The sequence below is a fragment of the Vigna unguiculata genome, chromosome 8 (genome assembly GCF_037176805.1).
Source record: "Vigna unguiculata cultivar grain cowpea cultivar isolate G323 ecotype 2 chromosome 8, ASM3717680v1, whole genome shotgun sequence".
Classification (NCBI taxonomy): domain Eukaryota; kingdom Viridiplantae; phylum Streptophyta; class Magnoliopsida; order Fabales; family Fabaceae; genus Vigna; species Vigna unguiculata.
Window position 1 is genome coordinate 35,761,273 of NC_140799.1, and position 71,100 is coordinate 35,832,372.

The following is a 71,100-nucleotide window of genomic DNA, read 5'->3' on the forward strand; positions in this document are numbered from 1 at the left end:
ATAGTTGTCTGACCTTTGAAAAGAGAACACAAACCTTGCTAATTTGACATAGTTTTGGAATATATATATATATATATATTGAACTGTATATATCTCACATTGGAAATGGTCTGAGTCGGCTCAATCAAATGGAAAAACTATGTTTGCATCTTCATCCACCCATGTCATGCGCCCACCTTCATTGTTACTTTATTTTCTATTTAAACTACTTTTAAATTTGAAGACATTAATAATGAAATGAAACCAAAACATATTTTTAATTATAACATTCATCTGATTGTATGAGACTAAAGAGTAAATATTTTCAGATATTTTTGTCAGATAAAGAAAAGAGAAGAAGAAAAAAGAAACATAATAAATAATATGCTATATATAATAAAATTAAAAAAAAAGATATATTATCAATATTCGTGTCTAAAATAATACGTAGGTATATTCAAACACAAATATTTCGTCTTCGACTTTCTTCTTATTGAAAGATAAGCTATCAACTTTTTAATATTATCGTCACTGTTGCATTTCTACAACACGTGTATGGTAGGTAACTAGGAAGAACTTTTTTGTTGTTGTTAATTTTGATATTAATTAGGAATTATTTGTTATTAAATGTAATGAGTGAGAGATGTTGAGTATTGAGTATTCTCCTTCCAACATTTACATCACCATATACGTATTAAATTCTTACCCCCTTGATACAGATATTAATCAACCATAATTAATTTAATTAACTTTGCAAAAGCTGACTTTCCCCCCACCAAAACTGAACAACACCAATGTAAATTGTTAAGTAATGTGACTTTTCTTTAAGTGATTATTATACAAATCGTATGATGTAACAAGAAGCATAATAATGCCTTAAGTACAATAAAAAAAATAATAGTTAGTTCAAAGCTTAAGATCATGTTAGGTTTTCATTTTTTTTAAATCAAAAGTTTGATACAATTCACATTTGTAAACTATCAACACACAATGCGTAAAAAAAAAGTAATCAGATAATTGTTTTCAGTTATGAAGTAACAAAGATGCTGTATATAAAGTTCATATCGTCATGTATGTTAATAAGAGAACAACGAAAACTGAAAACCTTTTCCGTACGATTCTATAATATATTTTTTAGAAAGCAAATCATAATTTAAATTGTATAGTTTTCAAAAAACTAAATAAATTATAAGATAAGGTCAGAGACTGCTCATTTGATTGAGTTTAGGATTATTTTTTTAGGTCTTTTAATTTAGCATGTGTGCAATTTCAGCCTTTTCAATTTTTAGCTAACTTTTTCCGTTTTTAGAATTAGCCAATTTTTATTGTGAAATCATTTTTGTGATTAAAATAATATCTTCACTAAAAAATCAAGATTTAATTATTTTTAGTCTCTAAAATTTAAAAAATTTCTGATTTTGGTTTTTCGGAAAAAACATTTTACTTCAGCAAAGTTGGAAAAAATTATATCTAATTCTTTATATATAAAATTTGAGAGGCTAAAATAATTTTATATTCCAAAATCATCATAAAATTTCAATCAAAGAAAAAATAGTGCAAATATTTTATTTTATCTTTTTTGCTATCTGTTGTTGTCTTTAAGGTTAACTAGATACATCAAAAATATTATTATTATTATTATATAGGATTTTCTCTTCTTTTCATTTTATTTTTTACATAATTTTTAAATTAAAATAATTATTTTACTAATTTTATTTTTTTAACTCATTTTTTTATTTAATTATTTTTTAAAACTAAAATAATTATTACAATAAAAAAAATTAAAAAAAAATCAGTAATAATGTTAATATTTTATCATAAGTATATAACATTTTTTATGTATTTTAAACTTTTAAAAGGTTGTTTACTTCGAAGTTATAAAAATGATATACACAGCTGTCAAGCTGAGTCAGTATTGACGTTTTTATCACGTGGCATCCGTGGGAACTTTGAGGAGCCGCAATTCAATTTTACACTGTCTATTTAAAGTCAAAATCCATAAACTAGTTCAGTTACTTTATTATTATTATTTTCATTTGATATATTAATAATAATAGCAGTATACGTAAGTAGTTTTAACAATTTTTAAATTTCAAAATTTAGTATTTATAAAACAACCTGATTTATCACAATTAAAAGATGAAATTGAAATCGAGTTTCAATTCGATTACTGAACTAAAATCATTGTTTTGAAATTAGCTACAACATATTCTACACTATAATAAACCATAAAATTGGTAAGGAATACAAATAAGAACTTATGTGGAGAATGAAAATATTTGACTGGCAAAAGTCCTTATTGCACAAGTTAATCACAAAAATTTATGAGATTAATATAAAGTAAAATGTAGAAGATAAGTGGTTGTGGAAGGGAGAAAAAAAAACAAGAAAATTTGTAAAAAATAAAATAAAAAATGTAGTAGTCATGTTTCTCTAAAGGTTACATATTTTATGCGGAGATTTGTTCATAACTTCCGACATATATATAAAAGAATAAATGTATTTATGACCAATGATAATATATTATGTCATGTTTGTGTTATGGAAGACAAATCTTTAGCCATGTATTGTTGATTTCTCACAAATCTTATTTGGTTGAAGGGGTGTTATATATAATGGATGAAAAGTGTAACAATGTTGCAAGCCAATTCTTTTTATGAGATGTTCCTTTTGGATTGTGTTGGCCAAGACTATTCTATACCCTTCTACCAATCCTTAATATATTGTTTGTTGATGATAAACAAATACTAATATTCCATTAACCAAATATTCAATGTCTAAATTAATTGCCTTGTTTGTTAATATGAAATACTAAAATAAATAAGATGAAAAATAAGTTAATTTTATTTGGTGCAACAAAACCTAATTTTTATATTAGAAAAATACTATGCATGAAGCTGGAAAAAAATTGTAAAAATGATCTTGTATTAAAAATTTTCATATTTATAAAACCAACTTACTTTTCAGAAAGAAAATATTTATGCATTTTCAGTTGTTTTGAAACAAATTACAAACAACTTTTTTTATAAAAAAAGTTAAATTTTTTTATTAGGTTAAAAGATTACTTTTAATTGAAAATGTTAATCACACCCACCATCCATGCAAAATGGCTGGTTAGAGGAACCAATATTTCTTTAAAAGTCACGTTTACTAAAAAAGATGATTTTTTTTTTGTCAAATTTCTACATAAGATGTTAACATTAATATTCTTTCAATGTTTCACACACAAAAAAAAAATTAATGTGTCAGCTTTAAGTCTCCTTAAATGTAAAATTAATCACAAGTGTATAAGGAAAAAAAAAAAATGACTCAGTCATTGCATCATGTATGATGAGCTCATTAGTGACAAAGTCATTAGATTTTTTTTGTCTGCTATTAAATCCAAGAACATGTTCTAATTATTACAACCACGGAATCTGATGAAATAAACTTTGAAGGCAAAAGGTTCAAAAAAAGTAACAATAACGAAATTCAATTCATAACCAAATAAAACTTAGAATTAAGTTAGTGATTAAAAGTTTGGAGATGAATTAGAAATAAAATACCAAAAGGTAAATTTCACATATTCTGGTTAATGTTTATATCTAAAAATTTGTATCTAATCGCTTGTGAAGTTATTGAAATTTATAAAACACTATGGATAAACAATATTAGTGTTAGTGTCGATATATAGTAAACATGTTTTTTGTATTCTCATCTTTGTTATATCACATATTTTATCTATTGATTTCTCTGTAGGAACACTCGATTGTTTTAGCAAAAAGTTACTTTTAAATTTAAATGAAAGCTAAAAACGATGATTTTTGCTTTATTCTCCTAATGAAGTTATATTTAGGTCTTTTACAAAGAAAATTCACATTTTTCTTAGCATAATAAAAAGTAATGATATTTTCAAAATATTTATTTTTTAGATCTGAAACAAGTTAACAATAAATTTCACATCAATTAAAGATAAAATACTTTTATATATATAAATAGATATAAATCTCAGCTTACAAACAAATTTTATGGAGTTAAATTAAATTTAAAATCTATTTTCAAATATAAATAATATTTGTATTGTCTTGAATTTAAAAAGATTACCGATTTTGTTAAACGAGAATATTTTATTTTTGTAATATTAGTTTTAGGGAACGTCAAGATTTCAAAACTTTGTGTATTTTTATCTTTGGACACTGTCAACACTTTATGGTAGAAACATTCTTTAATTTTATTATTGATTATTATTTATAAAAAAAAAAACTTAAGAAATGTTTTTTATACCCTTATCTCTTGATAAATAGTTAATTTCTATATCATTTAAAACTTAATAGGTTAAACTTTACAAATTTTCAACTAAAAAAAATTAGAGGAATTACCCTACGTAGTAATTGTCTTCGTGTATAACTTGAATATTTAAATCTTTGTTATTAAAGCATTGATTAATTGCCTTTTAAGAATCTCTAAATACTTTCCATTACGAGTTAATATCATGACACCTATTTAGTATACTTCCATTATTTATCGTATCAAAATTAGGGTAAAACCCTAATTTTAACAACTAAGAAATTATGTTGTGAAAAGTAAATGTATAAGAGTTAAAAATGTATACAACTATAGTAAATACTAAAAGAAAACATTAACGTAAATGTGTATATAACTCAATCCAACTAATACATTCTGAATTTAATTGAATTTATTAAAATTAAATGATCAATTCCACTATTTCTTTTTTCTAAAAAAAAACAATCTAAACTAAGCAGCACAACAAAATAAATAACATGATTCTCACGCAAATATATAGCACTGTGTTCGCACCAATCCACAAAATTCCCTCCCACTATACGTCACTTCCTACTAAGTAAAATATATGTTATAAAAGTGTTTAAAATTATTCCATTTAAAATAACAAACCACAAAAAGGTGCATGCATTTTGTCTCAAAATATAGGAAATTGCGTCTACGTGTCTAATTTTTTTGTTTTGATATTAAATTTGTGGTATATGTGATTGGTGCAAATTTTTTTATTAATTTAATTAATTAAGAAATTGAAATAAACAGTAGAATAGTTTTCGACTGTTGCTAAATGCAACAAAAGTGTTACGAGGACATAGAAAGGTCTAAATATAATTCGAAACGTAAATGATTAAAATACTTGATTGGGTAGATTTCAGATAGATATTAAAATCATACGAATATGAATATTATCTATTTATGATTTTATTTTTATAAAGACAATAATATTTTGACATTTAAAAAACACTTGATATGATCTTTTATTATAAACTTTTTCCTATTTACAAATAAAAATTGTATTTCTATCATGACCATTTTATTCTAAATAGTTGTTAAACGATAGTTATCGGTATGAAATAAAATTTCTTTTTCTAAAAAGAAATTACATTTGTAAAGTCATTCTTTATTATTGACAAAATGTTTTTAAAGTTATACAAACACACTTTTCTTTATTTTTCATGATCAATAAAGAAAATGTAAATAATGTATTTGTCTTTTTCACATCTCTTTAAAGTTTTTTTCGATAAATATTTATATCTATTAATTGTATGTTTTTAATAAGGTTTAACTCTAGTGAAAAAGTATTAAAATTTGAGTTGGCAATTTAAGAAGTATTTAAGACCATGTCATAAATAGCAATTAATGTAAGTTTTAATACATTGTGATTTGTAATTAAAGGTAAATGTAGCTTTATTTTATGAAATTGGACACTTGTTTCATAAAATGAAATAAAAAAGAAAAAGTAATTTGTTTCCACTTGGTAGAAAAAGGCATAGCCTCTAACGTTACCATTCCATTATTAATAGGACCCTCTCTTTGTTATCCTATCCAACTAATGAACACAACACAACACATCACAACTTGCATGTTCTCTTCCTCTCTCAACTTCTAACCTTTCTTTCTCTCTCCCTTTTTCCGATTCTTACAAAAATGGTGGCTTTGGTTTCCCAAGACAACAACGTTGTTGCATTGGTTTCTCGTACAGGTAGAGAGTTACAACGCTACAGAAAAGGTCGTCGCCAAGTCGTGGGGTTTGTCTCGTCTTTCTAATCCCATCGTTGCTTTTACTATTCGATTTTATGTTTCGTTCATGCAAGTCCTTGTGCCTCTATTGAGTTTCATTTCAATTGTGACTGAACATTTCTGTTTTCGCCTTCAATTCGATGGCCACATGTGTGCAGATGCATACCCTACAGATATAAAATTGTGGATCAAACTTCGTTGGAGGGACCAGAAGATTTAGAAGTTTTGGTCATCACTTCTCAGAAAGGCAAAGGCATGCTATTTCCTAAGGTATTAGTCAATGAAATTCATCTCCCAAATGGGATATATTTTGATTTGTCAACATTTTTATTCACCCCATTTTGTGCTATCCGTTTGACCAATCAACAGGGAGGTTGGGAATTGGACGAATCGAAAAAGGAGGCAGCTTTGAGAGAAACCATAGAGGAAGCAGGGGTTCGAGGCACTGTTGAGGTCAGGCTGTTCGATAAAATGACAGAAGTTTGATAACTATAAAATCACAAATCATTGTTAATGCAACTTAACTAATTACCAATAAAACTTGTTTTAAGTTGAGATGAAAGTTTGATTTGATTGGTGCAGGGCAAATTGGGTAAGTGGAGTTTCAAGAGCAAGACTCATGATACATTTTATGAGGGCTACATGTTCCCTCTACTTGTCCAGGAGCAATTGGAGTTCTGGCCTGAGCAGAATTTTCGTCAAAGAATATGGGTAGGTGATAATAAAAATGGAATACTGAGGGCAGTGTTTGAATTTTTCTTAGTTGCTTCTTCTAAATGATCAGTGTGATAGATAGTGTTTGAATGATTATTTTTCTTTCATTCTAATGATCACGAACTAAGAAAGTGTTTGAAAATTTCCTTTGGGGTGTAGATGAGCGTTTCTGATGCAAGGGAAGTTTGTCAACACTGGTGGATGAAAGAAGCTCTAGAGAGACTAGTAAACCGTCTCATGGCTCGGAAACTTGGTCGTGTGAGACAAATAGTAGGTTCTATACACTGCATAGGAGATGCCAATTCTGACTTGTAAACAAGGATATGCATACCCTTTTAGATTTTCTTCGACCAAATGAACTAAGGAATAGTACAATCCCATGGAATTAGAGAGAAAAAGAAAATACACTATATGATTACAATAACAATAGTAAAGGTGTACACAACTTAGAAGTTGTCAATTCCCCCATTAAAATACAGTACTTCGTATCTCAAAATGTGAAAAAAAAGGTGAGAATTCACTGCATCTGTATATATAGTGATACTCCTCAAAATCCATTGTTCAATAAACTATTTGGTTTTTTGTCTCAAGCAACAGTTGATAACATGTCAGAAACTTGGCTGAACTTCTTGTAATAACAATAAATCATACCAAGCAAATAGTAGTACTATAAATTATTTTAAACTTCTATAAATTCTAAACTGTCATATACTATAAATTTACTCATTTTTATAATAGAACTATCTTGTGAAAAAATAAAATAAGATGATTGATAAAGAAAGATGAGTAGATAAAAGTATTGCAGAAAAAAGAAGTATGAATAATAGTGATGTATTGAAATTATTGCACTATAAATGAGTGTATGTGGCTATATATGGTAAAAAGGGATAAAGCATTTTGATCAAGAAAGGAAATTGTACCTTTTAATGAAGAGCAAAGTGAAGATAAAGCTCTTTCTTTATTCCTATTGTTTATTTACATTATTTTGTTCAATCAACTAGAAGCTAAGATTGGAATTTGGAAGTAACATTTTTGGTGCTTCAACCACTTTGATGTATGAATTGAGATGCACCTTTGATGCATAAAGGAATACGTGTGGAATTGGTTGACCCAGTCCTTGTCATTAGTGGAACTCCTTTGGTGAAATTGAAAAGGGGAAAGTTGAAGAGGAAAATAATTTCAAATTTTTGGTCAACATAAGAAAATTCATTTATTTATTTTGGTCTTTAACAAGAGAAATTTTAATGAAGACCAAGATTAGTAATGGGAACCAGCCTACTATGAGCTTCAGGGAAAGTGCCAACCTGAAAACAACAGAGAAGCCTCTTAAATGTAAAAAGTGGTCCAAGCGCTATGTTGGGCTCATAGTTCAACAACACAATGCCCAAGAAAAAACACTTGCCACAAGCGCCATATTGGGCTTGAAGGGGTGTTTATATTGGGCCAATAGCTGATTAAGGGAAGGCAATTGCTTCCTGCACACTAACAAAATTCTTCCTGCACCCTATCATTCACAATAAAAAAGTTTTATAAATATTCTAATAACATTAAAGTCTGCAAATTAATATTATCTCTATGTATTTTAATAGATTACTTAACAATATAAAATAGAATTGTAAAAAAGAAAAAGCAAGTTAATTAGCATATTAGATTAAAAAATCTCACTGACACTTGATAGTAGCATGTGTTTATGAACTAAGCAATTAAGAGTTTAAACAGCCAGGTATATTATATCAGAAAACTTGTATAACTAGCTCAATCTACATGTCACAGCATCAGCTTGTAATGTTGTTCCATTCTCTTTGAGATGAACTCTACTAGCTATTAAAAATTCTTGTACAAAAACGATTTAGCATGCATCTGTGTGTGTATATATATATATATATATATATATATATATATATATATATATGAAGTATTTCTAAACCTTGCTAAAGTGATGATGAGATTGAGGAGGGTAGTGCGATGTCATAGTTGTCCTTTACTGTCTTCAATAGGAAAAGGTGATGGTGCAGTGTGCGAAAGGAAAGTGTCTTAGCCCTTTCTTTTATCAGTGTTCTAGCTTTACTTCGCGATTAATCCATAGACCCATAAAATAATATATTCGCAAATCATTGCTACACAATGAAGACCCACTACACTTCTTACCATAAAATAGAATAACAAGTGTAGTAAATGTCACATTAGGGTTTTTCTAGAAGCCAATACAAGCTATACAGAATTTGACAGAAACAACAAAAGCAAATTGTTAAAACATCATTTAGTTTGAACTTGAAACGACTCATACCTTTAAAAGGGACTTGTTTGATTAGGTGGAAAGTGACTTTAAAGTAGCCAACACAAAGTAGTGCAATCGATACATATATGTTTCTGCAAAATTTATATAGAAAACCATTGATTGAAACCAGCACCAAACTTAATTGCGTTTACTAATTAATGTGGTTTCAAAACACTAGATTGAATTAAGCAGAAACTACTTATATGTGTTCTGCGCCCTCAATTACTACATTTCTTACTTTATACTGTTCAGTGTATATTGTTGACTAAGTGTCGCTCTCTCCAACTTTTACTTAGATTTTTCAGTACTCAGTGTAGTTAGCAATGTTTCTTCTATTAAGTTATCATCTCCAACAATTTAAAATGCGCCCATAACAATAAATTTCTGTATAAATCCAGATCACTTTTAACATTGTCATAATTTAAAATTATTTTTCTTAGCAAAAGAAAGAAACTAAAGTTGCCACTTTTGTTTGAATTATATGAACCAAAAAGAAAAGCATGATGATAGATAATCAACTAGCCTAAGAAAGAAGAAAAGAGTTTAAAGACCCCACAGGCTGTAAAATAATCAAAGAGAACCTTTTTTCTTCCCTAGTGGATTTTTCTTATTTAAAGCAACTCAATGTGAAAACTCACAGGTGGATCCTTCTCCATTGCTCAAAATCTTCATATTCATTTGAAGAAATAGTAATTGCACCAAAAACACTTGTTCATTTCATATAATGATATAATCATTCACATGCATATATATACACATACGTGCCCTAAACATTCAGAGCCATATTATAGAGTTAACATACGTCAACATCTCCGAGAAATGAAAATGACCAAAAGGGGCATCTCAAACAGAGTAATCACAGTGGCTGTGTTTTTCTGCGTCACCCTGTTGTTCCCCAAGCTTTCGGAGTGTTCCAGCCCAAGCGCGTTTCTCTACAGCGGGTGCACGCAGCAACTGTACACCCCAAACTCGCCGTACCAGTCGAACCTGGACTCGCTACTCACCTCGCTGGTGAACTCGGCCACGTACTCGTCTTATAACAACTTCACGGTGGTGGGGTCCACGCAGCAGGACGCGGTGACCGGCCTCTACCAGTGCCGCGGCGACCTCGCCATGCCGGACTGCGCCGCCTGCGTGGCGCGCGCCGTCACGCGCACCGGCGATATCTGCCGTGGCACGTGCGGCGGCGCGGTGCAGCTCGACGGCTGCTTCGTGAAGTACGACAACGCCACGTTCCTCGGCGCACAGGACAAGACGGTTGTGCTGAAGAAGTGCGGGCCCTCGGTGGGGTACAACCCCGACGCCATGGGGAGCCGCGACGCCGTGCTTGCCGGGCTCTCTGCCACGGGAGGGAACTTCAGGGTTGGCGGCTCAGGCGGGGTCCGCGGCATGGCGCAGTGCACCGGCGACCTGAGCTACGGCGAGTGCCAGGACTGCGTGGCGGAGGCCATCTCGCGGCTGAAGGGCGACTGCGGCACGGCGGATTACGGGGACATGTTCTTGGGGAAGTGTTATGCGCGGTACTCCACCGGCGGGGCCCACGGTGAGTCCAAGGCCCACGGTAAGGCCCATCATCATGATCGCATGCTTGTTCTTCTCTTACTACCTCTCATGGGTTTCAAGTTCTGAACTTTCATGAGAGAAGTTTGATTATGTGTGTTCACCAATTCGATTGGATGTAAAAAATTTGTAATTTTCTATCACAAATTGTAACAATCAAAGTTTTAAGAAGTGTTTAATTACTCATTTCTATATTTACACAACTTTAATACTTTCTTTTTTCTATTTTAACATGTTAACATTTTAATTCATGTTAGTTTGAACTATTTTAGAGCATAAAGACCAAGACAGCTTCAAACAACGTGTAAAGATTGAAGTGGATTCTATGTATCTAGGTATAGGAACTAAAAGGTAAAAATTATATAAATGTAATAACCAAACGAGTAATTGAAGAGACACTTACGTATGTTTTATTTCTACTTTATAATTACATTAACATTAAATGTATTGTTTTTAATTTGTTTCTTGTTTTCAAATATTTGTGCAGAAGATATAGAAATTTTTTAATAGTATTTCCTTACAAATATTTAAACCCAGGAAATGGGTATAATAAAAAACGATAAAATAGAACCTGAGTAACCAATCATCCCTGAAACATCTTAAGAATTTTTTTTCATCGAATAAAACATTTTAAGAAGTGTTTTATTTTCTTTAGGTAAATTGAGAATAGTTTTTGTTACGAAAGAAAAAGATAAAATAAGATGTTTGGTGTAATGCAGGTGAATCAGGTCATGGAGGTGTAAAGACATTTGCTATAATTATTGGATCATTAGCAGGATTGGCTATACTTATTATTTTCCTTGCTTTCATGACCAAAATCTGTGGAAAACAGGGTTAGTAATATATATTATATTATATTATTTTTTTTATCTGTCATATTGAAAAGAGAATATGTGGATTCAGCAATATATACTAACATGATTCCTTCTTTCTCATGCAGGTAAATAAATTTAAATCCAGTTTGGAACTCAAATTGGCATTTGAACCTATCATTACTCTTATGTATTGGTTTACTTTTGCTTTCTCCTTTTTTTCTCTTTAGTTATTTTACTTACTTTTAAATTTAAAATTGACTTCGAAAGAGCACTTTGAACCTTGAGGATGATACCATATGAAAAAAATAATAGTATTTGGAATTTTAAATACAAGAGGAAAGAACGTAAGAGATTGCACCTACTTTCTTCTCCACTTTACAAAGTTGTGTTGTCAATTGTCCAATGCTTGTAAAGAAAAAAAAATTAATATATTATTCTTTTGTTTCTTTAAAGTGTTGTACCATAGTTTTGGTTTTTCATCTTCGTTGTATACATCATTCAAACTAAGTTCTCTGGCAAAAGAATATCCAAAAAGGATAACATATAAAGTTAGTGAAGATAATCTATCAAAATCCATTTTAATATCATATATAATGCATCAAAAGGATCACAACGCAAACACTTTTCTCCTTCATTATTTCCACGGAATCCATCTCTTAGAGATTAAGGAAACACAACCATGTCCATCTACGTATATACATCATACAATAAAGTATCATACGCCTAAAAGATAGTTTAATTTCAACCCCACTGATCAGTTCCAAATTACGAGAACCTCCAAATAATTAAGCACTACCAGTTTTTAGTGGAATCTTAAATTAAGTGTACTAAATGACCACTGTCGGACCATCGGTTAGGCGGATCAAGGACAAGCGGTCGTAGGGTGCCCGCTACAGGCAGACCTTTCCTTAGGACGTTGATGTAACAATCTCTCTGAAGTGCTTTAAGGTAGTTCGCGACCAAACACTCTCCGCATTCTCCGGATGAAGTCTCAGCTCTGAACATGCTAAATCGGCTACCTCGTTGGACCATTGGTCAAGCGGACCACGGACAAGCAGCCGCAGGCCGCGCCGCTACAGGTAGACCTTTCCTTGGGACGTTGATGTGACAATTTCTCCCTAGTGATTTAAGGGAGCTCACGACCAAAAACTCCCTGCGTTCATTTCTAATTGCACTTTGTCTCCACTTCTATAGAGACCCTCACTCATGAGGACAACCGACAAGACGCACTGCCCTTCGGTCAGGCAGTCACACCAAAATCTGGATCAGTAAGTAAAAAGTAAATTAATATAATATAAGTCAGTAATCAAGTTTAAAAAGTAATTGGGTCATGATTAAGAAATCTAATCACAGCCCATACCAAATACTATAATATAAATAGAGGCCCAAGGTAGGTTGATAAAGATTTTTTAACTCGCATTTATTACCACATTTATTGTTATCTCCCGATCGGACTTGAACTGACTTAAGCATCGGACCCTTTTAGACAGGTATCCCGATCACCTGATCAGCCGAGCGGAAGGAGAAAAAGACTTTGAACAGGAGAAAGAATCGAGCAAGCTAGCCGAGGAGAACATCGGACAAAAGGACTAAAGGGTAATTTGAGTGTTGAAAGTTAGTGCTTGGCCCCTACACCCAAAACACTAAGCAACCTTTCCACAATGTTCTAAAATATACAAGTTTAAAATAAAAATTATGTTCAAATTATTTTTTAATCATGGAAACAAAATTTGTATATGAATTTTCATTTCAAAGTAAACATGTATTTAAAGTTGTTATGAGTGTTAACCATAATCATAATACGTATCTAGAATTCGGAGGAGCGAATTAACTTGTTTTGTTAAATTACAAGCCCAATAGCTTTTCCATTTCCGACGCCGAACTCCATGCCCAGCCCAATCGAGTAGACTAAACAGAAACTGAAAAACCTGCTGGCCCAAACAAAATGGGCTCTTATGGAAACCCAGTTGCAGTGAATCACTTTCCACTTCGCTATTGGGGAAGAACCCAGAACAATAGATAATTTGATTGAACACGACTCAAGATCAAAGAACATTCTGGAGTGTCCGCGACAACTCCTATCATAAACACATAAAATATATAATAATTTCATAGTTCATCACAGAAATTGCAAGAACCATATCATTCATCGTGTTTTTCCCTTTTTCTGCTACATTTCTCTTTGCACTGGTGTAATCAACAATGGCTGACACTATCTTTGGGTACCCTCTCAGACGCTTCTTCTGGAGTCACCCTCCAATTTTCAGAGAATGGTCAGGCTCCATGGCCCTCTTGGACTGGCTCGAATCACCTAATGCACACATCTTAAAAATTAACGTTCCAGGTACCGTTATCAGATTGTTATGAAAATAATGTTCGATATAAAACTATTCGAGTGTTGTTTTTCAATTTTAGTGTAAACTTTTGTTATGTGTATTATGGAATTGAATCTCTAGTTCCAATTAGAATATTAGAAAATGTATATGGAGAATTGCATCTAATTGTTTTCAGTTGCACGTAATTGCAATCTTTAACTGTTTCTTCACATTCAATGATCCATTGGAATCATGGGTGGAGGTGCTGTATGTAGTGGTAAAAAGGGAATCTTTTTTTAGGGTTTGACTTGAGTGGTATTGAATTGATTTTGAGTTTTTATGGTGGGTATGTGTGTGGATAGGATTCAGCAAGGATGACATAAAGGTGGAAATTGAGGATGGAAATGTTCTACACATCAAAGGGGAAGGTGGGAGAGAGGAGGCTCAAGCAAAGGAAAAGGACAGTGTTTGGCATGTTGCTGAGAGAGGCACTGGGAATGGTGGTTTCTCAAGGGAAATTGAATTGCCAGAAAATGTGAAGGTGGATCAGATTAAAGCACAGGTTGAAAATGGTGTCCTCACTATACTTTTGCCTAAAGACACAACTACCAAATCACCTAAAGTCAGAAACATCAACATCACGAGCAGGCTTTAAGCTTTTCAGATCTAGAATATGTTTATATCAATAAGAATCCCAAGACCATATAAGTTCTATTGTGTGTGTCAGTGTGTGTGTATATTGTATCTCCTTCTGCAATTTATATGTAGTTATGAACCTTGTGTAACTTTCTGAATAGCTAATTTGGTATGAAAAAGAGCATAGTTTTGTTCCAAAGTTCAAAAAGCCAAATCAGAGTTACCAAACAACAGAACTTGATTACTTCTGCAACTGTAACAACATTCATGTTCTCACTAATCATTGGTGTGGAATCAGCTATCAATAATGTGTACATTATATAGGAGTTGCCATTGCCAACTAGATTTAGGAGGAACATGAGGTGTGAGGAGAATGGTAGATAGAAAAAAAAAAAAAACCAATTAAAATTTAAATCTTTTATATTCATCGATCCTTTTCTCTGATAAAACTTACCAAGGAATGTCAATGATTTTGTTCCTGCCTGTAAGAGTGACTTTAAAGGCAATTACTTAAACTACTTTTTCTGTAGAACACAAACTACACCTTAACAAATTGCATCATTAGAGATTATTTATTAAGAAAGTTCATACACAAGCAACCAAATGGAGTCACGTTGTATAACACTGAAACAAAAACTACTTGTTCTGCAGTGGGAAATGCGAACTAGAGAAAGGTTCTGTGAACCATGTTAAGAATGCTAGCTGAAGAATTAAAAAAATATATATAAAAAAAATCATGCAGAAACGAATTAGAAAATTACACGAAAACCAAAGTCTACATATACATAATTAACAAATGAAGGTTGTATTTCAGTGGTTGAATAAGTGATTTAAGCATTTAATTGGAGGTGGCGTGTTGTGACTACTACCACCTTCCGATCAGTGTTGTTTACATCCTCCAATCATTGCATGTCACTGTTTCCACCAACATCCTCTCATATATTCTTTTTATCCACTGAAAATGTCATACTTTTTTAAACATGGGTATCTTTTAATATTTTTTTAAAAAAAATTATTCAAAAGCAAAAGAAAAAACTGTGACTTTGATTAAAAAAAATTCTTAATATTTTTTTTTGTGATTTAGTAGATTTGAGCTAATAATTAAGTATTGAAATATATATTAAAAAATGTACTGTTAATTTACTTTTTTATATAATACTTTTTTACAGAACTATGTTTTATTTCTTTTTCATAATTTATATTTCTCTATTTTGTGTCCTTGTCTCTGGCATGATTGAATAGCTTTCTGGTATACGAATTATTTTGAAAGTTATTTTTGCATGATAAAACTATCTATCTTATAATAATAATAATAATAATAATAATAATAATAAGTAATTTAATTATTTGGTGATAGAAAAATGCATTGTTTTAGAAGTTATAAAATTACAACTTAATAGTATTTGTTACTTATTAAAGGCGTAGAATATGATAGAAAAGAAGTTGAAAAATACAAAACATCACGTTTTAGGCTGAAGAAAGGGTATATATTAAGAATGATGTATTAAGTCACTCGTGTTGCTAAAACGAGGGGAAGGTGGAACCACACAACACGCTATAGCTATCTAACTTTTGTCATTTGACTTAACCAAAATAATAAGAAATTTCTACGACTTTTTCTTAAGTATTTTAAAAAATAGATAAAATCAACTTATTAATAAATTAAAAATAATTTATGTATTGAAGATCTCACACGAACTAGAAATAAAATAAATGTATACCATATGGGTAACATAAATTTATCTTTACAAACTGTTTTTATGTTTTTATAGGATTAAATTAAGTTTAAAGTTCACTTCAATTATCATAATTGTATCAAATTTATTTTAACCAGATTTATTGTATCTCTTATTAATGAATTGTTACGTAACTAATATTATTATCCCATATCAGGTTCAATATGTATATGCTTTAAGACGAGAAATGCATGTTGAAAATTTTATCAATTACAGCTAAATGTGAGTGTAAACATTATTTTACAATTTAGTTGTATAAAGTTAAATTAATATTAAATTTCATTCCTTAAAATTAGGGGTGACAGTATGGACTTGGCCCGACATGCCGATCTGCAGGCCCATCAAAAAAATATTGGGCAGACGAGGATGTTGAGTCCGCTAGCCTACAAGAGTCTGCCTCATAGAAACTCGCATGACATTTGAATAATACATCGTGTATGTCAAAATACAAATATGAATATGATGAAAATGTTGAATTATCAATTTATCATCCAACTTTCCAAACTCTTTGATAATTTTGTGAACTTGTTAAAATTTCCCAATTGTTGAATATTTAAAGTTTTATCATAAGATTTTTTAAAAATAATTAAAAAAAAAGGCAAACTGGTCCGCGAACTCGCAAGCCCACACATATGCAAGGCAAACCAAAATTTTCAACTCACGTTGAAAACGCGGGATGGGCCAGCCCAACACACATTTTGCATACCAAGTATGGGTCAGACCTAAATATAAAATGATTATGGGCCGGACCGACTGCATTCTCATCCCTACTTACAATTATGTATAAAATGATTTAAAATTTAAAGATTAGTTTCTTACATTTAAACTAATTATTGTTAAAGGAAAAAACAAACTTTCATATCTTTTGTTCTAAATATCATTGTAAAGAATTTCATTAAAAGTTATGCACTCAACTCAAGACATGTCATTTCATTATGAAAATTCAGCATCAAATCGAGAATACACATTATATTATCACCTAATTCATTGGTGACACCGAAAAAGTAGAAACTCGTATTATTATATTCACATTATAGAGTACTTACACGAGTCAACACACTTGCGTACTCATAATCATGATGATTAGTAATCTCACTTTCATACATAATTACACAAAATATGGATAAAAACACACTCTTTGTATGTTTCATTTTTAATATTTTCCTTCTTTGTTAAAATTAATGAAATCTACTATAGAATGTCTATTTATTTAAGAGACTTGCAATAAATTTTTTCTTTTTTGTAATAAAAAATTACATACGAGTGTATTAAAAACAACAAAAGAACGCTTTTAGCCATCCTGATAGATTTCTAATTTCTTGTATTATCTTAGGGCATTATCTTGGTTTTTATTTCATTATTTTCAATAAATTTGAACCATTTCAACATCACATAAAACTTTTTTATGAAATTAATTACTTTACTTATAAGTTTATTGCATTTTAGTTTAGTTAACACCATTAAAGTTGTTTTCGGTCGTATTGTTATTTTTCTAAAACTACGCTTAAACAATCAATGTTCTTAATAAGACGGCAAAGCGAGTCAGCTCGGCTCGTTTTGGTCTATCTCGCGTTTTGGTCCGTTAAATGCGGGTCGGGTTAGTTTGCCCCGCAGTTTAATATCGAATTTATTTTTTTTGACCTGTCTTGTCTCATGGGTTGGTCTGCGGGTTCGCGGACTGATCTGCATTTGTGATAAGCGAAATATTTTTTTTTTGTTTAGCAAAATATTTTTTTTTTCATAATAATTGATATTCATTTTCTATTGAAATAATTCCAATTAGTTTACCTAATCAAAGATCAGAAAAATAACAACGAACATTATATCTAAAGTACAATATCAACATGTCACCTTACAAGACATGTATCTAAAAATCTATAAAAAGATATTCCATATTCAATAACTAAAATCATTATCTTATATACAATGATTATACATAAACATAATAATAATAATAATAATAATAATAATAATAATAATAATAATAATAATAATAATAAAAGGAACTTAAAGAAACAACGTGATGAATGATGTGAGAACTAAAAAAAATGATAACGTATAATTTTGTAAGCAGGTCAGCGGGCCAGCCTGCGCGAGCTCCGGGTCTATACGGGACAGGCCATTACGGGCCAGTGGATTCAACATCCCAGCCTATTCCGCGTTCTTTTGTGCGGACCTGCGGGCCAACCCTCCACGAATTGTCATCCCTAGTTCTAAGAGAGTAAGAGCAATACACTTTCTATTTTATATTTTTCACAAAGAGATATAAGAGATTTATACCTGATAAACTACTTTAATAACATAAAAGCTGGAATAGCTCAGTTGGTTAGAGCGTGTGGCTGTTAACCACAAGGTCGGAGGTTCAAGCCCTCCTTCTAGCGAATTTTAAGAACTTTTTGGTTTTTCTTAATAAATCTTCACATCTAACACCATTAAGCTTAGCATAAGAATACAAGAGTGAGTGAATCTAAGGAAAAATCTTACATCATATTAAAAAAGTAATTTAAGTATAATTCCATTTTATCTAGGCAAATAATTTAAGCTTAATTCAATTTTAAAAAAGTATAAATTATACGATGAAAACTGTCATTACTCAATTTTATAAAAAAAAAAATGGAAATTATTTTAGTTAATTATTTTTTACATTACTTATGATTAAGGTGAGACTTTGATTTTTATTTATCAAAATTATAATAGTAACAATAGAAGACGAAATTCAAGAATTTTATTTCGAAGCATATTAGTTTCAAATCGATAAGTACTGATTTTAATTATACTATAATTAGAATATAATATATCGATGCAGTCTATTAAAAGCATTCCACGGATTAGGAGGTGAGAGAATAAAGATTTCGTGAAAAGTGAAACATATTATAGGAAATGATGTTTTACTTCACTAAAACACATTTTCAATGTGATAAGTCACTGCACATGTTTTCATTGTCATAATTAACATTTCAAATTTCAATTTCAGTTGTAAATCTTAATTTCATATTATTTTTACATATTAAACAAATATATATTTAGAATAAAACTGTAATGACATTTTCTAAGTGCTATGATTAAATTTTCGATGTTCAACTCTAATTCTAAATCTCAATCATTGTTATACGACAGAGAAATGCAATAAGAAAATATTTTTGCGTTCTAATAATTTTTAACAATGTAGGAGAAAAAAAAAATATAAGTGAAGGGAAGCTATGATTGGAGTTAGCGGAAAAGACAAAATCATGAAATAAAAGGATAGCAATCTATTATTAGGTCTTTCGTAATGTAATAAAGAATAGTTTCACCTCTTACGACATACTTCAACTACCCTTACTCTTCACCTTTAAAGTGAACCCTCACTTTTCAAGGAATCATTTTTCTTTTTCAATTCGTATTTTTCTTCATAACAACATATAACAATTCAGAAATTTGGTTTGGTTTGGTATACTATTATATATATTAGTCAAATTATACTTTTAATGAATTTCATATAATATAAATTTAATTCATTTAATCATTGAATTACACGTTTTGGCTCGAATATTAACTAGCATTAACTTTAAACATAATTTAAAATAAAAATTAAGTATAATTAATAATGGTAATAACCAACCAGCTGTCAATTAATTATTAAATAAAATGAAGTTGTATTTTAAAAGACAGTCCTGACATTTGTTTTGAATTTTACTCTTTAAATAAAAAGTTTTAAAATTAAAATGATCCTTTTCATTATGTCCTTAATAATTGTGATGATTATTTTGTATTATCATTTTATTTAATTCTCATCTTACAATTTAACATTTACATTACAATATATATATATATATATATATATATATATATATATATATATATATATAAGTTTTACGATTAAATGATTTTTCTGTTTTTATAGTACAATATTTTAATACTAAAATAATTAAATTTATTTATAGAAAATTACTTATTTTCCGAACTATTTTATAAATTCTTACAATTATTACTATAAATTTCGTTAAACACCTTTAATGCATTTGCACGTATAATATGCACAATCAGACGCTTAAACCTTTTTATGAGAACATGTTAAAATTATAACATACATTTATTACAATAAAAGTTAAAATAAAATAAATTAAAAAATAAGGTAACATAATTAATCACAAAAGTGAAATAAGTTTTGTAACAAATGTTCTTAAAATAGCTAAATTTAACTTAGGTAACATCTTCTAAAGATTATTTTATAGATTAGTTTATGGAAGTTTTAAGAATAAAATTACCTTACCTCGTTTTTTAATAGAGTTATTTTAAAGGTGAAAAATATCTTCATTTTCATTCAACATAAATTATAAACAATTTTTTATGCATATTCATAAAATTGTGTTTTTTATAACTAGGCTATAAACAATATTTTCTTATGAATTTTAATATTTTACCGTTGTAACATGACAAACTATCAATTATTATCGGTTTTAACATTTTAACGTTGTAACATGATTACTTTTATGATTATGATTAGCGTTAGAAAATTTTAATATATTTTTAACATTCTAATTTTTATTTCATAAACTTAGACATCAGTAAATAATAAATAATAATAATAAATGGAGTTTTTTAACAGTCAATGATGCTATAGTTAAATATGTAATTGTTATTAATTTATACCAAAAAAATAAATTAATTTTAATGTGGTATCACAAAAATATTAAATTTGATCTCAATTAGTAAATGAATAAACACACTATAATAATATAAAATTTATTAAGAACATCGTTGTAGTGTATATGTTATTGTCAATAATAACGTAGCCTTTTTTAATTCACATAAAATGAAAAGAAACAGTAACAGATAATTTTACACATAAATATTAAACCTACTAGTTAAGGTAAAAGATATAAATTTTGAATAAGATATAAAATTTGGAGATATTTTGAATATCTTATTTTAAGAATTTGTAGACACTTTTAAGAATTTTGACCGGCAGCGAAAACGCCTCTACCCTTTCCAACGAAACAAAAGGCGAAAAGCAAACAAGAAAATTATTTCCGTCGTAGAAATCTGTAGCTAAAAAAAAGAGGCACTATTTCATTGGTAAAATATATTTCTAAGAAAATTACTCCAAAGGAAACTGGTCCATCCCAAGAAGCCAAAGGAAAGGTTAGGAAATAGGATTGTCCCTTAAACGTTGCGTTTGGGACCACCGTTCAAAATTTAAATGCAAAAACGATAATAACAATTTAATTGTTCTAATTAATATTTTTTTAACAGTTTCTGTTTAGCTTGAGTTGTTTATTTTTTATTTTATTCAAACAAACCATATTTCGCCTGTAATATTTAAAGAAAAACAAACTACATCAAACTACACGAACAGCTAGTCAAACAGAAAAAAAAAGAAAAAGAAAAACTGTATTTTGTAATAATAGGGTAAAAATAAAGAAAAAATAAATAAAATAAGGTTTTTCTGCTTAACAGAGAATCCAGCTGGGAGGGCAGCTACAAATGAGAGTGATTTGAAGTTATAACTGGACCACCACTCTAACAAGTGGGCCCCACTTGGAACCTTCCCTCACTTCTTTTTAATCTTAAAAACAAACACCGGTCACCCGCGCGACACACCGGTCGTTCGTTGCACGTGAACGTACTCTAACCCTTCCTCATCCCTCTCAAAAACATCTCTTTTTCTTCTCTCTCTCTCTATCTATCTATTTCCTTCTCCAACTTCGCAAACGCAACACCCTTTGCTATAATACGTGACACCCACCACCCTCTCTCGCATCGCTCACGCTTCTCACGACACTCTTTTTTTTTTTTTTTCTTTTTCTTAAAAAACATTCTGAGCACAACAGAACAGAACAGAGCCACACTCGCATCCATCGAGGTTCCCATGGCGCCAATTCCGTAGATAACTAACTCCTTTCCTCGAACAACTCGAACTACCGAAATGAAGTCTGCGCAGGTCAAAGAAGCGATTCTCTTTACTCTCCTAACGTGCGTCTTCGCCATTGCAGATTCGGATCTAGCTTCGGACAGAGCGGGGCTAGTGTCACTCCGAAGCGCGTTGGGGGGACGCACGCTGCTATGGAACACCACCCAAACAAACCCTTGCAGGTGGACCGGCGTCACCTGCACTAACGATAGAGTAACCATGCTCCGCCTCCCAGCGATGGGTCTCTCCGGTTCGCTCCCCTCCGGTTTGGGAAACCTCACCGAACTGCAGACGCTCTCCCTCCGGTTTAACGCTCTAACCGGACCAATCCCCGCGGATTTCGTCAACCTCAAAGCGCTGCGGAACCTCTATCTCCAGGGAAACTTCTTCTCCGGCGAACTTCCCGATGCGGTGTTCGCGTTGCAGAACCTCGTGAGGTTGAATTTAGGTAACAACAATTTCAGCGGCGAAATTTCGCCCAAGTTCAATGGTCTCACTCGTTTGTCCACTCTCTATCTCGAACGCAACAATTTCACTGGTTCAATCCCTGACCTTAGTGTTCCGCCTCTGGATCAGTTCAATGTCTCGTATAATTCCCTTACCGGTCCCATTCCGAACCGGTTTTCGAGTCGGGACCAAACCGCTTTTCTCGGTAACTCACTCTGCGGGAAGCCCCTGCAAAGTTGCCCCGGAAGCGAGGAGGGAAAGAGTAAATTATCCGGTGGTGCCATTGCGGGTATTGTGATAGGTTCCGTGGTTGGTTTGCTGTTGATTCTGCTGCTTTTGTTCTTTTTGTGTAGAAAAAGGAGTGGGAAAAACGATGAAAGTGTGTCAACAGGGAAGCGTGATGTGGAAGGTGAAGTGTCTCGTGAAAAGAGTGTGGAGAGTGGGAATTCAGGTTCGGCGGTGGCAGGTTCGGTGGAGAAGAGCGAGGTTCAAAGCAGTGGTGGTGGAGATAAGAGTTTGGTGTTTTTTGGGAATGTGAATAGAGTGTTTAGTTTGGATGAGTTGTTGAGGGCTTCTGCGGAAGTGTTGGGGAAAGGAACGTTTGGAACGACCTACAAGGCGACGTTGGAAATGGGGGTGAGTGTGGCGGTGAAGAGGTTGAAGGATGTCACAGCCGCAGAGAGGGAATTCAGGGAGAAGATTGAGCAAGTGGGGAAGATGGTTCATCACAACTTGGTCCCACTAAGGGGTTATTACTTTAGCAGGGATGAGAAGCTTGTTGTCTATGATTACATGCCCATGGGAAGCTTATCTGCACTATTGCATGGTATTACCCCATCTTTCATACTTGGTTGTTATTTTTGGACAATAGTGTCTCTCTGTTTTCTGTCTTGGTGCCATTTCTTTTGTTAAATCAGGTGAATGATTGTGGCTGTTCATGTGTCTACTCAATGCTATCTCTTTAGGTGGCTACGTGTTGTTTTTATGTTTCTCAATGCTTTCCCTGTTGTTCCTTATCATTCAGTTTTGTAATGTACTTCATGGCTTGTTTTTTAGCTCTGCTAAATGTCTTGTCTAGAGTGTGGCTTTATTTCATCACATCTTCTGTCCGTCGGATTTTGTGAATTGAGGGTTTTGTTTAGAAATAAATTTGATTTGATATTCTAGTTTGGATAATGGATGTCATTGCATACTTCACCTACACTATGCCAAAGGGAGATAGAATGTTGCATCAACAGTGAAGTCTGATGATGTCTTAAGATAATCCTCAATGTTCCAAAAGAAAATTTGTCGTCAGTAAATGTTTGCTTTCAGGATTATGATTTCTAACCAACACTCATAATTCTTCTGAAGTATGAATGTAGTATGAGGCTGCTACATTTGATAAAACGAAATGTAGGCTGCATTTGGTAACTCTTAGGTGAATGAAACATTTTTGTTTTTGTTTTTGGTGTTGCAGCAAACGGTGGAGTGGGGAGGACTCCACTGAATTGGGAAACAAGGTCTAGCATTGCTCTTGGTGCTGCTCGTGGGATTGCACACATTCATTCTCATGGTCCAACATCCTCTCATGGGAACATCAAGGCATCGAATATTCTTCTGACGAAATCTTTTGAAGCTCGTGTCTCTGATTTTGGGCTTGCTTACCTTGCTCTTCCAACCTCAACGCCAAACCGTGTTTCTGGTTACAGAGCACCAGAGATCACTGATGCGCGCAAAGTATCCCAAAAAGCTGATGTGTATAGCTTCGGCATCATGCTTCTGGAGCTGCTTACAGGGAAGGCTCCGGCTCATTCTTCACTGAATGACGAAGGGGTGGACCTCCCAAGATGGGTTCAATCTGTGGTTGAAGGTGAGTGGAACACTGATGTGTTTGACATGGAGCTTCTGCGGTACCAGAGTGTTGAGGACGAAATGGTGAAGCTCTTGCAGCTTGCCCTTGAATGCACTGCACAATATCCTGATAAGAGACCTTCAATGGACGTGGTGGCAACCAAGATTGAAGAAATTTGCCATTCTAGTTTAGAGAAAGAGGAAGGGAAGAATCATGATTTTAAAGATCCTGATCATGGATTTTCGCAACAGTACTACTCTGTTGACTCGGGTGTGTCACAAGCTTGAATATAGAACTGAAGAAAGACCTCATTGTTTTCATATTTGGCCTGTTTTTGGCATCATATTACGACAAGTGTTGTTTGTTTGTTGGTTTATTCATTGAGGGATTATAGAAACCAGCTTTGTATGACCTTTGTCTTCCCCTCTCACTACCTTATTCTACTTAGTCCCTCCCTTTTGTTATTCTGAATCTTGGTTTTGGGGGGTTTCCATTCCCCCACTTTGTTTACTACTTCATATTCCTTAAACGACGCTTGTTTTATTTATTTAACTTTCTCGATTTCTATATTTTTCACAACTATTCAAGAGATATATGCATATTATTTTAACATTTTATTTATATTTATTTTATTATTAAAAGAAAAAGGAGGTGTTAAATGATGAAAAATATCCACATTATGAGGTATAGTTAAAATTTTGAATACGCTTGTTTTGAAGTGACTGCTATAAGGTTCAAACGCATATTTTGTTAAAAACTATTTTTAAAATTTGAAATGTATAAATTTAGTTATTGCTTTGGCTCTTCCATGCTAAGATAGATCTTGGCCAAAAGCAAAACAAAGTTAACAACTGACACTTGATCTCAGACCAATATAAACATAGAAATGTTCTGCAATGTGCTTTCCTTAAGGCATTTGTTCTTGTTCTTTTGAAATTGACATTTTTTTTTTTCTGTTGCACACCTTTTAAGTGTTTCCCTTTTAAATATTTAGCACCGCAAAAAGTAGATGTATTTGCATACGAAACGTGTTTTATGATGTTTCTTTTGGCTTTAGATTGATCTTGTGTTTGTTGAAACTTAGTTGTAAAGAATTATGCTTTCCAACTTACTATAATCTAAAATCACGGTCATCGGAGAAGAAAAGGAGAAAAAGACAGATAAAAGTGCAACGTTGCTAACTGGCCTGTTCTGGCTTCTGATGCAATTTTGATTTGTTGAAACTGAGTTGTTTGGGTTAGTTTGGAAAATGAATCAAATGATGTCTGGGTTAAGTGAAATGAAATGCTTCACCACATGGTTCCAGACATGCTATTTAAGGAGCATGACATAAGAGTTATGGTTGTAATGGAGGAGGTTGAAAATATAATGTCAGAAATTTCACTACGCATGACAAAAAAAAAAAAAAAAGAAAAAAAAATAGTTTAGGTAAAAATGGATAAAAGGGTTAAATGATTCATGTTATTTATATACACCATTGTGAGATATGATTGACCTTACTTACTAATTTATCTGATTACTATTTTATAAACTATAAACTAATTTATCAAATATAAAATGTTTTATAAGGTAAATCATTATTTTGAATGTATTGTAATATATTATGCTGACCGTTTGAAATAAAAATGTTGGACAACTGTGTCCACATTCAAGCTATTTAATGTTAAATTTAGTTATTAGACTATTTTAATACTCATTCAATTGGTTTAATCTTTTATATAATTTAAATTTTAAAAAATTAATTTACAAATTAAAGTAACTAATATTGCATACTATTACATTATCTATCTTATATAAAAAATCTTAAATACCTTTTTGGTCCTCATTTTCGTAGTGTTGGTCGCGGATGATCCTCATTTTGACAGAATGTTTAAAATGGTCCTCATTTTCGCAATTCATGTTTTATTTGATCCTTTTCAGTAACGCCGTTTAAATCATTAACGGAGTATTGTACAGGTGACACAGTTTGTATTAGGGTGTATTACGTGTACTGTACAGATGGCTAATTAACGTTAATTTTTCAATTTAGGGGAAATTTTGCAATTAGGAAAATTTCTTCATCTTTGTCTTTCTTGAGCTCGGATTTACAGTGGAAGCAGCTAATACTTGACATTTCATCATTGGATTGCAGTTGCGCTCTTCATTTCAATTTTCCAATTAATCATCATCAACGAGGTAAAGTGGGTTTAGGGTTTTCTGGGTTGTGTTTGCTTGTGGGTTAGGGTTTTCGTAATTCTATTTTGGGGTTTATTTGTCTCTCGATTGTTGTGATGTTCTGCATGGTTTCTAAATTACATGTTGAGACTGCACCAGATGCCCAAACTTCTGAAAATGCACCAACTACTGAAACTGCTGAGAATGCACCAACTGTTAAAACTCAAACAACTCAACCACCAAAGAACGAAGTGGAGAGTCAAGCAGCACCACTACCAACACTAGAAGAACCATCTCAGCAATTTAGGATAAAATTACAGATTAGGAGGAGGCCATGATAGCAGCTACAAACGTCTTAGTTATTTTTTGGAATTTCTAATGTAGAATTCATTATTGATGTACTGTGACTTTCCTTACACTTCGTTCAATTCCACTTTTGTCAAACATTGATGTAGTGCATTTTGATGAGGATGAATTAACGTTATGAATTTAACTTCTTCCAGACTTAGATCAATTTAATTTTTCCCAAGCTTAGATCAATATCACTTACTTCAATGCTCAGATTAAGATGTCATTTTGAACATGTTGGAACTAATATCAACATAATCAAACTAATTCATTTCTTCATTTAACAATAGTACAAAATAGATTGGACTTTAAAAGATTACACACAATAACCGTACGAATAATACAATAACAACACAAGTGAACCCTATTACTAATTGCAGTCTCTTCTCAACAACCTTCAATGACTCCTCCACATCATTAATCTGCCTCATTTGTGTCATGATGAAGACATCCTTTTCATCAACACCACCATTTGAAAAAGTTGCAGCTCACATTATTGGAACCACCAATATGTAAATCAATAAACCAATAATTAAAACCAATTTATTATTAATACAAAAATAAAAACAGATTGACCCAAAATTTTTTACCAATATTCTTTGGAGTTCTTGTCATCCTCAAAGTTGCCATCTCTCCGCAGCTACAACTTGGGTTAATCCATTTCTCGTTGAACCACCAACAGTGCACGAAGATTGGGACCGTAACATACCTATATAATGGGATTGCAGGAAGAAGATTGCAGCAACACCAATTGGGAATGGAGGAACAAGATTGCCAAAACTCACCAACTGCCCAAACATTCCTTACCAAAACCCTAGCTCACATATTTATTCCCAAATATCTAATTACCACACCTGTACAGTACACTTAACACACCCTAATACAAATCGTGCCACCTGTACAATGCTCTGTTAATGATTTAAACGGCATTACAGAAAAAGACCAAATAAAACACGAATTACGAAAATGAGGACCATTTTAAACATTGTGTAAAAATGAGGACCATTTTAAACATTCTGTCAAAATGAGAACCATCTGCAACAAACACTACGAAAATGAGGACCAAAAAGGTATTTAAGCCTATAAAAAAAATGTATCTAATCAAAATATAAATTTTATTTCTATAATAAAATTTATATCATTATATCTTTTTTATATTATATTATGTCTATTAATTAGTTAATCAATTAATTTTACTAAATGATTTTAATTTAATAATCTGATTTACTAATTTGTTTATTAACTAGCAACTAACTTTAGAAAGTAATTTATAAGATAAATTAAATTTATCCCGTATGTTCCATTTTATTTTTCCTATTTAATACCATTTACCATTACAAGATTATTTTACTTTAAAAAAAATTAATAAAATCAGATGAGTAGTTTCCGTCTACAAAATCTTTAATTGAAAACGATCTTTTTGCTGGATAAGCTTGAAAAAATTAAGGACGTTGACTTTTTAATTTAAAGTAGACCATAAGGTCAGAAGTAGTTAACTGTCAATCCTGGAAGCAAATGGCTTACTGCATCAAAGTAGATCCCTTAAATACCACTCCTAAGTTTAAATAAATTTCTTTCCGAATTATATGAAAAAAAAATTATAAAATAATATTTGTCATAAATTAAATTAAATGTATAAGTTAATTTTAGGTTATAAAATGAATTTATTTTAGATCTAGAGAAACTTATTACCAAAGAAGTTTCCCCCTCCCCAGTATAAGCCAATTATTATCTACAAAATGTGGACAAATAATTTTCCTAGAATCTTAGTTCAAAAGCAATTTCTTAATAAAAAACAACAAAAAGATTCGAATTTGATGTTTAAAATAGCAAATTGGAAAGCGGCATAGTCACTGGATTCTCACACTTAATCCCGTTTAGTTGGGCCTGTAGAGAGGTAACAACGTTTCAACTTCTGGGACACTTCTTACTACGACTCGATGGTTTCTTTATGCACTTTTATATATTTGGAAATTTTAATGATTTAAAATGTCGGATGGTATTAATTTTGTTTGAACGTGTTAGTTTGTTGTCTGATTTTAAAAAGATATTAATTATGTTTTAATTTTTGGAAAGGTGTTTTAAAGATAGCAACTAAATTAAAATTAAGACTAGTTATAATGTGATAGTATGCTTGATAAATTTCTAAGTCAAGACTAGAGTGAATTAGGAAGACTAGAGTGAATTAGGAAAATTGGATCCTAGGTAATGGACTGGGTGTAGTGTGACAAGACTTTACAAACCAGAGGATGAAGAATGGGAGAACATGGTTTTCATGGAGGTATTGTAGTGGTATAAGTTAATGTGCTCTATTGTGTGCAAGGAAATCAGTCAATTGGTACGCTATTAGTGTAGCGCCTAACGACACGAGTATGTGCGTCAGGCGATAGGACCAACATGAGAGGTCCCTACAATAATGGGTCTGCGAGAGGCTGGCGCCTAGCGGCAAGGGGTGTTCCGCCAGGTGGTCTGTGCAGGTTTTGCCTGCCGGCGTTTAGGCTGCGCCAAGCGATAATGCTACAGGTATCTGACTTGCGTGTGTTGTTTGTACGCATTGATGTGAACTTGGATCAAGGAATGTTGTGCCATGAGCGAGTAGGTTCATGGATGGTGGTGAACACGTGATGATATGAGTGGGGAGGTTCATATCCTGTTACTCTCGTGTGAGGATACGAGCGAGGTAGGTTTGTATGTTCTGTACTTACACTTGAGAGATGCTACATACAAGGAGGTACGTAGCTGATGGATCACATGTGTTGGACTACGAGCGGGCAAGTCCGTAGAGCAGAACTACGAGCAGGGAGGTTCGTAGAGCAAAACTACGAGCGGGAAGGTTCGTAGAGGCATTACCAGGAGCGGGCATCATAAACCCTGAATCCGAGGCTAACTATTTGTGTGTTGTGAAGGTTGAGAAACCTTGGGGATTAAGATCTTGGCCAAGAACTAACTAGGATGAATCAGATAGGTGTATTGCTTTTATTATGTGAATTGGTAAGTTATTATATTTATTTTATAAGCTCACCCTTTCTGTTTGTGCTTAGCGATGATCGTGTAATTCTTTAAATAGGAGCAGATGATAATACAGGTGATGCTGCTGATGCTTGAGACGGAGAGAGGGGCTAGCTTGGGATGTTGAGCTAGGATGTTGACTTTGTTTAACTACAATTTTAATTTTCATTCAGTTATTTTGGGAACTTGTATATCTTTTATGGTTTTTATTGGAATTGTAATTTGGAGATTACGTGCATTATATGAATTTTAAATTTCCCACGTTTTTGGGAATAATAAAATTACGTCGTATTGATTTAAAATTGTATTTATTTATTTCATTAAGTAATTTCTAGTAGAGATGTTTCAGTTGACTTTTTTAAGGAAGACGTCAAAGACGACTCCCTTTGTTTGAATGTTTGTGCTGGTAACGGGAGGGTCTGCCACGGTCGGGAAGGGGCAAAGCTAGATTTTTTTTTCTACATCTACACCTGTTTCTTTCAAGACTTGCTTCTGATGATGTCGTTTGACGACAGGCAGATGGATGTCCTGAAGGAGATAAATTGTTCTCCTACCGAAATTCATCTGAACGTTGGGCATCTATGCAGGCGTTTGGCGTTTTATGTCGAGAGACAAGGTTAACCCCAACCATGCCTTTGTTTTTTCACTTCTACAAACTCTGTCCTACTCTAATTGAATGGTGGATTTCTTTTGTCGTAGCCCTCAAGAGTCCAATCGGTATGTACCTCACTTCTTACAAGAGTTTTAAGACTAGCTATTTCAAGATCTCTATCACCTGGCGTGGCCGGAAGTGGTTTTTTTATGAGGTCAATCGCCCGATGTTTTCCCTTTACTAGACACAATTGCCTTCATCGATTGACCCATGGCCTAAGGAGCTCCCTGATAAACTCCCGAGCAGAGTCTTGATCTGATGCTTGCTCTTGAAGGATTTATCTGGAGTAGTATATGGTTAGTGGTTCTAAGCTGAACGGTTATTATTGTATAATATGAACTTGTGCAATTTTTTTTGCTTGCAGATGCTATGTCTCGCTTGGTTCCCAAAGATGCTAATTTCATGAAGAGGACACTTGGGCGAAAGAAGGCGACAACCTCGTTAAGCATGCCTCCCCGCCCAGTGATCCTCACTAGTAAATCGATGGCTAAGCCCACTCCCGATGTTGAGGCCCTTACCTTAGTTTTGTGGGTAGGGACTCCCGATCCCCATGAATGGAGCCGCCATGGCGATGCTTCAAGTCCTCTGGTAAGCAGCTTACTTGGTGAAGATATTCGCTTAGGTGATAAAGTTTCTTATCACTTGAGATTTGATGTAAAGGACCTTGTCAAAGGGATCTTCAGGGCGGACGCTCTCCGTACGACCAATGAGTTGAGCCTACACTTGGCGGTGCTCACCTCTCGCTTCCCAATGGTCGATCAATCCCAGATAGATGCTCTGCAAAAAAGGCTTGCGATCTCTCGGGAAGAATTAAAGGAGATGTTGACCTCCGTTGCCAACATGTCCAAGCATTTCAGTTAGCTTGCCTTGATTAAGGCTGAGCATGTTGGATGCACTCCAAGTTGGAGGAGGCCTCTAACAGGCTGAAGGAGGAACAAGACCGCGGCAGGAAGTCGGCCGAGGAGCTCTGCAAGCTGCAACAACGCTTTGACAATCTATCTCTCGAGTATCTCAGCTTGAAGTAGTCGACCAACACTTGAGAGAAAAAGTGTCAAGACTTGGAATCCGAGCTCTTTCTCGTCGACGATCAAGTATTCATGCAACATGATATCGTGTTTCAAAAGGCTCGCGTAAGGCGACATACTATTTTAAGATCCCGATCGACCGACCTAACACCTTTGACGTCAAGTTTGACATGGTCGACAGTTAGCTCGTGACCGTCATGATGCCCTTGAGGATCCAGAGCCTGCCTAGCCGACCGATCCTTCCTCTCCCATCTATGCTATTAAAGACCCTAAAGATGTTGACCCTTGACCACTAATTCTTTAGTTTTAAGTTCGCTTTTAATTTTCTTTTTTAACATTTTAACTATGCTGATCGATTTTGTTGTCCAGGTATTCCCACTGGTAGGCTCCGTTGTCCAGATCTTCGACTACCCGATATGGGCCTTCCCAGTTTGCGGGGTAATTTTTCGTGTGCATACTTCTTTCTTGCTTCATTGGTTTTCACCACACTAAGTCTCCTTTGACGAAGCGATGAGGTCTAGCTTTATCATTGTTCCTTTGTGGCACCATTCTCCAACTAGTTTCTGCTCGGATGATTGCCTTTTTCTCGTCGCTCGGTTACCAAGTCCAATTCATGTCTGATTTCTCTAGTTTTAACATTTAAATTCTGTAACTGGCGGCGCAACGTTGGTTCCCCTACCTCTATCAGTAACATAGCGTCCTTGTCGTATATTAAATTGAAAGGTGACTCCCCTATTGTTTCATGCGATGTACACCAATAGGCACATAGTACTCCTGGAAGTTCATCAATCCAAGCTCCCCTAGCCTCGCTGAGCCTTTTTATCAATTCAGCTACGATAAATTTGTTCATTGCTTCTGCTTGATCGTTCATCTGGGGGTGCTTGGTGCTTGACTGAGCTGGTAAGGTGGCCAATTTGCACTTGTTTATAGAACTCACACAACTTTTTGTCAACGAATTGCCTTCCATTGTAAGTGATGATTGTGTGGGGTAGGCTGGACCTGCATATAATCTTCTTTCAAACGAAGGAATGGACTTGTTTGGCAGTGATGTTGGCCAAGGCCTCGATTTTGACCCATTTGGTGAAGTAGTCTACTATAATCAGAATGAACTTTTTCTGAGCCCAACCGACTCGAAACAATCCTACTATGTTCATACCCCACTGAGTGAACGACCATGGTGATGACACGCTATGCAGTTCTATTGGGGGGTGCTTTTGCGTCATTGTCATATGCTTGACATTTTTCACACTTGCGTGTCATCAGCTCACAATCCACCTTTATGGTCGGCCAATAATATCCCTTCTGAAGGATTCGAGTCTTCATTGTCCGTCCGGTATGCAAACTACAGATGTCATTATGAATTTAATCTATTACATAAGAGGTTTCGTCCTTAGATAGGCATTTGAGGAGCGGGACAGTGAATCCTCTTTTGTATAATTCATCCCTTATTATGATGAAGCGAGATGTTCTCCGAACATCGGTCGGTCTGATGTCATCTTCCTCTTCTTGTCGCTTTAACAAGTCCCAAATATCCTTTCTCCAATCCGTGGGGTCTTCAATAGCCATGCACTCTCCGATTGAGGGTTTGATCAAGATTTGTCGAATGTTTATTTCCAACTGTCATTTCTCTTTCCCTTCGACAAGCTTTGACAATCGATCTATGCGTGCATTCCCCACTCGAGGAATATGTTGCAAGGTTACTTCCTTAAAACCCTTGATCATGTAATATACTTTATGGTAGTACTGCAACAAGAGGTCATCTTTAACCTAGAACTTGCCTTGAACTTGCCCCACTACTAAGCTGTGAATCTATGTGACATTTCAGTCTTCGCACCCCTAAGTCTTTTGCTAAGGACAACCCGATTGTCAGGGCTTCGTACTCTGCTTGGTTATTAGATGCTTTGAATTTGAAGATTAATGAATGTTCTACCACTAAACCGTTCAACCCTTCTAGAACGTTGTTGGCTCCGCTTTCCCTTTTTTCTGTTGACCCATCCACAAATAACGTCCATTTTGCATCCCTTTCTTACTCATTTTCTTGCAGCTCTACGGCGAAGTCTACCAAGTGTTGGCCCTTTATCGATCCACGAGTTTCGTATTTGAGGGCAAACTCCGAGAATTCGATCAATCTAGCTATAATTCTTCCTGCCAAGTCAGGCTTTCTCAGGATTTTGCCATCAGATGGTCGGTTCTCATGATTACTTTGGAAATATGGTCGAAGGCGTCAAACGACATTAAGTAGGGCCAACACGATCTTCTCAATGAGTTGGTATCGGATTTCTGAGTCTTGCAAAACTCGACTGATGAAATGAATTAGTCGTTGCTCCAGGTTTTCTTGCACTAAAGTTGTGATGATGACGTCGTCCGAGACCGACAGTTATAATTGGAGTCGCATATCGGGAGTCAGTTGGCACATGATGGGGGGGTTGCTATCATGGTCTTCACTTCCTGAAATGCGGCCTCACATTGATTGTTGCATTTATCGGTCGTTTGTTTTTTCATCACTTTTAGGACCGGTTTGATCTGCACCATGAGTTTAGGCAGGAATCTTGCAAGTGATGTGAGTCGTGTCACCAGCCATTGAATTTCCTTCATGTTCTTGGGACTTCTCATCTCTACAATAGCAACACATTTATCCGGGTTCGCCTAAATCCCTCGTGTTGTAGGCATAAACTCGAGGAACTTCTCGACCACCACCCCAAACACTTATTCTTCGGGATTTCCTCTAAGTCCTGGACCTGTTCTTTTATGGTCTAGGATTTCACAACCATATTATTCACATATACGTTCATACTTCGACCTATTTGGTCACGAAAAATTATGTTCATGAGTCGCTGGTATGTAGCGCTGACGTTCTTCAGAACGAACGACATTACCTCATAACAATAGTTTGCTTGATCAGTTACGAAGGTTGTATTCGCTTTGTCTGGTGCGTACAAAAGGATCTGATTATATCCTAAATATGCATCAAGGAATCCTTAGGACATGCTTTGTTTAACTCGGTGAAATTGATACACATCTTCCACTTCCTGCTCGACTTCTTCACCATCACCGAATTGGTCAACCAAGTGGTGTATTTGATTTCCTGGATGAACCCTACTTCCAAGAGCTTTTTTACTTCTCCCTCCACCACTTTTTTCCATTCTTCTGTCATCTTTCTCTTCTTCTAAGCTATTGGGCGTGCTTATTTGAAAATGGTTAATTTGTAGACCATGACTTCTGGATGAATGCTCGACATGTCCGTAGTTGTCCAGGCGAACAAATATTTGTTCTTGAGGAGGACTTCTGTTAGGAGTTTTTCTTCATTCACATCAACTTGGCTTCCTATCTTGGTCACTTGCTTTGCAGTTTTGTCGATCGGTATCGCCTTGGTGTTGCCCTCGGACACTATACGATCTTTAGTGTTTGTTTAGGGATCTAGATTAACCATTGCTACCTCTGATCTCCTAATCGGCATGCACCGTACATATGTTTCCTTTATCCGACGGGAATTTCTTAGCCAAGTGAGTAATGGAAACAGTTGCTCCAAAAGCATTTAAGTACGGTCTCCCTAGCAAAATGTTGTAAGAGGTGTTAGCTTCAACTAGAATATACCCCCTGACCGTCGCGCCTCGAGTCGATCCTTGTTCTTAGATCTAAGTAGCCTCTAGTGTCACCGTGCTCAGTTGAGATTTCGACGATCTGCTTATTGTAAGGCACATCAGATCTTTTGAGATGTTCATCTTCTAAAAGGTTTTCCAGTAGAGAATGTCGACAGAGCTCCCCTGGTCGACCAAAACCTTGCCGATCCCGTACTCGACGACTTGAATCGAGATAACCGTGGGATCGTCCTGGTCCAGAACTGGTGCCTTGAAGTCTTCATCGGTAAAAGTGATTGGTGGCAGAGTTCGAGCCTTCTTCTCCACCAGGTGGATGGATTTCAAGGTCCTGACATATCTCTTCTAAGCGAATGAGCTAGATCCACCCCTTGTGAAACCTCTGGATATGGTGTTTATGTATCCCCTAAGAGGATGCTCTCTTCTTCTACTTCTGCTCTGATCACGTCGCACAGATGAACCTCTTTTTCGTTCAAAATCTCTTTTATCCCTTGTGGATCTTTACGATTGAGAGAACTGTCAAGACTTCTCTTCCTCGGGGAACTTCACTTTGTGTGCTCCTTTCTCATATATTGCTTCAACTGTTCGGCTCGAATAAGTTCCTCTATTTTGTCACGCAAAGTGTGACATAATTCTGTGGTGTGTCAGATGGTACGGTGATATAGACAATGCTTGCTCCCATCGGCATCTACGGGAGGTGGCTTCTTCCTAGGGGGTTGCAAGGAATCAGTGTTGAATGTTTCCATTAAGATTTTGGTCCTGAGGGCGTTGAGGGAGGTGTAACTAGTGAATTTAGGACATTTGCACTCAGATGTCTTCCTGGTCAACGACTTGCTTGCATGCTTTTGAGTGCTTTTCTCAATGATCGGCGAATCAGGCTCCTAGGTTCGTGCATGAAAGTTTGCATATCTTCCATCTACATGAACTACGCTGCTCACTCTCGCATCTCCTCCATTTTTCTTGGTGGTTTGTTGTTGATCTTGTCAGCAAAAACACCTGGTTGCAATCTTGTTGAAAATTGGTACCTTGCGATCTCATCGCTTAGGTCTTTAATCTGCACCAAAATTTTGTTGAACCGATCCACAAAGCTTCTTAATTATTCGTCCTTGTCTTGTCGAACGTTAACTAGGGTTGTCGGTGTGAGGGTAGCAGGCTTGAATAGGGAGAATTGGATGCTGAAGTGAGCCTTGAGTGTGTCGAAACAATCGATGTTGTTGGGGGTAACTCTTAGAACCATTCGAGGGCATGTCTTGTTAGGGAAGAGGAAGACCCTGCACCAAATCAGGTCGCCCACTACATGGAACATCATCTGGTTGGAAAAGGTATGCAGGTGGTTGTCAAGATTTGAAGTCATGTCGTAATTGTCAAAAATAGGCATCTTCCACCTATTAAGTAGTTGTGTTTCAAGGATGAACGGTGTGAACATAAATTCTCCTTCGGTATGGACCGTCATTCGCGATGGATGTCCTCCTCGACTGGCCCCAGAGCTCTCCACTATAGTGTGGACGTAACTTCCTTCGACAGTTGTGCTCTCTCTATTCGAGAGGGTTAAGGGCGATCTCCTCCGCCTGATTGAGCCCAATTTTGCTGGAACTTCCTTTCAGCTCCTGGTTGGTCGACTAAGCCTCGGGGGGTCGAGAATAGTTGGTGTCTAGGGCACGAAGTTTCCCTCTTCCTTCTGTCAGAGAGTCGCATTCTCCTCCTGTAAGACCTGGAGTTGGGCCTCATAATTTCTCTACATCTCATCCATTTGCTGCTTGAACATCTCTCTTGCGTCTCCTTATTTGTTTGCTGCTCTTCTTCCTTCTATGTTGCTTGCATGTTTCTTATGGTCACCATAAGGGTTTTGGACTAATCGCTTGACTCCACGGTGGCCGCCAAAATGTTTCGAGTATAGGGAATGGGCGTCTATCAAAACATTGTGATTTGTCTTCCTTCTTTGCTCTATCGTCATTCGATTCTCTTTCTTCTCCTGCTTGGTCGTCCAGACGATCGGGGTACCTGTCAATTAGGCTTTGATGCTTAAGTCATTTGGGATCCGTTCGGGGTTAGCAATTAATGTTGTAATAAATGCGAAATAAAAGTTCTTAACAACTTACCTCGAAGTCATATTTATAGTTTTTTATATGGGCTTGTAATTAAGGTTTCCTTAATTGAGGTCAAATTGCTTTTTTAACTTGATTACTGACCTCTTTTACCTTAACTACAGATATCTAATTCTTGTGTTGCGTCTGCCTTACTAATGTGGTCGTGCATGTGCAACTCGATCGATCGTGACTTTGTGCCCTAACAACTAGATGAGAATGGCAAGTCATGGCTGGTGTTGTCTAGGGCCACGGTGTGCAGTCACGGTTGAAAACATCAAGAAGAATCTCAATGTGATTTTCAATTATTTGTTGGCAAAGCAAATGTGGCATGAGGTCACCCTGTCGTCACGCGTTGCCTTCGATCGCTCGGTTGTTGAGCTCTTATTATCACTCTAGAGAAATTACCACATCAACTAGTCACAACTTCAATCTCGTCCTTCGGCTGCTCAATTGTTGAGCTCTTATTATCACTCTAGAGAAATTGCCACATCAACTAGTCACGACTTCAATCCCACTTGTTGGATCATTGGATAACCAGAGATGTGGTTAGCGTGGCTCAGTTTGACGCCGATCGGTGCTGCGTGAACTTCTTTGAGTGTCGATCAACTATTGTGGGGGATTGGACTCTACAGTAGAAACTATAAAATATAAATTAATAGAATTTCATTTCTCAACTTTTCTTATGAAAATGGCTAGTACCCAAAAACGAAATAGATGCATATAGAGGTGTCAATTTGGCCCAGCTCACAGGGCTTGGCACTGGCCCATGTGGGCTAAAACAAAAAAAGCCCACATTAAAAAAAAGCACCCATGTGGCCCATCCAACGACCCGAACGGGGTCTGACGACCCAAATGGGCCTGACGACTCGATCATTCTTGACGATCCGAACGGGCCCGAGGATCTAGTAGGACCCGACTATCTAGTTGGGCCCGATTATCTAGACGAGCACGATGACCCGGATGGGCCCGACAAGCACGACGACCCAGACGGGCTCGAGGATCCAGACGGTTCCAACGACCCGAACGGGTTCGACGACCCGAGTGGCCCTGACGACTCGATCATTCCTGACGATCCGAACGGGCCCGAGGATCCAGTTGGACCCGACGATCCAGACGGGTACGACGATCCAGACGTGCACGATGATCCGAACGGGCCTGACGACCCGAACAATCCAGATGCGCTTGACGACTCAGATGATTCCGACGATGCGGACGTGCCCGACGACTCGGACAGACCTGACGACACGGACGGGCCCAACGATCCAAACGGACATCATTACCCCAACGAGCCCTATGACACAGACGAGACCGACGACTCAAACAGGCCCGACGAGCCCGACTATCCAGACAGGCACGATGACCCGAATAGGCCGGACGTTAGGACAGGATGAACGACCCAGACGAGCCCGACGACGCGGACGAACCCGACGACAAGGACGGGTCAAACGACCCGGACATACTAGATAACACGGACGAGCTCGAAAATCTAGACGGGCACGATGACCTAGATGGGCCCGACGAGGAGGACAATCTTGACCACCGAGACGACCCGGATGGGTCAGACAACTCAAATAGGCCCGACGACCCGACGGGCCCGACATTCTGGACGGGGTAGACGATCCAAACTTGCCTAACGACCTGACGGGTCACATCACCCGTCCAGGTCGTTGGGTCCGTCCGGGTCGACCAGTCGTCCATGTTGTCGGGCTTGTCCGGTTCGACCGATTTGTGTTGGTCGGGTTGTCCGAATCGTGGGGCTCGTCTGGGTCGTCGAATCTGTCCGAGTTGTTGAGTTTGTCTAGGTCGTCTGGGTCGCCGGGCCCGACCCGGTCATTGTACCCGTCTGGATCATCGAGCCCGTTTGTGTTATCTGGCATGTCTGGTTTGTCTGAACCGTCCTCATCGTCGGGTCCGTCCGTGTCGTCATGCCCGTCTGGATCTTCTAGGTCGTCAAACTCGTCCGTGTCGTGGGGCTCTTTCAGGTCGTCGAGCCCGTCTGTGTCGTCTAGCTCGTCCGGCTCGTCGGCCTCGTCAGAGTCATTGTGCCTGTCTGGATCATCGGCCTCGTCCGGGTCGTCGTTCCCGTCCAGATCTTCGTACTCGTCCGGAGCATCGGACTCGTTCGGGTCGTCCGGATCATCGGGCTCATTCGGATCGTCCGGATCATCGGTCTCGTTCGGGTCGTCCGGTCTGTTCGGGTTTTTGAGCTCATCGTTTGGATCATCGTGCTTATCCAAGTCATTAGGCTCGTTCAAGTCGTCAAGCTCGTCCGGATCGTCAGGCCCTCGATGCCTCTCGATGCCTCTAGATACATATATTTACTATCAATTCTACAAAAATATTTAATATTTCTCTGTAATATATATATATATATATATATATATATATATATATATATATATATATATATATATATATTCCATTTTAATATTTCTTTCTCCCTCTTTTTATGACATTTTATCAAAAACAGAAATAGAAACTCCTCCTTAATGTCAATGATGCACGCATGACATTAGTTGTAAAAGATAGATACAATGATTTGCTTGTTCTTTTTCTAATATTAATTTAGACTTGTTTTGAAATATCCAAAATAGCAGAAAATTGATATGAACTAAGCATAAAATCACCTTAGTTAAACCAAGCAGCACAAGAGGTCAAACCTAATTTTAAGCAAACATTCATTACCGTAAACAGAAACTGCATATATAGTTGGTAAACAATATTGAATATAATTCTCTTTACATTTTTCTAAATTTTCTTTGACAAAGAGGTTTTGCTTGTCCTTCAATTAACCTTCAGCAAGTAAAAGATTTGAGTGAGACAACAAACAGTAAATGCAACACAAATGTGTGCCCGTGCGCCATTTAAAGTAGTGAATCAGTAAAAGCTAACATTGCTGACTCCAATGTTCTTTGTTGGCCAACTCCTGTTAAAGAAAATCCAACCACTAAGTTTTATGATTTTATCACAGTAAGAAGCGATAAAAACCACTCAGTTTCAAGTGTCAATGTGGTTTGGAAAATAAGCAACTAACACGCATGCTTGAAGAATTGACACAACAGTGCAGAACTTGAATGCAATACTGCTATAAAAACTATGACTCAGTTCTATATGTTAAGCAGAAGGTTAAAAAAAACAAATATGTCAATGTCAAGGCTGGTTTTTGCTGCTTGTATCATCTCTATGGCAGCAATTGCTCTAGCAGCTACTCCTGTAACATACATATTTGGTGACTCCTTGACAGATGTTGGTAACAATAATTTTCTGCAATATTCTTTAGCCAAATCTAATTATCCTTGGTATGGAATTGATTATAGTGGTGGTCAAGCTACTGGAAGATTCTGCAATGGGAGGACTATTGGTGATTTCATATGTATTTTCTGCAACTCAACTTTTTCCTGTTTTTGTTGTTTTCATGTTGTTTATGGCTTGATGGTCTTGTTTATGGCTTTTTGCAGCTGCAAAACTTGGAATTCCATCACCACCACCTTATCTATCGGTGACTCAAAATGTTGATACCTTACTCAAAGGAGTAAACTATGCATCTGGTGGGGCAGGAATTCTGAATGATACAGGACTTTACTTTGTAAGCATACCATCTTCAAGCCCCAGAATCCTATTTACATATTATAAATTGAGTGGCTTCTTCTCATCTAATGTATTCACCATCCTTTGATTATTATAGATTCAGAGGTTATCTTTCGATGATCAAATCAAAAACTTCAAGAAAACAAAAGAAGTAATCACAGCAAACATAAGAGAGGTGGCTGCCAACAAGCACTTCAATGAGGCCACATTCTTCATTGGAATTGGTAACACTATACACGCAAGAAAACACTTCTATTACAAATAAACAACAATATGTGAATTTCAATAATAAAATTTTAACTTTGTTCAACTCTTAATCAGAACTTTGTTCTACTAATATTGCTTTGAATGTTAAATCCTTTGATTTCCATGTCCTGCAATCTTTTGCAGGCAGCAATGATTACGTCAACAATTTCTTGCAACCCTTCTTGCCAGATGGCCAACAATACACTCATGAAGAGTTCACAGAGCTCTTAATCTCAACCTTAGATCAACAACTTCAGGTAAAAATCAATGCAGTATATGCATGTTAAATTAACTTTATAGAATATCTGAACAAACTATGTTCTAGTAAGAAATACTTCTTCACATCAGTATCATTCATACATCTATCTATATTTCAATCAACTACTAAAGAATCTGATTATACCAGAGTCTTTATCAACTGGGAGCACGAAAAATAGTCTTCCATGGCTTAGGTCCACTCGGTTGTATTCCATCACAGAGGGTCAAATCCAAAAGTGGCCAATGTCTAAAGCGAGTCAATGAATGGATTCTGCAATTCAACTCAAATGTACAGAAGCTAATCAACAGACTTAATCATCGTCTTCCAAATGCAAAGTTCATTTTCGCAGATACATACCCGTTAGTTCTTGATTTGATCAATAATCCCTCCACTTACGGTAACAATTTGACATCTCTACCACTTAATATCATAAAAAAATACAGTTATGCCGTTACTCTTTAGTTTTCTGTTAAAGTCCATCTGTACGTAGAAGTACTCCAATTGGATCAGTGATATTTTTAGATTTTGTCATAAATGTAAATCAATAATTCAAAACTCAAAGTAAGGCATTTCCCATTTTTATAAGAATTTCAATGGCATCACCAATTATAACCCTGTGAATGTAAAATAGATCCTTTCTCACCATCCCAACAGTGTATAGTGTATGAAAATATATTTTCTCACTATACTCGTAGTATGAGACAAATGGATTCAACCATTTTTTTTTCATTCCCTCAAAAATCAATTCCTTTCACCCATTGAGAGATGCCGCCATCCCACAACCACAACCACATGTATATTGTCAAAAGTTTGTCAAGCAAACTTAGCCAAACAATAATTTCCCAACTAGAAAATATTTCACCCCACTTAGTTAAAATGAAATCATGTGGGATCTTTTTTCTGGCTGTACATGACAAATGTTTTTGATTAACGATTTTGCAGGTTTTAAGGTTTCAAACACGTCATGTTGCAACGTAGACACGAGTATTGGAGGTTTGTGCTTGCCAAACTCAAAAGTCTGCAGAAACCGCCATGAGTTTGTGTTTTGGGATGCCTTCCATCCTTCAGATGCAGCCAATGCTGTTCTTGCAGAAAAGTTTTTCTCCCTTCTCTTCACATCATTTAAGTCTGCAGCACCAACTGCAGCACCAACCCCTTCTCCGACACCATAAGTTTTCTCCAATCCATTGAACTGCAGCACAATACAGATGTACTTACATTGTAACACTATAATGCTTCATGGTTTTAATTAATACCAATATAAAACTATAACTGATATTAGGGTCGCTCGTAGAAGCAATACACCTTATTGTTTCCACTTACAAAAATACAGAGAAACAATATGTATACTTTCTATCTGGACTTACTATGTATCCTTACATTCAAATTGGTAAATCTAGTTTAAAAGTTTAAAATCCTGTGAATTTATTGGTTACTTCTAAAATGTAAAACTAATTTTTGAAGACCAAAATAAAATTGGATAAATAGTAAAAGACTTAAATAAACAATAGCCACCATGAGAGAAATCAGCAACTGAAAATTACAAGGGAATCAAAAACTAAAATTCAATGACATAAAGAGTAGGTGTAGTGGTTGATTGCTCTCAGTTGAAAGGCCAGTTTTTTCCACATGAGAAAACTTGAGATAGGTAAAGACTATTCCAATTTAAGCTGAGTCCCTTGAAGTGCTTGAAAAGGCCCTCTCCCAATCTCTAAAAGAAAAGGTAACCAAATACCTCGTAAGTTAGAAGTCAAAGTCACCAGGCCAAACCAAGCACAATAAGATCGCATCAAATCTTAAAAGGAAAAGAGCCCTAAATTCCCATCCAGCATTTCTTCGGTGTGGTTAAAGCAAAAAAATCATCATCGAGCAATCACATACATATATACACCAAGATCAAAGAACATAAAAGAATAACATAAAATAATTAAAGTCAAACAAAGATGCAAATTTGACCACGAATCCGTCAATATCAAGAAACCATAATTGAAACCCAGAAGCCGAAAAGAGTATAAGAACTAAAATGAAAAAGCTTCGCTGGCGAATGATTTCTTGATTTTAGAAAATGAAAACCAAGACCCAGAAAATAGAAAGAGCGAAATTTGTACAAAAGATTAAAGATTGTGAATCCTACGAGAAATAGCAAAAATCCATTAAAATTGGGACTATGCCAGTCCATTGAGGAACCTTTCAATTTCGCATCTGTTCGTATTCTCTATCCCACTATAAGAGAAACAGAGAATCATAGTAGATGCATCTTACTAACAGAAACGAATGTTGATTGAAGAGAGACAATTTGGAGAAGAGATACTGAGGGCTATGAAAAATTATGAGATAGGAAAATACGGAGAAAGTGAGCGTGGAAAAGGTGGGATCTTGATTTGATTATATAGCCCCAATTGAACTAGGGTTTGGTTAAAATTACCAATTTGCCGGTGTAACGGTAAAACATAAAGCCAGGAGAGGATAACACACACGTACCCACTAAGCTAATCGTGGAAGAGTGGATAGACAGATTTAAGTATAATTATTTGTTTTCAAGAAAAAACAATTTCATAATTTTTAAGCTATTTATAGTTAGAAAATAAATAACAACAAACGTAATTTTTTTTATATCGTTTGCAGCCTTATAACTTTTTACTTTCCAATTCTCTAATTTTCCTCGCCTTTTTCTCAGCTTTCATGATTTTTTTTAAGCTATTTTATTTTTACCTTAATACAAAAACTAAAGAAAAAAAGTTCAAGAAAGCAATTCTATATTGTTATATTATTATCCTCTAAATGATCCATAACTTAAATGACATGTAACAGTGAAAGATTGGTATCACAATAGTAAGAAGTTACAATGTATTTGATATATGTGCCCAACAATGTATTTTTTGTTTCAGTCCCTAAACTTAACGTTAATTTTCAAAAGAAAAAAAAATAAAATTAAACTCTCAATCGCAATATTGGTTTACCGGAGAATTGTCTTGCAAATTTTGGTTATTTTTTTAATTATTTATACGTGCAGGGTATATATTTAAGTGTCTTTTATTAACCTTCTGCTAAGCAATCTTAAAAATAGAATTTATTGGTTTAATTATGCTTTTAGTCCCTATTTTGGAGTCAAAATCTCAAAATGGTACCTAAATTTTTAAAAGTTTCAAATTGGTCCTTTTTTTTTTGTTAAAACGTCTCACGTTTGCCCTGTCCGTTAAATTAAGGTTGACACCGTTAGAGGGAGTGTCACGTGTCAGTTCCTCGATTTTTTGAATTTTTTTATTATTTTTTTATTTTTAAATTTTTTTGAATTTTTAAAAAAAAATCAAAAAATTGTCACGTGTCAAGCTGTCATTGTGCCATGTGGCAGTGACAGAGTGACGTGGCAGTGACAGTGACACGTGTCAGTATTATGCCCGGTGTCATTTCCTTTTTCTCAATTTGGTCCCTTTATTTTAATTTGTCTCAATTTAGTCCCAATTTTTGTAAAAATAAACAATTTTGTCTCTCTCCAAAATTGAAATCAAATTTAATTTCTATATAAATGTACACAAATATTCCCATTAAAATTGATATTTCAAGTAAATATTTTTAACCAAATTAAGTTTATTTAATTAATATTTTACATTGAACTTTATTTAAAATGGTTTAAAAGTTGTTAATAGAAAAAAAATCATAAATTAACTAGTTCATGTAACAATAAAACACATATAAATTTAAAATTTGAAAACAATTTTAAGTAAAGTTAAATGTAAAACATAATTTTAAATAAACTTAGCTATGTTAAAAATATATAATAAAAATATCAATTTGAATAAAAATATCAAATTTAATAAAAATATTTGTATAACATTTATATATAATTAAATTTGATTTCAATTTGGAGAGGGACAAAATTGCTAATTTTTACAAAAATTAGGACTAAATTGAGACAAATTAAAATAAAGGGACCAAATTGAGATTAAGGAAATGACACCTGGCATCATACTGACACGTGTCACTGTCACGTCACTCTGTCACTGCCACATGGCACGATGACAACTTGACACGTGGCAATTTTGTGATTTTAAAAAAATAAAAAAAATAAAAAAAATATTAAAAAAATTGAGGAACTGACATGTGACACTCTCTCTAATGACGTCAACATTGACTTAACGGAAAGGACAAACGTGAGACGTTTTAACAAAAAAGGGGACCATTTTGAGACTTTTAAAAATTTGGGTACTATTTTGAGATTTTGACTCCAAAATGGGGATCAAAGGCATAATTAAACCTAATTTATTTGATGTTTTATTCAATTTGTCTTTTGTGTTAAGCTCACATGAAACATGAACTTAACGCTAACAATGAGCAAACTAATTCAAATTTCTGAGTTGAGTCTGTCACCACATATTTAAGTTATACCAATTTTAAGTGTAGTTATTTTCTTGATTTTGTTTATGTTTTTTAATGTATTCAAGAGAGGTAATATTTAGAACCTAAATATATAGAACACGAGTTTATATCCATAAAGTGAAGTTGTGTTTTGAAATAATAATTTATAATTTCAATTACATGATTTTAATTTTCTTTTATTTGTATAGAATTTAACAATTTTTTTTGTAGTGTAGTTTTAATGATAAAATTTTATTTGTTTTCCATAGTTTCATATATAAAATTTCAAATAATTGATTTTGTTTAAACAAGTTTTGTACGGGTTGATCGATCATCGATGATAACTGTTATGCTCGTTATATCGTTTTTTTTTGTCTATCTATGCATTTTATGCTATATTTTTTATTTTTTCTTTACTTGTGGAGAGTTTTGAAGATTTGTAACGTTGAATGAAAAAAAAGAAGAAGAAAAATTTGTTTCTAGATATTGGTAAAGTAAGTATGAAAACTCGATTGTTTATCGGCCCCCATTCACAAATCTGCGTGTGAATTTGGGTTTCTTCCTCCACCCCATAGTTTTCTACCTACACCTCAAAAATTTTCAAAATTTTGAAAGTTATCCTTTGATTTTGATTAGGGTAAAAACCCTAATTGTTACTTTATCCCTCACTGAGCTGCAACTTCTCCTTCACAATATCTTTTTTCGAAATTTAACTTCCATTTGGAAGATTTGGGATAATAAGTATTCAACATTAAACCAAATGGTTATAATAGCTCCAACATTCAAAAGCTTAAACTATAGGGTTAAGGCACATATCACATTTTATACTTGTGTTTGGATTATTGTTTGAACATTCAAAAGTCATTTGAAGAACATTGAAAGTCACATCTATTTGTTTGATAATTTTTTTTCTTTACGTTTTATTGAGTATTTAAGATGTCTAAACTGTAATTGTATTCAAAGCAATACTTTTGATGTTTTTTTCTTGGATGAAGTTTAATAGACGAAACAACATACTCAACAAACAACAACTTGATAACAAGTGAAATAATAGACTCAATAAACAACAAATTTTGTTAAGATAGAGTTCTAATTCATGATTTTGAAATCATGGTAAGAAGTGCACAATAAATTTAATTAAATCAAGTTGTAAAATAAAGGTTAAATTATACTTTTAGTCCCCATTTTCGTAGCAAAATTTGAATTTGGTCCCTCAATTAATTTTTATCTTAATCTGGTCCCTATTTTGGGAAATTTGACCCAATCAAGTCCTTTCCGTTAGTGGTGGAGTAACGGTGTTAAATGGGGTGCCACGTGTCAGCTTCTGGATTTTTTTATTTTTTTTTGAATTTTTTTGAATTTTTTTTTTGAATTTTTTTATTATTTTTTATTAATTTTTTTAAAATTTTTTTAAAAATTAAAATTTTGCCACGTGTCAAGCGGACATCGTGCCACGTGGCAGTGACAGTGCCACGTGTCACTATTTGGGAGTTGTCATTTTCTCATTCTCAATTTGGTCCCTGTATTTTATTTTTTGTCTCAATTTAGTCCCATTTTTTGTAAAAATTGTGCAATTTTGTCCCTCTCCAAATTGAAACCAAATTTAATTTCTATATAAATATGCACAAATATTTCTATCAAAATTGATATTTCAAGTAAATATTTTTAACAAGATTAAGTTTATTTTAATTTATATTTTACGTTAAACTTTATTTAAAATTGTTTTAAAGTTGTTAATAAAAAAATTCATAAATTATATTGATATTTTATTACATTATACTTTAATATTGTTTTTTATTTGAATTTATATTTTAAATAATTGCATATTTTTAAAATGTGTAAAATTCAATAATTTCTATACAAATATTTTAGTTAGTATAAAAGTAACAATTATATAATTTAAGAAAAATTAACTAGTTTATGTAACAATAAAAAACAAATAAATTTAAAATTTGAAAACAATTTTAAGTAAAATTTAATGTGAAAAAAAATTAAAGAAACTTGGTTTTATTGAAAATATATAATAAAAATATCAATTTGAATAAAAAAATAAAATTTAATAAAAATATTTGTATAACATTTTATAATTTTTGTTTCAATTTGGAAGGGGACGAAATTGCATAATTTTTACAAAAATTGAGACTAAATTGAGACAAAAGATAAAATACAGGGACCAAATTAAGAATGAGAAAATGACACCTCCCAAATAGTGACATGTGGCACTGTCACTGCCACGTGGCACGATGTCAGGTTGACACGTGGCAAAATTTTAATTTTTTTTTTAAATTTAAAAAAAATTAATAAAAAATCAAAAAAAAATCAAAAAATAAATTAAAATATTCAAAAAATATAGAAGCTGACACGTGGCACCCCATTTAACACCGTTACTCCACCACTAACGGAAAGGACTTGATTGAGTCAAATTTCCCAAAATAGGGACCAGATTGAGATAAAAATTAATTGAGGGACCAAATTCAAATTTTGCTACGAAAATGGGCACTAAAAGTATAATTTAATCTAAAATAAAATTTAAATCCACTTATATAATATAAATTGATCTTATCTTTAGTTGATGTATGATTTCTGACAATATAATAAATTTTTTAAGATGTAAAATCAATCATCATCTTCACGACTTTAATCTCAACCAGAGAATATTATAAAATAAAATAAAAATCCACAATTTTTCTTGAAAACAAAAAAGATAGTGGCGTCCACAGAATAAGAAAGGGGTATATTAGGGTGTTGGAAAAAGTAGATAAAGGTACAATGTTTTAATGAACACCACATGAATGAAGGTTTGTTATCAACCATTGCAAAAAGAGTCATGTGAACAATTTCTATAGCAATAACATGTTAATGGGGTCGAATCAAATAGGTTAAAATACTCATTTGGTCCATGTTTTTGTTGAAAAATCTCAAATAGGTCCTAAGATTTTTTTTAGTCTCAATTAGGTCCATATTTTTAAAATGTGTAACAGTTAGGCCCATTCCGTTAGTATAGAGTTAACAGTGTTAAAGATGTGCCACGTGTCAGCTCCACATTTTTTTGAATTTTTTTTGAATTTTTTTAAAATTTTTTTAATTTTTTTTTAATTTTTTTTTTAATTTTTTGAATTTTTTTTTTGAAAATTATTCATGCCACGTGTCACGTCAGTATTGTGCCACGTGTCAAGTCAATAAGGTGACACGTGTCAAATCATTGTCTGAATCTCAATTTGGTCCATATATTTGTTATTTTATTACATTTCAGTCCATTTTTTTAAAATTTTTTAAATATATTTATTTTAACTTTTTACAAAATTGTTTTAAAATTTAATATTTAAATTTATAAAATTGTTAATTTTAAACCAACTCTAACATTTGTATATAAATTATTTAAAACAATTTTGTAACAAGTTAAAATAAATATTTTAAAATTTTAAAACAAAATATAAAATAAACTTAATATTATTAAAATGTTTAATAAAAATATCATTATAAAATTTATATAAAAGTTAAATTTGATTTCAATTTGGAAATGATAAAATTGAAAATTAAAAAAAAATGGACTGAAATATAATTAAAATAACAAATATATGGACCAAATTGAGATTCAAACAATAACTTGACACGTGTTACCTTACTGACTTGACACGTGGCACAATATTGATGTGACACGTGGCATGAATAATTTTCAAAAAAAAATTAAAAAATTTAAAAAAAATTTAAAAAAAAATTAAAAAAAAATTAAAAAATAAAAATAAAAAATTCAAAAAAATGAGAAGCTGACACGTGGCATATCCTTAACACCGTTAACTCTATACTAACGGAATGGGCCTAATTGTTACACATTTTCAAAAATATGGACCTAATTGAGACTAAAAAAAATCTTAGGACCTATTTAAGATTTTTCAACAAAAACATGGACGAAAGGAGTATTTTAATCAATCAAATATGCACAAAAGCATCAAAAATAAATAAATAAATGGCGGTTATGCCACAAGCTATGCCTTAACTGTAACAGTACTTCTTAAAATCGCTGATTTTCATAATTTTTTATATACTTAATCAATCTTCATAACTTTTTATACAATGACTTCCAAACCATAAACTTATTACTTTACAATAATTATCTTTAAAAAAGCATGTCAATCATAATTTTTAATACACAATATAAAAATTTGCACCCTTAATGTCAATAGATTACAAATCATAATAAATATATTTTAAAATAATATTTATACATAAATGAGTTAAATACGATTTTTTCTCTCAAATTATTATAACAAATTGTGTTTTATTTCTAAATTAAATTATAAAGTATTTAATTATGTATTTTATAAAATTTATGTAAAATATCATTTTTTTATAAAATAGTTATATTATAATAAGAAAAATATGTTACCTAATTTTTATAAAATACAAGAAGGAAACATAATTTTTTACAGTAATTTGGATTTAAAAATATATATTTAATTTTTTAATAAATTTATGACTAATATCCCTACAGAAGTTTTAACTATTTAAATTAATATGAGAAGAAATTATATTATTATTCAAAGTAAGAGCTTTCAGAAAAATAAATTTGATGAACGGTGATCCAATTTGTGGGGAAACCAAGAAGGAATTTGTTTGGTCTTCTTGTTGAGTCAGAAGTGAGAGTGGCAAGAAACTAATTTTGTTTTTGTGGGGTCAATGTTAGCCTCTCAATTTCATGGGTCACATGCATATTTTATTATGTAATAAATATATTTTTAATGTGTTTTATGATTAACTAAGAAATATAATTTTTAATGTATTTATAAATATTATTGTTAGCACTCTTCCATCAAATAGACCACATCCTCTTTAAGACCGTCTATTTTTCTAAGATATTCTTTTTGTTGCATCGGGTTTTGGGTAGTATGTTCTTTTAACTGCTTCCATAGGGTGTAAATGAAATCTTTGACAGTGTAAAAGGAAAAGACTAACTTTCAACAAAATTCCATGTCCACTCTTATTAGTTGAGCGGTGTTTCTCTCTACACCTTCAATTTGTTTTTTCACCATTCTAAACATTTTTAAAATACCTGAAATGATCCTGTACCTCTCATACACAAATACCACCGAATTTTGAAATTAATGATCCATGGCAGCACCCTTCACACACAAATACTGAATTTCGAAATCTGGTTTAAGTAGTACTGGATTTTAAAATTCAGTTAAAAATATTATCAAATTTTAAAATCTGGTTAGAAAAATTATTAGATTTTCAAATGTGATTATCATATTTAACGGATATATATATATATATATATATATATATATATATATATATCAAATTTTGACATTTTGTATATATGTATTTTGAATTTTATTTTTAATAATGTATTAAGAAAATAAAAAATTGAAAAACAAATAAAATTAAAAAAATGAACACTAAAAAAATGTAAAAAATTGAAATATAAAAAATAAAATAATATGAAATTACGATAGATCTCACGTATTTGTTGTCTTCATACACATGATACATACAAAGATAGGGACAATAAATTCCACGAAATTTATGAGTTAATAGAGAATATTTTATGTATAATTACTCGTATAGTACCTAGTTTGAGACTAATGTGTCAATTAGATACCTAGTTTAAAAAAAGTGTCAATTGCATTCTAACTTCTGAAAAAGTACTTCAATTAGGTCCCTTTTAAACGGAGTTGACTAATGCCGTTAGTCAACGTGCCACGTGTCAGTCTATGTTTTTTTTCTTTTAAATTGTTTTTTAGTTTTTTTAAAATTTTTTGAAAAAAAAATAAAAATGCCACGTATCAAATCCCTGTGCGTGACACGTGGCATTGCAGTACCATGTGTCAATGTCACTATCAGATGTCATTGTGTTGATTTCAATTTAGTCCCTATATATGTCTTTTTGTTTCAATTTAGTACCTAAGTATGTGTAGGTGATTCAATTTTGTCCCAATTTTTTTTAATAATTAAAATATTTTTGTAATCCATTTTTTATAAGATTAAAAATAATTAAGTATAAATATTTTTATAAAATTAAGTACTAATATTTATATTGTTTCTCTCAATTTCAGACCAAATTTATTATTTGTGTAAATCTTATACTAATATTTTTTATTAATTACTTCTTTATTAAGTACTCATGTTTTGTTAATTTTTATTTTTTTTTCCAAAATAGAACAATATTATCTCTTACTAATTTTAAACCAAAATTTCTATTGGTATGAATGTTATACTAATTTTTTTTATTAAAAGTGACTTAATAAAATGACTTTTACCACTAAATTTTAATATAAATATCAAATACTTAATTTTTGTAAAACTTTTATACTTAATTACTTTTAATTTTATAAAAAATGGATTTTAATTATTAAAAAAATTAGGTCAAAATTAAATCAGATACACATAAGTAGGTACTAAATTGAAACAAAAAACATATATGGGAACTAAATCGAAATCAACAAAATGGCATCTAATAGTGATACTGACATGTGGCATTGCAATGCCACGTGGCACTAACGATGCCACGTGTCACACACAGGGACTTGACATGTGGCATTCTTTTTTCAAAAAAAATTTAAAAAAATTAAAAAAAAATCAAAAAAACCACAGACTGACACGTGGCACATTGACTAACGGCGTTAGTCAACTTTGTCTGAAAGGAACCTAATTGAAGCACTTTTTTAAAAGTTGGATGCAATTGACACTTTTTTAAACCGGGTACCTATTTGACACATTAGTCCTAAACTGGGTACTATATGAGTAATTATACCAAGATTTTAACAACCAATTGTAGTTGAAGACCTAATTTTTACCACCTGTGAAAGAAGAAAGAAAAATATGTACAGAAACATAATATTGTATTTATATTCAAATAATCACACATTTAAGTGTGTGTTTGATTCAGAATCAATTTCAAATTTTCAACGTAAAAACAATAATTAGTTATTTCTCATTAAATTTGAACTTTTTACCTTTTAATTGATTTTGGAAATCAAACATATATTGATTTTGCGTTAGAAAATCAATCATAATAAATTCTATGTCTGTTTAACGTAAAACCAAACACAATGTACTAATTTGGTCTTGTTCTTCTTGTGCATAACATAGGGGTTGTCGGGAGCAGGTGAATCCACATAGCAGGGCCAACGCAATCTTCTCAACGAGTTGGTATCGGGTTTCTGAGTCTTGCAAGACTCGACTGATGAAATGAATTAGTCGTTGCTCAAGGTTTTCTTGCACTAAAGTTACGCTGATAACATCATTCGAGACTGACAGGTATAATTGGAGTCGCATATCGGGAGTCGGTCGACACATGATAGGGGGTTGCTATCATGGTCTTAACTTCCTGAAATGTTGCCTCACATTGATTGTTCCATTTATCAACCGTTTGTTTTTTCATCACTTTTAGGATCGGTTTGATCCGCTCAATGAGTTTAGGCAGGAATCTTGTAAGTAATGTGAGTCGTCCCACCATCCACTGAATTTCCTTCATGTTCTTGGGACTTCTCATGTCTACAATAGCAACACATTTATCCAGGTTCGCCTAAATCCCTCGTGCCATAAGCATAAACCCAAGGAACTTCTCGACCGTCACCCCGAACACTTATTCTTTAGGGTTTAAGCGCATCCTGTATTTACGTACCCGGCGAAAGATTTCCTCCAAGTCCTGGACCTGTTCTTTTATGGTTTAGGATTTCACCACCATATCATTAACATATACGTCCATACTTCGGAATATTTGGTCACAAAAAATTATGTTCATGAGTCGTAGGTATGTAGTGCCGACGTTCTTCAGACCGAACGACATTACCTCATAACAATAGTTTGCTTGATCAGTTATGAAGGTTGTATTCGCTTTGTTTGGTGCGTACACAAGGATCTGATTATATCCTAAATATGCATCAAGGAATCCTTGGGACATGCTTTGTTTAACTCGGTGAAATTGATACACATCTTCCACTTCCCGCTCGACTTCTTCACCATCACCGAATTGGTCAACCAAGTGGTGTATTTGATTTCCTAGACGAACCCTACTTCCAAGAGCTTTTTTACTTCTCCCTCCACTACTTTTTTCCATTCTTCTCCCATCTTTCTCTTCTTTTAAGCTAATGGGCGTGCTTATTTGAAAATGGTTAATTTGTGAACCATGACTTTTGGATGAATGCTCGACATGTCCGTAGTTGTCCAGGCGAACAAATATTTGTTCTTGAGGAGGACTTCCGTAGGAGTTTTTCTTCATTCGCATCAACTTGGCTTCGAATCTTGGTCACTTGTTTTGCAATTTTGTCGATCGTTATCGCCTTGGTGTCCCCCTCAGACTTTATACGATCTTCAGTGTTCGTTTAGGGATCTAGATTAGCCATTGCTACCTCTGATTTGCTAATCGAAATGCACCGTACATATGTTTCCTTTATCCAACGGGAATTTCTTAGCCAAGTGAGTAATGGAAAAAATTGCTCCAAAAGCATTTAAGTACGGTCTCCCTAGCAAAATGTTGTAAGAGGTGTTAGCTTCAACTAGAATATACCACACTCTTACCCACTAACCGTCGCGCCTCGAGTCGATCCTTGTTCTTAGATCCAAGTAGCCTCTAGTGTCAATGTGCTCAATTAAGAATCTGACAATCTGCTTATTGTAAGGCACATCAAATCTTTTGAGATGTTCATCTTCTAAAAGGTTTTCCAGTAGAGGATGTCGACAGAGCTCCCCTGGTCGACCAAAACCTTGCCGATCCCTTAATCGATGACTTGAATCGAGATAACCATGGGATCGTCCTGGTCCATAACTGGCGCCTTGAAGTTTTCATCGGTAAAACTGATTGGTGGCACAGTTCAAGCCTTCTTCTCCACCAGGTGGACGGATTTCAATGTCCTGACATATCTCTTCCGAGCGGACGAGCTAGATCCACCCCTTGTGAAACCTCTGGATATGGTGTTTATGTATCCCCTAAGAGGATGCTCTCTTCTTCTACTTCTGCTCTGATCACGCCGCACAGGTGAACCTCTTTTTCGTTCAAAATCTCTTTTATCCCTTGTGGATCTTTGCGATTGAGAGAACTGGCAAGACTTCTCTTCCTCGGGGAACTTCACTCTGTATGCTCCTTTCTCACATATTGCTTCAACTGTTTGGCTCGGATAAGTGCCTCTATTTTGTCACGCAAAGTGTGACATAATTTTGTGGTGTGTCCGATGGTACAGTGATATAGACAATGCTTGCTCCCATTGGCATCTGCGGGAGGTGGCTTCTTCCTAGGGGGTTGCAAGGAATCAGTGTTGAATGTTTCCATTAAGATTTTGGTCCTGAGGACGTTAGGGGGGTGTAACTGGTGAATTTAGGACCTTTGCGCTCAGATGTCTTCCTGGTCGGGGACTTGCTTGCAGGCTTTTGAGTGCTTTTCTCATTGATCAGCGGATCAGGCTCCTACATTTGTGCACAAAAGTTTGCATATCTTCCATATACATGAACTACAGTGCTCGCTCTCGCATCTCCTCCATTTTGTTGGTGGTTTGTGGCTGATCTTGTCAGCGAAAACACCCGGTTACAATCCTGTTGAAAATTGGTATCCTGCGATCTCATCGCTCAGGTCTTTAATCTTCACCAAAATTCTGTTGAAGCGATCCACAAAGCTTCTTAACGATTCATCCTTGTCTTGTCGAACGTTAACTAGGGTCGTCAGTGTGAGGGTAGCAGGCCTGAATGGGGCGAATTGGGTGTTGAAGCGAGCCTTGAGTGTGGCGAAACAATCGATGTTGTTGGGGGTAACTCTTAGAACCATTTGAGGGCATGTCTTGTTAGGGAAGAGGAAGACCTTGCACCAAATGAGGTTGCTCACTGCATAGAACATCATCTGGTTTGAAAAGGTATGCAAGTGGTTGTTAGGATTTGAAGTCACGTCGTAATTGTCAAACATGGGCAACTTCCACCTATCAAGTAGTTGTGTTTCAAGGATGAACGGTGTGAACAAAAATTCTCCTTCGCTATGGGCCGTAATTCGCGATGGATGTCCTCCCCGACTGGCCCCAAAGCTCTCCATTATAGTGTGGGACATAACTTCCTTCGACAATTGTGTTCTCTCTATTCGAGATGGTTGAGAGCGATCTCCTCCGCCTGACTGAGCCCAATTTCGCTTGAACTTCCCTTCAGCTCCTGGTTGGTCGACTAAGCCTCGAGGGGTCGAGAATAGTTGGTGTTGACGGCACGGGGTTTCCCTTTTCCTTCTGTTAGAGAGCCACATTCTCCTCCTATAAGACCTGGAGTTGGGCCTCATAATTTCTCTACATCTCATCCATTCGCTGCTTGAACATCTCTCTTACGTCTCCTTGTTTGTTTGCTGCTCTTCTTCCTTCTACGTTGCTTGCATGTTTCTTATGGTCACCATAACAGTTTTGGACTAATCGCTTGACCCCACGGTGGCTGCCAAAATGTTTCAAGTATAGGGATTGGGCATCTATCAAAACATTGTGACTTGTCTTCCTTCTTCGCTCTATCGTCATTCGATTCTCTTTCTTCTCCTGCTCGGTCGTCCAGACGATCGGGGTACCTGTCAATTAGGCTTTGATACTTAAGTCATTTGGGATCCGTTCGGGGTTAGCAATTAATGTTGTAATAAATGCGAAATAAATGTTCTTAGAAACTTACCTTAGGATCATATTTATAGTTTTTTATAGGTTAAAATACCTTTTTGGTCCCAATTTTCGTCAAGTTTTTTGAAACAAGTCCTAATTTTGGTTTTGTGTTCAAATAGGTCCCAATTTTCGTCAATTTTGTTCAATTGGGTCCTTTTTTGCTAACACCGTTTAAATCATTAACGGCCATGAACAGTGATTGCCACATGTCACTTCGTGGTTTTTTTAATTTTATTTTTATTTTATTTTTATTTTTTTTTTAAATTTTTTAATTTTTTTTAAATGTACACATGTCAACCTAGGGGTGTGCCACGTGTCACTTTGTGGTTTTTTTGAATTTTTTTGAATTTTTTTAAAAAAATTTTTAAATTTTTAAAATTTTTTTTTAATGTCCACGTGTCAACCCAGTAGCATGTCACGTGTCAAAGTCAATGTTCTAAATTCAATTTGGTCCCTATATTTGTTATTTTTGTTCAATTAGGTCCAAATTTTTGTTAACATTAACCAATTTGGTCTCTCTCCAAATTAAAACCAAATTTAATTTTTATATTAAAATTCATATTTTTTATTAAATATCTTTATTTAATATATTAAAATTCACATCATTATAACTTTAATATAAAAATTAAATTTGGTCACATCTTCTATAGGGACCAAATTGGTTAATCTTAACAAAAATTAGGACCTAATTGAACAAAAATAACAAATATAGGGACCAAATTGAATATAGAATGTTAACTTTGACACGTGGCACACTACTAGATTGACACGTGGATATTTAAAAAATAATTCAAAAAAATTCAAAAAAAATTCAAAAAAATAAAATAAAAAATTCAAAAAAATCACAAAGTGACACGTGGCACACTCCTGGGTTGACACGTGTATATTTAAAAAAAAATTAAAAAAATTAAAAAAAAATTAAAAAAAATAAAAATAAAAATAAAAAAAATTCAAAAAAACCACGAAGTCACACGTGACAGTCACTGTTCATGGTCGTTAATGATTTAAACGGTGTTAGCAAAAAAGGACCCAATTGAACAAAATTGACGAAAATTGGGACCTATTTGAACACAAAACCAAAATTAGGACTTGTTTCAAAAAACTTGACGAAAATTGGGACCAAAAAGGTATTTTAACCTTTTTTATATGGGCTCGTAATTAAGGTTTCCTTAATTGAGGTCAAATTTCTTTTTTAACTTGATTACTGACCTCTTTTACCTTAACTACAAATATCTAATTCTTGTGTTGCGTTTGCCTAACTAGTGTGGTCGTGCGTGTGCAACTCGATCGGTCGTGACTTTGTGCCCTAACAGCCAAATGAGAATGGCAAGTCATGGCTGGTGTTGCGAAGGGCCACAATGTGCAATCATGGTTGCAAACATCAAGAAGAATCTCAATGTGATTTTCAGTTAGTTGTTGGCAAAGCAAATATGGCATGAGGTCACCCTGGCGTCACGCGTTGCCTTCGATCGCTCGGTTTTGAGCTCTTATTATCACTCCAGATAAATTACCACATCAAGTAGTCACAACTTCAATCCCGGCTTTCAGCCGCTCAATTTTTGAGCTCTTTTTATCATTCTAGAGAAATTGCCACATCAAGTAGTGACGACTTCAATCCCAGTTGTTGGATCATTGGATAACTAGCGATGTGGTTAGGGTGGCTCGGTTTGACGTCGATTGGTGTTGCGTGAACTTCTTTGAGTGTCGATTAGCTATTATGGGGGATTGGACCCTACGGTACAAACTATAAAATATAAATTAATAGAATTTCATTTCACAACTTTTCTTATGAAAATGGCTAGTACCTAAAAACGAAATAGATGCATATAGAGGTGTCAATTTGGCCTAGCTCACAGGGCTTGGCCCTGACCCATGTGGGCTAAGACCAAAAAACCCACATCGAAAAAGGCACCCATCAAAGAAACCCACAAGGCCAAAAACCCTACAAAAGCCGTGTGGGTCAAGGCCGACCCATGGGCTTTCATCTTCAACATGAAAAATATATTATTTTTTAGGTTAAAATACCTTTTTGGTCCCAATTTTTGTCAAGTTTTTTCATATAAGTCCTAATTTTGGCTTTGTGCTCAAATAGGTCCCAATTTTCGTCAATTTTGTTCAATTGGGTCCTTTTTTGCTAACATTGTTTAAATCTTTAACGGCCATGACCAGTGACAGGCTAGATGACCCGGACACGCCAGATAACATAAACAGGCTCGACGATCCAGACAAGCACGATGACCCAGATGGACCTGACGAAGATGACAGTCCCGACGACCGAGACTACCCAGATGGCTTTGATAACTCGAATGGGCCAAACGACCCGATGGGCTCGATGTTCCAGACAAGCTAAACGATCCAAAAGGGCCTGATGACGCAGACAAGCTCGATGACCCGAAGGGTCATATCACCCGTCTAGGTCGTCAGGCCCGTCCGGGTCCACCAATCGTCCATGTCGTCGGGCCTGTCTGGTATGGCTGACCTGTGTTTGTCGGGTTGTTTGAGTCTTAAGGACCATCCACGTCATCAGGTTCGTCTGGGTTGTCGGATCAGTCTGGGTCATCGGGCTCGTCTGGGTCATCGGGCTCGTTTGGGTCATCGGGCCCGTTTGGATCTTTGAGCTCATCTGCGTTATTTGGCATGTCCGGGTCGTCTGGCCCATCCTGATCGTCGTGTACGTCTGCGTCGTCGGGCCCGTTTGGATCGTCCATGTCGTCGAACCCGTCCATGTCGTGGGGCTCTTTTGGGTCGTAGAGACCTTCCGTGTCGTTGGGCCTGTCGGGCTCGTGCGGGTCATGTGCCTGTCTGGATCATCAGGCCCATACAGGTCGTTGTTCCTGTCTAGGTCATCGTACTCGTTGGGCTTGTTCGGGTTTTCGGGCTCATCCGTCTTTGGGCCTGTCCATATCATTGAGGTCTTCTGGATCGTCGGGCTTGTCCAGGTCATATGACAACCCAAACAAGCCCGATGACTCGGACATGCCCGATGACTCGGACAGGCCCGATGACTCGGACAGGCCCGACGACTCGGACAGGCCCGACGACACAAACGTGCATGATTAACCCGACAGGCCCGATGACTCGGACAGGCCCGACGACTCGGACAGGCCCGATGACACAAACATGCATGATTAACCCGACAGGCCCGATGACGCGAACGTGCTTGACGATCCAGACGGGCTTGACGACTCAGACGAGCCCAACGACGCGGACAACACTGACGACTCGAACAGGCACAACGACCCAGACGAGGGCGATGACCCGGACATGCAAGACGACCTAGAGGTCCCGACGACTTAGAGAGTTTCGACGACCCAAACAGGCCTAACGGGCCAGATGACCTGGACGATCCAGATGAGCCCGAAGACGCGAACGGACCGAACCACAAGGATGGGCCAGACGACCTGGACATGCCAAATAACAGACGGGCTCAACGATCCAGAGAGGGATGATGACCCAGACATGCCTAACGTTCTAAACGGGCCCGATGACCCGAAGGGTCATATCACCAGTCAGGGTAGTCGGGCCCGTCCGGGTCGACCGACCATTCATGTCGTTGGGCCTATCAGTTTCGGCTGATTTGTGTCGATCGGGACGTCCGAGTCGTAGGGCCCCTCTACGTCGTCGCGCCCGTCTGGGTCCTCGGATTCGTCTGGGTAATCGAGTTTGTCCGGGTCATCGGGCTCATCTGGGTCGTCTGGGTCGTCGGGGTCGGCCGCGTCATCGTGCCCATCTGGATCATCGAGCCCGTCTGTGATATCTTGTATGTCCAAGTCGTCTGGCCCGTTTGGATCGTCCAGGTCGTCAGACCCGTCCGTGTCGTGGGGCTCTTTCGGGTCGTTCAGCCCTTTCGTGTCGTCGTGCCCGTCAAGCTCGTCGGGCTCGACCAGGTCATGTGCCTGTCTGGATCATCGGGCTCGTTGGGCTCGTTTGAGTTGCCCGGACCGTTTGGGTTTTTGGGCTCATCCGTCTTTGTGCCTGTCCAGATCATTGAGGTCTTCTAGATCGTCGGGCCTGTCCAGGTCATCTTACTTGTGTAGGTCGTTTGGCTGGACCCGATGATCCACACGGGCACGATGACCCGAATGGGCCCGACGATTCGGACGGGCCCAACGACACGAACAATCCATAATGACTCGAACAAGTTTGACAACGCAGACGGTCCCTTCGCGTCGGACAAGCCGACACAGATCGACACGATTAACCCAACGGGCCCGATGACACAAACAACCTAGACGATCCAGACAGGCTTGACGACTCAGACAAGCCCAATGATGCGGACGCCATTGACGACTCAAACAGACACAATGACCAAACGGGCGCGATGACCTGTACAGGCCGGACAACCAAGACGGGCAAGATGACCCAAACGGCCCGACGACTCAGAGAGGTTCGACGACCCAGATAGGTCGAACGGGCCAAATGACCTGGACGATGAAGACGAGCCTGACGATGCGAACGAACTTTACAACGAAGACGGGCTAAACGACCCGGAATGGCCAGATAACATAGACGGGCTCGACGATCCAGACGGGCCCGACAACGCAGACGGGCCCATCCGGGTCGACCGATCATGCATGTCGTTGGGCCTGTTTGGTTAAGCCGATCTGTGTCGATTGGGTTGTCCGAGTCATCGGGCCCGTTTAGGTCGTCGGATCCGTCCGGGTCATCGAGTTTACCCGAGTCATCAGGCTCGTCCGGGTCATCTGGGTCGTCGAGCTCGTCCAGGTCGTCGGGCTCGACCGGGTCATCGTGCCCATCTGGATCGTCGAAGCCGTTCGAGTTGTCTGGCCCGTCCTCATCGTCGGGTACGTATGTGTCGTCAGGTTCGTTTGGGTCGTCCAGGTCGTCGGACCCGTTCGTGTTGTGGGGCTCCTTCGGGTCGTTGTGGCCTTCCGTGTTATCGGGCTCATTAGGGTCGTCTCGATTGTTCGGCTTTTCAGGTTCATCCGTCTTTGGGCTTGTCCAGATCATTGAGGTCTTCTGGATCGTTGGGCCCGTCCAGGTTATCTTGCTTGTCCAGGTCGTCCGGCTGGACCCGATGATTCAAACGGGCACGATGATCCGGATGGACCCGACAATACAGACGAGCATGATTATCCCGACGGGCCCTATGACACGGACGAGCTTGACGAACCAGACGAGCTTGATGACCCGGCTGAGCCTGACCATGCGGACAACACTAGCGACTCAAACATGCACAACGACCCAGATGGGCGCGACGACCTGGACAGGCCGGACGACCAAGACGGGCAAGACGACCCAGAGGTCTAGACGACTCAGAGAGGTTCGACAACCTAAATAGGCCTAACAGGCCAAATGACCTGGATGATCCAGACGAAGCGAACGGACCACACAACGAGGACGGGCCAGACGACCTGGAATAGCTAGATAACAGACGGGCTCGACGATCTAGACAGGCACGATGACCCAAACGGGATAGATGTTTCAAACGGGCCCGACAACGCGGACGGGATCGATGACCCGAAGGGTCATATCACCAGTCCAGTTTGGCTGATTTGTGTCGGTCAGGATGGCCGAGTCGTAGGGCCCGTCTGGCTCGTCGGATCCGTCCGGGTCATCGGGCTCGTTCGGGTCGTCTTGGTCGTCAGGCTCGTACAGGTCGTCGAGCTTGACTGAGTCATCATACTCATCTGGATCGTCGAGCCCGTTCGTGTTATATGGCATGTCCGAGTTGTCTATCTCGTCCTCATCGTCGGGTACGTCCATGTCGTCGGACCTGTTTGGGTCGTCTAGGTCGTCAGACCCGTCCGTGTCATGGGGCTCATTCGGGTCGTTGAGCCCTTCCGTGTCGTCGTGCCCGTCAAGCTCGTCGGGCTCGACAGGGTCATGTGCCATTCTAGATCATCGGGCCCGTCCAAGAGGTCGTTCCTGTCCAGCTCGTCGTACTCGTCGAGCTCGTTCGAGTCGTCCGGACCGTTTGTGTTTTCGGGCTCATCCGGCTTTGGGCCTGTCCATATAATTGAGGTCTTCTGGATCGTCGAACCCGTCTAGGTCATCTTGCTTGTCCAGGTCGTCTGGCTAGACCCGATGATCCAGACAAGCACCCGTCCGTGTCGTCGAGCACGTTTGGGTCATCTAGTCGACGACCCGGACGGGCAAGATTAACCCAATGGACCCGTTGACAGGGACGAGCTTGATGAACCAGACGGGCTTGACGACCTGGTTGAGCTTGACGACGCGGACGACACTAACGACTCGAACAAGTACAACAAACCAAACGAGCGCGATGACCTGGACAGGCCGGACGACCAAGGTAGGCAAGACGACCCAAAGGTCCCGACGACTCAAAGAGGTTCGACAACCCAAACATGCCTAACAGGCCAAATGACCTGGACGATCTAGATGAGCCTGACGAGGACATGCAAGACGACCCGGACAGGCCAGATAATTGACAAGCTCGACGATCAAGACATGCACGATGACCCAGACAGGCACGATGACCCAGACGGGCTAGAAGTTCCAAACAGGCCCGACAAAGCGGACATGCCCGATGATACGAAGGGTCATTTCACCAGTCCGGTTCGGCCGATTTGTGTCGGTCAGGATGTCCGAGTCGTAGGGCCCGTCTGACGCGTCGGATCTATCTGGGTCATCGAGTTCATCTGGGCCATCGGGTTCGTCCGGGTCGTCTTGGTCGTCAAGCTCGTACAGGTCGTCGGGCTTGACTGGGTCATCGTACTCATCTGGATCGTCGAGCCCGTCCGTGTTATCTGGCATGTCCGAGTTGTCTGGCACGTCCTCATCGTCAGGTACGTCTGTGTCGTCGGGTTCGTTTGGGTCGTTCGGGTCGTTCAGGTCGTCAGACCCGTCCGTGTCGTAGGGCTCTTTCGGGTCGTTAAGCCCTTCCGTGTCGTTGCTCCCGTCAAGCTCGTCGGGCTCGACCGAGTCATGTGCCTGTCTAGATCATTGGGCCCATCTGGGACGTCGTTCCTGGTCAGGTCGTCGTACTCTCTAGGCTCCTTCGGGTCGTCCGAACTGTTTGGGTTTTCGGGCTCATTCGTCTTTGGGCCTGTCCAGATAATTGAGGTCTTCTGGATCGTCCAGCCTGTCCAGGTCGTCTGGCTTGACTCGATGATCCAAACAGGCACGATGACCCGAATGGGCCCGACAACCCAGTCGGGCACAATTAACCTGACGGGCCCGATAACACGAACTAGCTTGACGATCTAGACGGGCTTGACGACCCGGATGAGCCTAACGACGCGAACGACAATGACGACTCAAACAGGCACAACGACCAAAACGGGCGGGATGAACTGGACAGGCCGGACGACCAAGACGGGCAAGATGACCTAGAGGTCCCGACGACTCAGAGAGGTTCGACAACCTAAACAGGCCTAACGGGCCAGATGACATGGACGATCCAGAGGAGTCCGACGAAACGAACGAACCGGACAACGAGGACGGCCTAACGACCGGAACATGCCAGATAACAAACAGGCTCAACGATCCAGACAGGCATGATAACCCAGACGGGTTAGATGATCCAAACGAGCCCGACAACACGAACGGGCCCGATGACCCGAAGGGTCATCCCACCAGTCTGGTTCGACTGATTTTTGTTGGTCAGGATGTCCGAGTCATAGGGCCCATCCGCATAATCGGGCCCGTTTGGCTTGTCGAATCCGTCCGGGTCGTCTTTGTCGTCAGGCTCGTCCAGGTCGTCAGGTTTGACTGGGTCATCGTGCCCATCTGGATCGTCGAGCCTGTCCGTGTTATCTGGCATGTCCGAGTTGTTTGGCCCATCCTCATCGTCGGGTACGTCCGTGTCGTCGGGCCCGTTAGGGTCGTATAGGTCGTCGGAACCGTCCATGTCGTGGGGCTCTTTCTGGTCGTTGAGCCCTTTCGTGTCGTTGTGCCCGTCAAGCTCGCCGGGCTCGATCGGGTTATGTGCCTGTCGGGATCATCGGGCACGTCCAGGACGTCGTTCCTGTTTAGCTCCTCGTAATCGTCGGGGTCGTTTGAGTCGTTCGGACCGTTTGGGTTTTCGGGCTCATCCGTCTTTGGGCCGATCCAGATGATTGAGGTCTTCTGGATCGCCGAGCCCGTCCAGGTCATCTTGCTTGTCCACGTCGTCTGGCTGGACCCAATGATCCAGACGGGCACGATGACCCGAATGTGACCGACGACCCGGACGGGCCCAACGACACGAACAATCCAGATGCGCTTAATGACAAGAACGAGTCTGACAACGCGGACGGGCCCGTCAACTCGGACAAGCTGACACAGACGAGCTTGACGACTCGGACGAGCCCGACAATGCAGACGACACTAACTACTCAAACAGGCACTAAGACCCAAACTGACACGATGACCCGGACAGACCAGACGACAAAGATGGGCAAGACGACCCAGACGACCCGACGACTCAAAGAGGTTCGACGACCCAGACACGTCTAACGGGCCAGATGACCTGGACGACCAAGACGAGCCCGACGACGCGAACAACCAAACAACGAAGACGGGCCAGACGAACCGGACAATCCAGATTACATAGACAGGCTCGACGATCGAGACGAGCAAGATGACCCAGAAAGACCCGACGAAGATGACAGTTCCAACGACCCAGGCGACCCAGATGGCTCCGATAACTCGAATGGGCCAAACGACCAGATGGGGCTGACGTTCCGAACGAGCTAAACGATCCAAACAGGCCCGACGACGCAGACAAGCTCGATGACCCGGAGGGTCATATCACCCGTCTAGGTCGTCGGGCCCCTCCGGGTTGACCAATCGTCCATGTCGTCGAGCCTGTCTGGTACGGCTGAGCTATGTTGGTCAGGTTGTCCGAGTCGTAGGGCCCATCCGCGTCATCAGGTCCGTTTGGGTTGTCGGATTCGTCTGGGTCATCGGGCTTGTCTGGGTCGTTTAGGTCGTCAGGCCCATCCAAGTTGTCAGGCATGTCCAGGTCATACGGCCCGACCGGGTGATCGTGCCCGTTTGGATCTTTGAGCTCATCCGCGTTATCTGGCATGTCTGAGTCGTCTGGCCCGTCCTAATCGTTGTTTACGTTCGCGTCGTCGGGCCTGTTTGGATCGTCCATGTCGTCGAACTCGTCCATGTCGTGGGGCTCTTTCGGGTCGTTGAGACCTTCCGTGTCGTTCTGCCTGTCGGGCGGGTCTGCGTCATGTGCCTGTCTGGATCATCGGGCCCGTGTAGGTCGTTGTTCCTGTCCAGGTCATCGTACTCGTCAGGCTCGTTCGGGTCGTCCGGATCGGTCGGGGTTTCGGGCTCATCCGTCTTTAGGCATGTCCAAATCATTGAGGTCTTCTGGATCGTCGGGCACGTCCAGGTCATCTTGCTTGTCCAGGTCGTTCGGTTTGACCCGACGACACATACGGGCACGATTAACCCGACAGGCCTGATGACACGGACGTGCTTGACGATCTAGTCGGGCTTGACTACTCGGACGAGCCCAAGGACTCAGACAACACTGACGACTCGAACAGGCACAACGACCCAGACGAGGGCGATAACCCGGACATGCAAGACGACCAAGAGGTCCCGACGACTTAGAGAGGTTCGACGACCCAAACAGGACTAAATGGCCAAATGACCTAGACGATCTTGATGAGCTCGAAGACGCGAACGAACCGAACCACAAGGATGGGCCAGGCGACCCGGACATGCCAAATAACAGACAGGCTCAACGATCCAGAGAGGGACGATGACCCAGACGGGCCTAACGTTCTAAATGGGCCCAACAACGCGAAGTGGCCCGATGACCCGAAGGGTCATATCACCAGTCAGGGTAGTCGGGCCCGTCCGGGTCGACCGACCGTTCATGTCGTTGGGCCTATATGTTTCGGCTGATCTGTGTCGATCGGGACGTCCGAGTCGTAGGGCCCCTCTGCGTCGTCGCGCCCGTCTAGGTCATCGGATCCATCCGGGTAATCGAGATGGTCCGGGTCATCGGGCTCATCCGGGTCGTCTAGGTCGTCGGGGCCGACCGTGTCATCATGCCGGTCTGGATCGTCGAGCCTGTTCGTGATATCTTGTATGTCCAAGTCGTGTGGCCCGTCCTCATCGTCAGGTACGTCCGCATCGTCGGGCCCGTTTGGATCGTCCAGGTCATCGGACCCGTCCGTGTCGTGGGGTTCTTTCGGGTCGTTCAGCCCTTTCGTGTCATCGTGCCCATCAAGCTCGTCGGGCTCGACCAGGTCATGTGCTTGTCTGGATCATCGGGCTCATCCAGGACTTCGTTCCTGTCCAGGTTGTCGTACTCGTTGGGCTCGTTTGAGTTGCCCGGACCGTTTGGGTTTTTGGGCTCATCCATCTTTGTGCCTGTCTAGATCATTGAGGTCTTCTGGATCATCGGGCCTGTCCAGGTCATCTTGCTTGTGCTGGTCGTCTGGCTGGACCCGATGATCCACACGGGCACGATGACCCGAATGGACACGATGACCCGAATGGGCCCGACGACCCGGACGGGCCCAACGACACGAACAATCCATAATGACTCGAACAAGATTGACAACACAAACGGTACCTTTGCGTCGGACAAGCTGACACAGATCGACACGATTAACCCAACGGGCCCGATGACACAGACAACCTAGACGATCCAAATAGGCTTGACGACTCGGACAAGCCCAATGATGCGGACGCCATTGACGACTCAAACAGACACAAAGACCAAACAGGCGCGATGACCCGTATAGGCCGGACAACCAAGACGGGCAAGACGACCCAAACGACCCGACTACTCAGAGAGGTTCGACGACCCAAACAGGACGAACGGGCCAAATGACTTGGACGATGAAGACGAGCCTGACGACGTGAACGAACTTTACAATGAAGACGGGCCAAACGACCCGGACAGGCCAGATAACATAGACGGGCCTCTTTCTAGTCGTTGAGCCATTCCGTGTCATCGTGCTCGTCAAGCTCATTGAGCTCGACCGGGTCATGTGCCTGTCTGGATCATTGGGCCCGTCCAGGACGTCATTCTTGTCCATGTCGTCGTACTCGTCGGGCTCGTTCGAGTCGTTTGGACCGTTTGGGTTTTCGGGCTCATCCATCTTTAGTCCTATCCAGATAATTGAGGTCTTCTGGATCGTCGAGCCCGTCAAGGTCATCCTGCTTGTCCAGGTCGTCTGGCTGGACCCAATGATCCAGACGGTCACGATGACCCGAATGAGCCCGACGACCCGGACGGGCCCAACGACACGAACAATCCAGATGCGCTTAATGACTCGAACGAGTCTGACAACGCGGACAAGCTGACACAAATGGGCAGGATTAACTTGACGAGCACGATGACACAGACGAGCTTGACGACTCGGACGAGCCCGACAATGCAGACGACACTGACTACTCAAACAGGCACTAAGACCCAAACTGACACGATGACCCGGACAGACCAGACGACTCAGAGAGGTTCGACAACCGAGACAGGCCTAACGGGCCAAATGACCTTAACGATCAAGACGAGCCCGACGACACGAACGAATCGGAGAACGAAGATGGGCCAGTCTACCCAAACAGGCCAGATAACATAGACGGACTCGACGATCCCGACGGGCACGATCACCCAAACGGGCCCGACATTCCGGACAAGCTAGACGTTCCAAAAAGGCCCGACAACGCAGACGGGCCTGATGAATCGGAGGGTCATATCACCTGTCCGGGTCGTCAGACACGTCCAGGTCGACTGACCGTCCATGTCGTTGGGCCTGTCCGGTTCAGCCGATCTGTGTCGGTCGGGTTGTTCGAGTCGTAGGGCCCATTCGTGTTGTCGGGCCCTTTTGGGTCGTCGAATCCGACCGGATCATCGAGTTCGTCCGGGTCATCAGGCTCATTCGTGTCGACCGGGTCGTCGAGCCCGTCCAGGTTGTCGGGCCCGACCGGGTCATCGTGCCCATCTGGATCGTCGAAGTCGTCCATGTTATCTGGCATGTCTAAGTCGTTTGACTCGTCCTCATCGTAGGGTACGTCCGTGTCGTCGGGCCCGTTTGGGTCGTCCAGGTCGTCGGATTCGTCCGTGTCGTGGGGCTCTTTTGGATCGTTGAGCCCTTCCATGACGTCGCGCCCGTCGGGCTCGTCCGAGTCATGTGTTTGTCTGGATCATCGAACCCGTCCAGGTCGTCGTACTCGTCCGGATCGTCGGACTCGTTCGGGTCGTCCGGAACGTTCGGGACTATATGTAGAGCAGAAGGTTAAAAAAACCAAATATGTCAATGTCAAGGCTGGTTTTTGCTGCTTGTATCTTCTCTATGCAGCAATTGCTCTAGCAGCTACTCCTGTAACATACATATTTGGTGACTCCTTGACAAATGTTGGGAACAATAATTTTCTGCAATATTCTTTAAGCCAAATCTAATTATCCTTGGTATGGAATTGATTATAGTGGTGGTCAAGCTACTGGAAGATTCTGGAATGGGAGGACTATTGGTGATTTCATATGTATTTTCTGCAACTCAACTTTTTCCTGTTTTTGTTGTTTTCATGTTGTTATGGCTTTGATGGTCTTGTTTATGGCTTTTTGCAGCTGCAAAATTGGAATTCCATCACCACCACCTTATCTATCGATGACTCAAAATGTTGATACCTTACTCTAAGGAGTAAACTATGCATCTGGTGGGGCAGGAATTCTGAATGATACAGGACTTTACTTTGTAAGCATACCATCTTCAAGCCCCAGAATCCAATTTACATATTATAAATTGAGTGGCTTCTTCTCATCTAATGTATTCACCATCCTTTGATTATTATAGATTCAGAGGTTATCTTTCGATGATCAAATCAAAAATTTCAAGAAAACAAAAGAAGTAATCACAGCAAACATAAGAGAGGTGGCTGCCAACAAGCACTTCAATGAGGCCACATTCTTCATTGGAATTGGTAACACTACACACGCAAAAAACACTTCTATTACAAATAAACAACAATATGTGAATTTCGATAATAAAAATTTAACTTTGTTCTACTCTTAATCAGAACTTTGTTCTACTAATATTGCTTTGAATGTTAAATCCTTTGATTTCCATGTCCTGCAATCTTTTGCAGGCAGCAATGATTACGTCAACAATTTCTTGCAACCCTTCTTGCCAGATGGCCAACAATACACTCATGAAGAGTTCACAGAGCTCTTGATCTCAACCTTAGATCAACAACTTCAGGTAAAAATATCAATGCAGTATATGCATGTTAAATTAACTTTATAGAATATCTGAACAAACTATGTTCTAGTAAGAAATACTTCTTCACATCAGTATCATTCATACATCTATCTATATTTCAATCAACTACTAAAGAATCTGATTATACCAGAGTCTTTATCAACTGGGAGCACGAAAAATAGTCTTCCATGGTTAGGACCACTCGGTTGCATTCCATCACAGAGGGTCAAATCCAAAAGTGGCCAATGTCTAAAGCGAGTCAATGAATGGATCCTGCAATACAACTCAAATGTACAGAAGCTAATCACCAGACTTAATCATCGTCTTCCAAATGCAAAGTTCATTTTCGCAGATACTTACCCGTCAGTTCTTGATTTGATCAATAATCCCTCTACTTACGGACAATTTGACATCTCTTCTACTTAATATCACATTTTTAGATTTCACCGTAAAGGTAAATCAATAATTCAATTCACACTCAAAGCCAGGGCATTTCCCATCTTTATAGGAACTTCAATGGCATCTCCAATTATACCCTTCTGGGATGTAAAATACATTTTTTTTCTCACCATCCCCATAATGTATGAAAATGTATTTTTTCTCACTATCCCCGGTAATATATGAGACAAATGATGCATTCTGATAAGGGTCATATTGTTACGATTCCACCATTTTTTTTTCATTCCCTCAGAAAATCAATTTCTTTCACCCATTGAGAGATGCCGCAAACCATATGATCATTGTCAAAAGTTTGTCCAGCAAACTTTGCCAAACAATAATTTCCCAACTAGAAAATATTTCACCCCACTTAGTTAAAATGAAATCATGTGGGATTTTTTTTCTGGCTGTACATGACAAATGTTTTTGATTAACGATTTTGCAGGTTTTAAGGTTTCAAACACGTCATGTTGCAACGTAGACACCAGTATTGGAGGTTTGTGCTTGCCAAACTCAAAAGTCTGCAGAAAGCGCCATGAGTTTGTGTTTTGGGATGCCTTCCATCCTTCAGATGCAGCCAATGCTGTTCTTGCAGAAAAGTTTTTCTCCCTTCTCTTCACATCATTTAAGTCTGCAGCACCAACTGGAGCACCAACTCCTTCTCCTACACCCTAAGTTTTCTCCAATAGCAACAATACAAATATACTTACATTGTAAAACTATAATATAATGCCTCATGGTGTTAATTAATACCAATATAAAACTCTAAGGTTGTAGCAATACACATTATTGTTTCCACTTATTGTTAGCCACCATGAGACAAATCAACAACTGAAAATTACAAGGGAATCACAAACTAAAATTCAATGACATAAAGAATAGGTGTAGTGGTTGATTGCTCTCAGTTGAAAGGCCAGTTTTTTTCCACATGAGAACACTTGAGATAGGTAAAGACTATTTCAATTTAAGTTGAGTCCCTTGAAGTTCTTGAAAAAGCCCTCTCCCAATCTCTAAAAGAAAAGGTAACCAAATACCTCTTAAGTTAGAAGTCAAAATCACCGGGCCAAACCAAGCACAATAAGATCACATCAAATCTTAAAAGGAAAAGAGCCCTAAAATCCCATCCAGCATTTCTTCGGTGTGGTTAAAGCAAAAAGATCATCATCGAGCAATCATATATATACACCGACATCAAAGAACATAAAAGGAAATACATAAAATAAAGTCAAACAAAGATGCAAATTTGACCACGAATCCGTCAATCTCAAGAAACGATAATTGAAACCCAGAAGCCGAAAAGAGTATAAGAACTAAAATGAAAAAGCTTCGCTGGCGAATGATTTCTTGATTTTAGAAAATGAAAAC

The 71,100-nt window shown here is 37.5% G+C and overlaps 6 protein-coding genes, 2 long non-coding RNA genes and 1 other non-coding gene across 13 annotated transcripts in view; 6 read left to right on the plus strand and 3 right to left on the minus strand.

Moving 5' to 3' along the window:
- The first annotated feature begins 5,788 nt into the window (after positions 1-5,788).
- On the plus strand, positions 5,789-7,301 carry LOC114193864 (nudix hydrolase 18, mitochondrial-like). 2 transcript variants are annotated; one of them, XM_028083828.1, is made up of 5 exons: positions 5,789-6,005; positions 6,156-6,267; positions 6,367-6,450; positions 6,580-6,708; positions 6,871-7,301. In XM_028083828.1, the coding sequence occupies exons 1-5, from the start codon at positions 5,905-5,907 to the stop codon at positions 7,024-7,026; spliced, it is 582 nt and encodes a 193-aa protein (XP_027939629.1). In that variant the 5' UTR covers positions 5,789-5,904; the 3' UTR covers positions 7,027-7,301. The 2 variants fall into 2 exon arrangements, with proteins under 2 accessions (XP_027939629.1, XP_085521562.1); XM_085665436.1 differs by having other exon boundaries at positions 6,156-6,450.
- Positions 7,302-9,619: 2,318 nt separating this feature from the next.
- LOC114193368 (plasmodesmata-located protein 7-like) lies at positions 9,620-11,816 on the plus strand. Of its 3 annotated transcripts, XR_014984063.1 has the most exons (4): positions 9,620-10,550; positions 10,822-10,900; positions 11,269-11,382; positions 11,490-11,816. XR_014984063.1 is itself a non-coding variant. In XM_028083132.2 (3 exons), the coding sequence occupies exons 1-3, from the start codon at positions 9,731-9,733 to the stop codon at positions 11,495-11,497; spliced, it is 924 nt and encodes a 307-aa protein (XP_027938933.1). In that variant the 5' UTR covers positions 9,620-9,730; the 3' UTR covers positions 11,498-11,816. The 3 variants fall into 3 exon arrangements, 2 of the variants coding, with proteins under 2 accessions (XP_027938933.1, XP_027938931.1); XM_028083132.2 differs by lacking the exon at positions 10,822-10,900 and having other exon boundaries at positions 9,620-10,532; XM_028083130.2 differs by lacking the exon at positions 10,822-10,900 and having other exon boundaries at positions 9,621-10,550.
- Positions 11,817-13,402: 1,586 nt separating this feature from the next.
- LOC114194933 (HSP20-like chaperones superfamily protein) lies at positions 13,403-14,514 on the plus strand. Its single transcript, XM_028085335.2, has 2 exons — positions 13,403-13,708; positions 14,042-14,514. The coding sequence occupies exons 1-2, from the start codon at positions 13,567-13,569 to the stop codon at positions 14,332-14,334; spliced, it is 435 nt and encodes a 144-aa protein (XP_027941136.1). The 5' UTR covers positions 13,403-13,566; the 3' UTR covers positions 14,335-14,514.
- A 3,844-nt stretch (positions 14,515-18,358) lies between these two features.
- On the plus strand, positions 18,359-18,432 carry TRNAN-GUU (transfer RNA asparagine (anticodon GUU)). Its single transcript has one exon. It is a non-coding gene; the product is annotated as a tRNA-Asn (tRNA).
- A 3,218-nt stretch (positions 18,433-21,650) lies between these two features.
- On the plus strand, positions 21,651-24,777 carry LOC114194386 (putative inactive receptor kinase At1g48480). Its single transcript, XM_028084569.2, has 2 exons — positions 21,651-23,217; positions 23,851-24,777. Exons 1-2 carry the CDS (start codon positions 21,960-21,962, stop codon positions 24,510-24,512), a joined length of 1,920 nt encoding a protein of 639 aa, XP_027940370.1. The 5' UTR covers positions 21,651-21,959; the 3' UTR covers positions 24,513-24,777.
- Positions 24,778-31,969: 7,192 nt separating this feature from the next.
- On the minus strand, positions 31,970-32,380 carry LOC146884445 (uncharacterized). Its single transcript, XM_085665987.1, has one exon. It carries the CDS (start codon positions 32,378-32,380, stop codon positions 31,970-31,972), a length of 411 nt encoding a protein of 136 aa, XP_085522113.1.
- Positions 32,381-40,002: 7,622 nt separating this feature from the next.
- On the plus strand, positions 40,003-42,465 carry LOC114195282 (SGNH hydrolase-type esterase superfamily protein). Of its 2 annotated transcripts, XM_028085702.2 has the most exons (7): positions 40,003-40,325; positions 40,414-40,469; positions 40,555-40,682; positions 40,782-40,908; positions 41,075-41,187; positions 41,337-41,586; positions 42,132-42,465. In XM_028085702.2, the coding sequence occupies exons 1-7, from the start codon at positions 40,171-40,173 to the stop codon at positions 42,359-42,361; spliced, it is 1,059 nt and encodes a 352-aa protein (XP_027941503.1). In that variant the 5' UTR covers positions 40,003-40,170; the 3' UTR covers positions 42,362-42,465. The 2 variants fall into 2 exon arrangements, with proteins under 2 accessions (XP_027941503.1, XP_027941502.2); XM_028085701.2 differs by having other exon boundaries at positions 40,205-40,469.
- Positions 41,189-42,134, minus strand: LOC114195283 (uncharacterized). Its single transcript, XR_003606466.2, has 2 exons — positions 41,547-42,134; positions 41,189-41,459 (listed from the first exon to the last, which is right to left on the minus strand). It is a non-coding gene; the product is annotated as an uncharacterized LOC114195283 (long non-coding RNA).
- Positions 42,466-69,133: 26,668 nt separating the features above from the next.
- Positions 69,134-71,100, minus strand: part of LOC146884446 (uncharacterized) — a 2,284-nt gene continuing 317 nt past the window's right edge. The window contains exons 1-2 of the long non-coding RNA XR_014984041.1: positions 69,658-71,100; positions 69,134-69,570 (exon numbers count right to left, since the gene is read on the minus strand). The exon at positions 69,658-71,100 is cut by the window's right edge and continues 317 nt beyond it. This is a non-coding gene — a long non-coding RNA (uncharacterized LOC146884446). The remainder of the gene's footprint in view (positions 69,571-69,657) is intronic.

Excerpts from the sequence above, each read along its gene's own strand:
- LOC114193864 (XM_085665436.1), top strand. The coding sequence starts at position 5,905 with ATGGTGGCTTTGGTTTCCCAAGACAACAACGTTGTTGCATTGGTTTCT. Across the intron at positions 6,006-6,155 it reads GGTCGTCGCCAAGTCGTGGG|ATGCATACCCTACAGATATA; the intron begins GTTTGTCTCGTC and ends ACATGTGTGCAG. Across the intron at positions 6,451-6,579 it reads GGGTTCGAGGCACTGTTGAG|GGCAAATTGGGTAAGTGGAG; the intron begins GTCAGGCTGTTC and ends TGATTGGTGCAG.
- LOC114193368 (XM_028083130.2), top strand. The coding sequence starts at position 9,731 with ATGCATATATATACACATACGTGCCCTAAACATTCAGAGCCATATTAT. Across the intron at positions 10,551-11,268 it reads CGGTGAGTCCAAGGCCCACG|GTGAATCAGGTCATGGAGGT; the intron begins GTAAGGCCCATC and ends GGTGTAATGCAG.
- LOC114194933 (XM_028085335.2), top strand. The coding sequence starts at position 13,567 with ATGGCTGACACTATCTTTGGGTACCCTCTCAGACGCTTCTTCTGGAGT. Across the intron at positions 13,709-14,041 it reads CTTAAAAATTAACGTTCCAG|GATTCAGCAAGGATGACATA; the intron begins GTACCGTTATCA and ends GTGTGTGGATAG.
- LOC114194386 (XM_028084569.2), top strand. The coding sequence starts at position 21,960 with ATGAAGTCTGCGCAGGTCAAAGAAGCGATTCTCTTTACTCTCCTAACG. Across the intron at positions 23,218-23,850 it reads CTTATCTGCACTATTGCATG|CAAACGGTGGAGTGGGGAGG; the intron begins GTATTACCCCAT and ends TTGGTGTTGCAG.
- LOC146884445 (XM_085665987.1), bottom strand. The coding sequence starts at position 32,380 with ATGGAAGGCAATTCGTTGACAAAAAGTTGTGTGAGTTCTATAAACAAG.
- LOC114195282 (XM_028085701.2), top strand. The coding sequence starts at position 40,208 with ATGTTAAGCAGAAGGTTAAAAAAAACAAATATGTCAATGTCAAGGCTG. Across the intron at positions 40,470-40,554 it reads GACTATTGGTGATTTCATAT|CTGCAAAACTTGGAATTCCA; the intron begins GTATTTTCTGCA and ends GGCTTTTTGCAG. Across the intron at positions 40,909-41,074 it reads CACATTCTTCATTGGAATTG|GCAGCAATGATTACGTCAAC; the intron begins GTAACACTATAC and ends AATCTTTTGCAG.